The following is a 72,089-nucleotide window of genomic DNA, read 5'->3' as shown; positions in this document are numbered from 1 at the left end:
CAAAGTGATAAAGCCTAGTCAGTGTGGGAGCTGTCTCACTTCAACTATAAGGCATGCAAAGGAATGAAGCAGGGTCTTTCACTTACCATTTGAAGCAACTTACCAGAGGAAAACTCCTGGGCAAATGCCAAGGACATCAGCAGCAAGGGGAAGCCTACAGCAACAAACTTGACTATTTGGTCCAGGGGCAGTTCTAGGCGCAGTCCTTTGAGGTGGGAGCCCCTGCGGTCAGGCAGCAGGGCATCAGAGAGCATATACTCAGCGGCTGTGTGTGCGAGCGACATGATGCTGCAGAGCTTGGGGGTGCAGAGGTGGCAAGAGATGTCCTGGGGTAGTAGAGTGAGAAGATGATGGCTTTAGAAAGCAGGCTGTGAGCAGACTGTGCTTCAGCACCAGCTTCATGGATATCTATGCTAGAAACAGGCAACGATTCTCTAAATAACTGCCCAGGCCCTGAGCCAGGCACCATGGTAATTAGAGGGAGGTACAGCCTCAATGGGTCCTTGCTGGAGGAGGGTCGGACTTCATGTGTGGCTGGTGCCATGCTGTTCTCTGGTTTGTCTCCGAATAGATGTAACCTGTGGCTTTATACTGCCCTCTCATTAATAAAGTATTTTCAGCTGGGTGGTGGATAGAAAGAGGGCAGTGGAACCAGATCCCCCATATAATTGGTGTGGATTTTGGGTGGGGATTGCTTAAATGGGCTGGAGGCCCTCATTTTGTGGGTTGAGGTGGGAATGGAGCCCCCAGGACTCAGCTAGGATTGCTAACCTTGTAGAGTAGTCTTTGTTCTAGTGATGAATTTTGCTCCTGGCCCCAGCTCTTTCCCAGAAACTGCTGTGGATTTGATGTTAAATATGCTTTCCCACTCTGGTCTTCCAAAATATTTCAACCACATATTTACAATGTTTGATTCCTTTTTTAGGCCTTTCTAGCTGGGTGATGCATGGTAGTATTGAGTACAGGAAAGAGCATGACCTGTGAAAGTTGGAGGGAAAAGTTCTCCCTTGGACTGCTAGGAATGCTAATTTTTAAAAATACATCATTTGCATCATTTTTCCACATCTCAAGTGGTAGTATGAGACTGTCTTACAAAATTGTGGTAGTTGTTTATGAGTAGTGTATATGAAGGTATTAGGTAGACTGTAACATGCAGGATAGGTGCTATGGTTTGGTGGAACATTAAGAGGTGGGACCCAGTGAAAGGAAATAAGGTCACTGGAAGAATGGCCTCAAAGGGCAGATTGGGACTCTCAGCACTTCCTCTCTCTCTTTTGCCTTCTGGCTACCTCAAGTTAACCAGCTTCTTTTGCTATGCAGTTATATTCTTTTTTTTTTAATATTATTTTATTTTATTTGAGAACATACTGTACAGAGGGGCTACAATTACATGGGCAGGATAATACATACATTTCTTACCAAGCATTGCAGCCTCCTCCTTTGTTTACCCTTCACCTCCCTTCCCAGCCTCCCCCCTCCCCCCACCCAATTATACCCCCCTCCCCCCCCCCCGACATTGTAAAGCTGGTTTTGACATGACATTTTGTACTTCTCATTGTTGCAACAGGTCCACCTGAATCCTTAAACGACTTGTTTGCCCCCATCTCCTCCACATGTTATACTGACATCAAATATAGTGAAAGCGGGGGTTACACTGTGGGGGAGGGACATACAAAGCAACAAAGAAATAATCTTATAAATGCGTTAGAAACATATGCATGAAAGAAACGAAAACATTAAAATACATACTTAAGGGTTCATTTTCCTAACATCACATTATCTGACCTTTTCTGCTTGACTCATACCTATACTAGAAATTGCAAATAAGGGAAACCATGGGACCTATGCTTCTTTGGGCCTGGCTTACTTCACTTAATATAATTTTTTCCAAGCCTTTCCATTTCCTAACAAATGGGGAAATGTCATTCTTTCTGATGGAGGCATAGAATTCCATTGTGTATATATACCACATTTTCTTGATCCATTCATCTACTGAGGGGCATCTGGGTTGGTTCCATATCTTAGCTATGGTAAATAATGTATGCAGTTATATTCTTTTTTTTTTTTTTTTTTTTTTTTTTTTTTTTTTTTTTTTTTTTGGTCTGGTTGTGGGGCCTGAACTCTGGGCCTGGGCACTGTCCCTCAGCTCTTCAGCTCAAGGCTAGCGCTCTACCACTTGAGTCACAGCACCACTTCCAGCTTTCTTCTTATGTGGTGCTGAGGAATCAAACCCAGGGCCTCATGCATGCAAGGCAAGCGCTCTACCACTGAGCCACCTTCCCAGCCCCGCAGTTATATTCTAATGTATAGTGCAACCATAGGCCCAAAGGAACAGGGCTGAACGACCACAAACTCGAACCTCTGAAAGTGTGAACCAATTAAATATTACCCCTCCTTTATTTCTGTGCCAGGAAATAGAGAAGCATTATACTACTGGACTATATCCTTAGTCCAACTTCTCCTTCTTTTAAGTTGATCATCTCAGGAGTTTTTTGTGATAGAAAAGCTGGGTAACATATAAAGTGTCATCTCAGTTCAGTGTGGTGGGTTGGTTGGGAGAATAAGGCACTTTGGTCTTTAGTATTGTCCTTGTACTTGGAAATAAAGGCCCTTAACTGGCCTTCACTCTCTATGTTTTTCTCATAAGGCAAGGGATCCTTGGACCAGGAATATGCCATTCTGAGCCTATACAGAACCTATTCACTATCTCAACATTTCTTTTTAGCTCCTTGACTATAATTTCTGCCCACATTGCCTCAGCCTGTTTCTAGGACCTAAGGTATCCTTTGCTTCATGAACACCTTTCTTGTTTTTTTTTGGTCCAGTCGTGGGGTCTGAACTCTGGGCCTGGGCACTGTCCCTCAGCTCTTCAGCTCAAGGCTAGTGCTCTACCACTTGAGCCACAGTGCCACTTCTGGCTTTTTTCTTTTTTGCTTATGTGGTGCTGAGGAATCAAACCCAGGGCCTCATGCATGCAAGGCAAGTGCTCTACCACTGAGCCACCTTCCCAGCCCAAACACCTTTCAACTGAAGATTATACTGCTAGTGTATACTCCCAGGTCTAAGGAGTGGCTGTATGTGGGCATTCGGAAAGAGTTTTAGAGTAGAGGTATTCTCACAGCACTCACGCTTCTGAGGCATTTTTATTTTTCCCCTAATATAGGACTTAGCTGAATTAGGAAGAGAAGGAGATTGAGCCAGGGGCCTGGGATAGTGTGGAGATTCTACATTAGATCCAGGCATTCCTGGTCATTATGAAGGCTCTGGGTGTGTGTATGTGTATGGGTGAGAGTAGACAAGTAGAATATCCATTCAACAGTTTGTTAACTTGGTTTATTACTTCCCATTATTAAAAGATATATGTTGTAAGTTCTACTTGAACTTTCCCCCTGCACTGATATGCTTGGGCTTGCCTCTCTTCTCTTTATCCCACAAGCCAGAGACCAACTAGAGGTGTTTTATGTATGCTTAGTGGAATGATCCAGGCATGGGAACAACACAGGGACTCTTACATCCCTATTACCCTTTCTGCATCCTCATTTCTGTATCTTTAAAAAAATTTTGTTTTATTGTAAAGATGCTGTATTAGCGGGGTTTCAGTACATGAGTAAGGTAATGAGTACATTTCTTTTTTGGTTTTTTGGGTCCGGTCATGGGGCTTGAACTCAGGGCCTGGGCACTGTCCCTCAGCTCTTCAGCTCAAGGCTAGTACTCTACCACTTGAGCCACAGCGCCACTTCTGGCTTTTTTCTTTTTGCTTATGTGGGGTTGAGGAATCAAACCCACGGCCTCGAGCATGCAAGGCAAGCGCTCTACCACTGAGCCACCTTCCCAGCCCTAATGGGTACATTTCTTGTCGAACATTGTTACCCCTCCTTACCCCTCCATTGGTTTTTTCCTACTATCCCTTCCCTCCTCTATCTTACCTACTCCTCCCCACCCCCAAAGTTGTAAAGTTCATGTTCATCATAGTGTCTTAGTATCATTGTTGCAATGGATCATTGTGTGTCCTTATTTCAGCATTTTGTTATTCCCCTTCCCCTCCCCAAATTAGATAAATGTATTTGTTAGGAAATGGAAAGATTTGGAAAAAAACATATTAAAGTGAAGTAAGTCAGATCCAAAGAAATATGGGTCCCATGGTTTCCCTTATTTGCAATAATTAGTATATGTCTAGGATAATCTTATCAGATGAGCAGAAAAGCTCAAAAGCTATGTACCTATGACCATATAAGATGATGCTAAGTGAAATGAACCCCAAGATATAGACATAAGAGATTTTTCTTTGTTATTGTTGTTTTAATGTTTTATGTGTTTTTTTTGTTTATTTTGTATGTTCTTCCCCCTATGAGTCTATCCCCTATTGTCATTTCTGTTTTAATTGTGTTTTTGTCAAGTGTTTAATGTTGGTTTACTTGCATGTAGCTCCAATGAGAAATTAAGTGTGGTTAGGCCTGTGTTGATTTTAGGAAGACTCAGTGTACACTTAGATTTCTCTATTTGGAAGCCTGAAGTCTCCAGGTTTTTGGTTGAAAGCCTGTTAGGGCTTAAGCTTCAGAAAAACTGTGAGAAGTTTTCTTATCTCTTCGGAAGATATCCAGTTAGCTGCTAAGCCTCCTGCTGCAGGGAGTATCAAACTCCAGCAAGTATTTTGATGGCTTACTGAGTTTGTATCAGTGAGTTTGGTGTTAGCTCCTTCTGCAGTGTTGTTTCCTAAGCACTATAGGGAGAGTGTAGAAGATTTCACTTTATATTTCACTTTGGTTCTAGTCCACGTCTATACAACCCCAGTGGATAGAAAATGTCCTGTGGGCAAAACTGACCATATGTTTTTAGTTCCTCAAGTTTTCAACTGTTATTCTACCCTAGTGATAATCATTGAAAGCTTTAATGATTTATTTATTCTCTGGTTAACGAGATTAGAATCCCATAAATTTTCCTGCCAGGAATGACTTTGAACTATGAACCTCAGATATCAGCTTTCTAAACCAATGGGTATGACCCACTGGTGCTCAGCTCTGATGAGACTCTCTGCTTGGACCAAGGCCTATTGTGAGTTGGTGTTCAGAAATAGAAGATTCCTCTAGGGTAAAAATTATGTTGGAGGTTGTCATCTCACTTAAAATATTACTGTCTTGTCTGGTATTTCAATTCATGTAATTTTTTCCATATCTCCTAATAGCCACAAAATAAATTAGCATAGCCTTTTCTATTGTGTTGGGAGCATTTTCTTGCCACAAAATACTGCAGTTTACTCAAATCTGTGTGTTGCAGTCTTAACATTCATAGTGATTTTTTTATCTGTCATTAAAAAAATTGATCTTGACCCTCTAAAGCCAATCTATGTAGCTATGTCACAGCTAATCTCTTGTTTCTACTACTGTAATGTACGTTGTTTTATCTATTAATGAGTTTATTGATGAGCATTCATTTTACTTATACTCTTTATTACACAAATACCATTCATTTCCCTTTATAGATACAAAGAATTTAGTTGGAATGTATATATAGTACTAAAATTTCTAGGTTCCGATGGGGGTACTAGTCTAAAATAATATTTCTTTCAGGTTAACACTCTACTACCTGAGCCACGGCTCCACTTCCTGCTTTTTCTGTGATTTACTGGAGATATGAGTCTCATGGACTTTTCTGCATGGGTTCGCTTTGAACCTCGATCCTCAGATCTCAGCCTCCTGAGTAGCTATAATTATAGATGTGAGCCATCTGCACCCAGACTAAAGTAATATTTCATTATTTTAATTTTCAGGTCTTTTGAAAAATAATGAGTTTCAGTATCTCTTCACAGATGTTTTAATTACTCTTCATAACGCATTACTCTATAATGTAACAGCTTTAAACAGTAGACATTTATTGTTTCTTTTTTTTTTTTTTGAGGGGTATTTACTGTCTTCTCTTAGTTTTCTACCAGGTCATTCTATACCTTCAAAATCTTCCCCAAAATTAAGACCAAAAAAATTCAAAGTTTACTACTGGATCACTTGGCTCTTCTCTTGTCTCCTCCCAGTTCAAAATGCTTGCATCTCTTAATGGCCAGCATCCTCTTGGATCTGCAGTTAGGCTCAACACATTCAAGCCTCAGTATGATTTTCTTGGTGGTTTTAGCCTTCATATTGGCTTTGTCTGTCTACCATAGCCACTTTGCTTTTGATCATAGCACCTCTTCCCTTGGGCACACAGGGAATCTTTGCCCTTCTTGTACTGGGTCACTGTGAGGCTGATACTTGCCACACTTCTTACAGAAAGTCCTTCTGGTTTTGGGTTTGTTAACCATTTTTGCAGTAGAGCTGTTGGGAGACTTGGAGACCACAACATGTGCCTCATGCTGTAGTTTAGAGTTGTGTGGTTCAGAATTGCATACAAGGTTCCATTTAAGAGATTGTCTTTGTTGACTGAGGGCTTGGCCAAGGTTGGAATATTCATATCCCACATAGCTCACAAACATGGCTTTTGGTGCAAGGCTTCAAGGTGGGAGAGGCCTCACTTCCTTTTAAGTATCCCTTTCCATCAGACTGACTGAATGTTGTCATTACAAGGGACTTCAAATTTTCTGAACAGAACCAAAAGAATAGAAAATAATGCAGAAGCATGAATGCATCAGACCCATGGAAAAATTCCAGAGCTGCCTCTGAGGACTTGCTGTTAGTGAAACTGATGGAGAGGATGCTGGGAGATAAGGAATAGGAAATAAAGGCTGTTAGTCTACTGATTATAATGTTGAATCAACCCAAAAGAACACTGTGATATCAACAACACAATGCTAGAAATATTGGGACATCAGTATGTCTCATGCTCATTCCTGAGAGAAGAAATGCCTGATTAGAATCTCACAGCAGGACTAATTTTAATATAAGGTGTAATATCTATTGTTGAACTAATTACAGTTACTGATTGGGAGCTGTCTTGATGAAATGGGTTGGCCATGATAAATCCAAGGAGGAAGCTGAGCTGTCCTCAACACAGTTGTAGTCTTCTCAAAAACAAAGCTCAGCCTTGAGCAGGAAAAGTCTGTGGGACTCTCATCTCCTATTAACTACCAATTAATTAGCAGTGGCTCAAAGTGAGCAAACAGAACTTAGGGACAGTGCCCAGGACCTGAGTTCAAGCCCCATGATGGACAAAAACAAACAAAAAACAAAAACAAAGCTTTTTAGTATTTTAGGACTGATAATAGGACAGTTAGAGTGACATGCAAAATACCAGTTTCTGATGAAGTACAACATAAGGGTGTGAAGCTAAGAAAAGTTTCCTACTGCAGCGTTCAGACAGATCCTGAAGAGGTGCTGGACCCATCTCTAATTTGTTGCCTGAAAATGATATCCATGCCTCAAAGGGCAGTGAGTGAAGTGAATGTTAAAGCATAAAATCCCAGCTAATTGAGAAGATTGTGATTTGAGACAGGCCCATGCAAAAAAATTAGTGAGGCTCCATCTCAATCAATCAGTTGGATACGGTGGTACACACCTGCTATCCTAGCTATGCTAATAAGACACTATCAGAAAAATAAAGGGAAAGGGGCTGGCAGTGAAAAAGTGTAAGGCCTGAGTTCAAACCTCACTATACTTAAAAAGGAAACAAAGAAAAAAATCCATTTCCTGAGAGTAGTTTTCTGCTACTATTCCCTCACAGGTTGGAGACCTGTGAGAAGATCAGATGTGAATACAACTGAACTCTAGGTGAGGACCAGGGTGTGGGAGGAAGGAGGCAGGCAGCTCCTGGAGCTATGTCAGCAGAAATGGCAGAGCAGAGAACTCCACCCACAAAGCAACAAATAAACCTGTTAAAAAGTTTTGGAGCCAACTTTGTTAGGACTCTTAGTACCGATGAAAATCACGCAGCAACCAGGGAATGCATAATTAAGGATAGTAAGCTGAATCGCAGTAAGAGTTTTGTGGCATTTTATCTTCTCTTGGATGCCTTTCCTGCTTTCCTGCTTCTAGCTTGCTGGCAGCAGCCTTGAAAAAAGCAGCCCACATTCTTGGCATAAAGTTCTAGTCTGTGGAGGGAGCATAACAAACCTTTGAGAATAATCTGAAAAAAAAAAAAGAATTTGAATTGCACAAATCCTAGGTGAACATAACATGATTTTTTTTTGGCTTGGGCTTACAGCTTTATTGTGTCACGTTTATATTTCCCTCATCTAATTAACTATCACAGCAAATCACTTTTGTTCCTTTATATACTTTAATATAAAATTTTAATATTTTTCCTTGGTATAGCAATGATATACATTTATGGGGTACTGCAATAAACGTTTAAATACATGTATACAATGTATGATGATCAGATCACTTCATATCTGTCAATTCACACATAGTATCATTTCTTTGTGTTGGGAACATTCAAAAACTTTTCTGCTCACAATTTTAGAATATTCCATTAATTGTCAGCCATAGTTTTCCTATCGTGCTGTAAAACACTGGAAATTGTTTTGCTTAACTGTGACCACATACCCATTAACAATATCATTTTTTATATACCCAATTATAGTGAAATGATTTCTACAGCAAGCAATTTGACATACCTATCCTCTCACATAGTTATCTTAAAATTTTTTTTGTAGTAGGAACACCTAAACTCTTCTTTCCAGTGGCATCTCCAGTTTACAATACATTTTATTAAGCTGTAGTTGTTTTGCTGTGTAATATTTCTCTAGATCCATTTATTCTGTATCATTGCAACTTTGCACATTTGACCTACATATCCCATTACATATCCTTGTCACCTCATCCTGTTTTTTTTTTTATGATTTCAACTTTCCCTTTGACTTCACCTATAAGAGAGAGAGCATGCCTATCTTTTTCTTTCTGCATCTGGTTTATTTTCCTAAGCATAATAACCTTCAGGTTCTTGTTTTTCCATGTTGCTGGAAATGACAGAATCACTTTTTAAAATTATATTTTTCTTATCTTTAAGTAGCTGTACAAAGGGATTACCATTCAACAAATCAGTTTTTAGGGACAAGACATTTTGAACAATATCACCCCAGTCATCATTTTTCCCTATCCTTCCCAACCTAAACCCTTAACCTCAATTTTCCTATTTTCATAGGACATGCATTGAACATTATTACTGCATTCTGTCCCCCTTCCAGAATCTCCTTTTAAAAGGAAGAATTATATTCCATATATGTATTGATATATGTATGTATACAACATATAATTTATCTAGTCCTCCATCTACGATACTAAAATAATTAAGCTTGCTTTTTTACCCTATTCCAAAGAAAGCTTACAGATTTGCCTGGAATGTTCCAAGGGATGTGATGGCTTTGAGGGGGTAGTGGATGGGAGTAAGGAGATGGGACTCATTGAAAGTCAAATACATTAGCCTGAAACAAGGCATAACAACTGGGCAAACAATTGACTAACAGAAAAGTTTGGGAGTAAATCCTGGAGTGCTTTGGGAAATATGGACTTTGCAAAGCTCTTATATGATTCTGAAAGCTAGAAGATCACATGAAAGCAATGGCTGGGCACTGATCAGGAGAGAACTGAAAAGGTCCCAAGTTTTCACCTTGGTGAACCTTCAGGGAACATTATTTTTTATTTTATTTTTACTTTTATTGTTTTGGTGGTCGTGGGGCTTGAACTCTGGGCCTGGGCACTGTCCCTCAGCTCTTCAGATCAAGGCTAGCGCTCTACCACATCAGCCACAGTGCCAATTCCGGTTTTCTGGTAGTTAATTGGAGATAAGACTGGGGCTGGGAAGATAGCTCAGTGGTAGAGCGCTTGCCTTGCATGCCTGAGGCCCTGGGTTCAATTCCTCAGCACCACATAAGCAGAAAAAGCCGGAAGTGGCACTGTGGCTCACGTGGTAGAGCACTAGCCTTGAGCTGAAGATCTGAGGGACAGAGCCCAGGCCCAGAGTTCAGGCCCCACGACCGGACCCCCCCCCCCAAAAAAAAGTCTCTCTCGACTTTCCCTGCTTTGAATCTCGATCCTCAGATCTCAGCTTTCTGAGTAGCTAGGATTACAGGTGTGAGCCACCATTGCCTGGCCAGGGAACATTATTTATAATGGCCTAACAGGGAGGCAATTAAAATGACCACTAACTGATGACTGGGTAAATAAAACGAGTATACAATAGAATATTTTTCAGCCATGAAAAGGAATGAAGTACTAATACATGCTTCAACATGGATGAATCCTGAAGACATTGTGTTAAGTGAGAGAAATGGAACACAGAATGTCACACATTGTTTAAATCCATTTATTTTTCTATTGCAATTTCTCGTGTGTGTGTGTGTGTGTGTGTGTGTGTGTGTGTGTGTGTGTGTGTGTGTCCTAGGGCTTGAATTTAGGGCCTGGACACTGTCCTTGAGCTTCTTTGGTTGAAGGTTAGCACTTTTGAGCTATAGCACCACTTCTGGCTTTTTTTTTTTGTAGTTTAGTAGAGATAAGAATTTTACAGAATATCCTGCCTAAGCTGGTTTTGAACTGTGGTCCTCAGATCTCAGCCTCTTGAATAGCAAAGATGATATGGGTGAGCCACTAGCAACTGGCTTTTATTATAATTTTAAAAATTATCTTTAAGTGGTTGTACAAAGAAATTTCAGTTCAACATGAGTACAGGGCATCTTGATATCAATGTCACCTCTTCCATCACTTTAAATCTATTTAGGCGAAACATCAAGAATAGGCACATGGATAAGAGATAGACAGCAGCCTAATTGTTTCTAGAGACTGAATATGAGAGGGAACAAGAAGTGACTGTTTACTAGGTAGAGGGATTCTTTTTTCTCCTTTTTAGTAATTATAGGTATTGAACTCAAAGTGTTGAACTTGCCAGACAGGTGCTTTATCACTTTTTTCATTACGCTTGTTTTTTAGATAGGGCCTCAAGGTTTCACCTGGGCTCCTCATGAACTGGCCTCCTCCTATTTCTATCTTTCTAGTAGCTGGGATTATAAGTGTGCATCTCTATGCATAGGTTTATGGTTTCTTTGTGGGGGGATGGAACTTTCTGGAAATAAATAGGTGGATTGTTGGCAGCATTGTGAATGTGCTAGAAGCCTCTGTATGTAAACTTCAAAATGTTTAAAGTGGTGGATTTTGTTATGTGAATTTTATCTCAATCAGAATAAAAATAAGAACACAAAACAATGCTCTAATAATTTTGAAATGTCTCTGAGATGATGTCTCCATGGCAATAGTCTCTGTGGCAACAACTCAGAGGAACTTTCCCTGGTGTTACATCATCAAGGCAAGAATCCTCCAGAGTTCTTAGAGAAAAGTGAACTTCTAATGAATCTCTAAGGATTTGCTCTTGAGTGGCAAGGAAAGTTGGTCTTGTGGGGTTATTTGAAGCTTGTCATAATGAATTGTTTTTTTCTCTCTTTGTAACTTTTGTGCCATGGGATTCTGAATAGGGATTGGCATTTATTAGTGATTCTGAAGCATGTGGCAACATTTGAAGTGGAGAATCTGTAAATGAAGTATTGTTATTACCCCTGAGCCTTAGTGAAATATGGACTATAGGGAAGGACAAGCCATCACTACTAAGTCTGTCTTAGCATAATGTAACAGAAATGGCCTGTCCATTTATGAACAGTCTATCCATAACATAAATTAGCCTTGCTAGGAAGAAGATAAGCTTCAGCTTTTATGTGATGATCCAATTATTTCTCCAGCTGTTAACTCTAAAACATATATAACCTATGTGCTGAGGTTTGAATTTCTTCAAGAAAGAAATTCTTTCACTTTGACTAAGTCTGTCCTTATTAAAATGTTATTAATATAAGTCTAATATTACTTTAAATTATAAAATAAAAATAAGTGTGGAATGCAAGTGGCTGCATACTTGTTTTATTGTTGAAGGAGTAAGATTTTATCAGATTGCTTCCTGAGGCTATTACATAATGAATAGGATTGAACTCAGGGCCTTGTGCTTGCTAGGCAGGTACTCTACCACTGGAGCTATAGCTCCAGTTTTCTTGTTTATTGATTACCTGAAGTAGGGCTTTGCTGCTTTATCAAGAATGTCCTGGGTTGCAGTCATTTTACTTGTGCTTCTCTCTGTATTAGGGACTATTAGGTACATGCCATTATGCCCAACCATTGTGCTTCCCTGGTAGCTAGATAGCTAGCACATATCACTGCCAAGCCATTGACTGAGAGAAAGTCTGATAGACTCTTTAAAAAGAATTTAAAATTGTTATTATAAAGGTGATGTACAGAGGGATTATAATTACCTAAGTCAGATAAAGAGTACATTTCTTTTTGGATAATGTCACCCGTCTCTCACTCTTTCCCAGTTTTTCCCTCCTGTCCCAACCCGCCAGTTGTATAGATCATTTCCACCATAGTGTCTAGTGAGTGCCATTGCTAACATTTGTTCACCCTTTTACTTTGTCCCTCTATTTCTGTGCCCCTTACTATCCCACAGACAGACAAGTCAAAAAGAAAAAACAAAGAAAGAAAACCTCTTGTTTCCATTTCCTGGAGTTCATTTAGATAAATATTATTTATATGATCAGATGTACATAGGCATTGCGCCTTTGTGTTCCTCTCCGAAGAGTATTCTCCTTTGGTCTCACTCTGTGTAAATGCCTAATCCTGTATGATTTATCATATCTCAGTGTATTTTAGATCTAGCTTCCAAATATGAGAGAAAACATGCATCATTTGTCTTTCTTGAGTGTGACTCCCTCACTTAACATGATTTGTTCTAGGTCCATCCATTTACCTGCAAATAACATATTATTCTTTCTATTGGCTGTATAAAATTCTCCGTTGTGTATAGGTACACATTTTTTTTTTGTCGATCCTGGGGTTTGAACTCTGAGCCTGGGGGTTGTCCCTGTGCTTTTCAGCTCAAGGCAAGAGTGTTACTGCTTGAGCCACAGCGCCACTTCCTAGGTACATATTTTTTAAAATCTACTCATCTATTGTAGTGCATCTGGGTGTTTTCCATAGGTTGTCTATTGTGAATAGTGCAGCAGTGAACAAGGATGTGCAAGTGTCTTCATGGTATCCTAGTTTGTGATGTTCTGGGTAGATGCCCAGGAGTGGTATGGCTAAGTCGAAGAGAAGATCTATGTTTAGTTTTCTGAGGAACCTCCAGACTGCTGTCCAGAGGTTTGTTCTATTTTAAATTCCTACCAACAGTGGTCTCATGGACTTTAAAAAAATGTTTTGGCTGGTCTTGAACTATGACCCCCTCAATCTTATCTGTCCATGCAACTATGATTGCAAGCTTGAGCCATCATGCCCAACTTCAAATATATTAATAATTGCTATTAAAGCCTAAATTGCGAATTCCATTTTCTGTGTGGTTTCTGGGATGTTTTTGTTGAAGTATTTTTCTCCTGGTAACTGGCCATATTTTTCTACCTCTTCTATATCTAGTAATTTTCAGTCATAGACCTTATATGTTATGTTCTTGAGTGCTTGAGTACTGGATTTTGTTGTATTTCTTTAAAGTATGTGTGAGGGCTGGGAAGGTAGCTCAGCGGTAGAGTGCATGCCTTGCAAGCATGAGGCCCTGGGTTCGATTCCTCAGCACCACATAAACAGAAAAAGCCGGAAGTGGCGCTGTGGCTGCAGTGGTAGAGCGCTAGTCTTGAGCTGAAGAGCTGAGGGACAGCGCCCAGACCCAGAGTTCAGGCCCCATGACCGGCAAAAAAAAAAAAAAAAGTATGTGTGAGCTTCTTTTGAGAGCCTTTTAAGGATCTGGAGTCTTTGGAAATTTGTTTTAAGCTTTTCTAGAGTACTCCTAGAATAAGACAAGACAAAATCCCAGTACACAGTATGTACTGAGTTCCTTATTTGTATTGAATGTTTATTGGAACATCTTCATGGTGGCTTGTAGGAGCATTTTTTTTCAGTCATAATTTTATATGATTTTCTTCTTCTTTTTTTTTTGTTGGTTATGGGGCTTGAACTCAGGGCCTGGGTACTATCCTTGAGCTCTTTTGCTCAAGGCTAGCACGCTACCACTTTGAGCCTCAGCTCCACTGGCTTGTAGGAACTCGAATGATTCCAGACTTGCTTTTGCAAGTCTTTTCTTCTTTTTTATATTGTTTTTTGCAAGTAGCAACAAAAAGTGATGAAATTGTATATCAGTGTTTTTCCACATTATTTTGCTTTCTCAGAGAAATGACTGAATGTTTGTGAAGAAGTTCCATTCTCCATGAAGCTCTTTGCATAACTTCATCTTCTCCAGTTTCCCTGTCCACAAATTCAGGCTTCTTTGGTTTTCCTCAACACCAGTCTGTCTTCTCAGTTTGTTTCCCGATTCTTTCATCCCTGTTTTGAAATTGTGTCTAGGCAGAAGGTAACCTTTGCTTCTCTACTTCTTCTCTTATAATTGCAGTTCACTTCTGCCTTTTCTCAATGTCTGAAAACATTTTTGCATATAGTCTGTTTGGTTTTCTAGGGATAGATGATAGAGGGAAAATCTGAGCCCTGTTACTCCATCATGGTTAAGAGAGACTGTCTTAGTCCCTCTTCCTTTTGAAGTATCTTACTTTTTTTGGGGGGGGGTCTGGTCATGGGGTCTGAACTCTGGGCCTGGGCGCTGTCCCTCAGCTCTTCAGCTCAAGGCTAGCACTCTACCACTTGGGCCACAACACCACTTCCGGCTTTTTTTTTCTCCTTATGTGGTGGTGAAGAATCAAACCCAGGGCCTCATGCATGCAAGGCAAGCGTTCTACCACTGAGCCACCTTCCCAGCCCTTACTTGTTGTTTTAATAGGCAGGAAAGTTGGGCATTCTGTATGCTTTAGAGCCATCAACATTTCTATTTTCTCTGAAATATTCATGTTTTTTCCACCTATCTTTTACTTTGAGTTGTAGGTCTTATTATTGCACATTCTGGAAACTCCTTAAAGGATGCTTGCATCCAAGATTTCTACTAGACTTTTTCACTGTTTTTTTAAATTTATCTTTTGACTTTTCTAATGATTTTCTTCCAGGCCAAAAGTGCTTTTTAAAATATAGCCACATTTATCAATAACTTATTTATAGTTTCTAGGTGTTAAATTACCTTCTGCCAAGTATTCTGTACTTCCAAGTTATAACTTCACCTGTGTTTCATGTTTCTTTCCAGAACTTGAATCATTTTAGCTCTTGCATTTAGATGCATTTGCAATTTATACGGTATATAGTGTGAGAGTGGATTTTATGTTCAAAAAGCCTATCCAGTATACCATGCTCTCAAAAAATGATAACACTTCCATACCCTTATTGATTCAAGATGCTACCTGCAGCAATGTTGACTCCATTTGTTTTTGAGTCTCTATCCAATTTTATATTCTGTTCCAGTGATCTACCATTCTGTTCATGTGCCAACATCTTCCTTTAGTTAGAGAAGCTTTAGAGTGCCTCCATATTTGTTAGGGTTAGCTTGTAAATGTCATATCTTCTTCCTTCTCCCTAGGCTTTCCATGCTATTTAGTTCTTACTTATTATTTCCTATAAAACTTTATTATTATTATATTATTGTAAAGGTGATGCACAGAGGGGTTACAGTTACATAAATAAAGAAATGAGAACAATTCTTGTTCAACATTGTTATCCTCTTCCATATTTTCTCCTGCTCCCTTCCCACACTCCTCTCCCCCACAAGTTATAGAGTTCATTTCTAACATAGTGTCTTGTGATTATTGCTATTACATTGGTTCACCCTTTGTCTTTTGTCTCACCATTTCTGTGATTCCTTATCCCACCCCCAAATCAGATAAACTTATGTATAAGACAAAGGGATTTTCACAATAAAAAACTTATTAAAAAAAGACAAAGGGTACTGAAATAAAAAACAGTGACAACAGGAGATAAACCAAAGGAAAAGAAAGAAAAAAGAAATAGCTGCAAAACGAACTCCTATAAACTTTAAAAACAGCTTGTATCCTACAAAAATATTTAATGCTACATCTATTGAGATCATACATAATGTGATTTAGAGAATTTAGAGAGAATTGATATGTTTGTATATTGAATCATTACCATGGGAGTACATGATATGCCTTTCCATTAATTAGATCTGCTTTTGTGGCCTTTTATACTTCGAGTGGCATATGTTTTCCTCATTTCTTAGTAGGTATTTAAAAACAAATTTAATTTTCCTATTGTGACAAGATGTAATGTGACACATTACACATTTAGTGCAATGTGTTTCTATTATTATGACAAAATAAAACAATCAACTTAAAAGTCAGAAGGATTGAGTTGGCTTACAGTTTTGGAGGTGTGAGTCCACGGTTAGTTGGTCCCGTGGTCAATTGGCCCCACTGATTTGGGCCTGTGAGAAGGCAGTGCATCATGATTGAGTGCATGGCAGGGAGAAAGGGAGAAAGAAAGGGGGGTGATTTCGGGATTCTAATATAACCTTCAAGGGCATGCCCCTATGATCTCACATCCTCTCACTAGGCTCTGCCTGGAATAGTTCTACTACCTCCCAACAACATTACACACTGGGCACTAAGCCTTTATCACATACCTCCTCAGGTAATATTCAATATCAAACTGTAACAATATTCTAGCAAGTTGGTTTTGCACAGAGTATATTGATTCCGGACATTATACCTGCAATTTAACTAGTTCTTAGTATTTTTCACTGTTTTTATAAGTTCCTCATGAATATATAATAATATCATCTGTATATACGGAGAGTCTTACCTTTTCAGATTTTAAAAACTTTTCTCAGCTTGCATTTTTTTCCCTTTTTGTAATCTTAGTAGAAAATGTAGCAGTTATCTCATCTGGTTTGTCTTACTGGGAGTTCATCCAGTATCTTTACACTAAGAACATCTTCACATTTATCTGGACAAAATGTCTGTTTTAATTTTCATTAGGTATTTAAAATAATTATTGGGAATTTTGTCGGATGTAATTTGATGCGAATGTGTATTCTAGATCTCAACTCTCCCTAACCCCTTTCATTCCTTCAAATGTCCATTTTATTTTTTGCACCTTGAATCTTCTTCTATTAACTAATTTCTTTTGGTCACAAACATAATCATGCCTTTATTGCCCTAAGAACATTTCCTCTAAATCTCTTCCTTATTTTACTGTAATTTATATATACATATATTTTATATTTGTATTTTTGCTTCCTGTTTACATTCAAGAAATGGTGCTCCCTTTTTTAAAATTATCTTTAAGTAGTTTCAAAAGTGGTTTCAACTCAACAAGTTTGTTTATGAGTACATTGAATCTTGATCAATGTCACCTCTTACATTGCCCCCCCCCCATCTTTTTTCTGGCCACACTTAGCTCCTCATATTATGTGGTTCCATTTTCACATATGTTCATTTAATATAATGACTCCCCACTTCCCTTCATTCTTCCGTTCCCATATCCTCACTTTTAAGAAAGTTATATGATTTTTAGCCTCTCTTTATAGCTAGTGCCACAGCAGGACTCCCCTGTAGATTTACAGGGGAATACCTGTAAAAATCTGGCCTTTCTATGCATTTTACAATCTGCCGTTTAATTGTATGGTCTTTTCTGGGCTATAAGGAGCTGCTCAGCAAGTTCCTTGATTACTATCCTTTGATTTTAGACATGTTGCCACCAGGTGGCAGTAGCAGAAGGAGTCATTTGATCTGACAGTGAGGATGTTCAGGCCTTTGGTGGTTTTCTTCCTTTTCTTCCTCTTCTCCCTCCTCCTCTCCCTGCTGCTATTTGAAGTTGAAATATTTAAGCAACATGATAGAGTGAGAAGTTTTAGGTAATGAAGGCCTTGCTCCTTTTTTTTTGGTTTTCTTTTTAAAAAGTTTTTGTTGCAAAGGTTGGAGTTACAAAAGTCAGATAATGAGTACATTTCTTTTTGAACAGTGTCACCTCTTCCCTTGTTTTCTCCCAGTTTTTTCCTCTTCTAACCCCCTCACAACTTGTATAGTTAATTTTCAACGAAGCGTCTAGTGAGTATTACTGCTGAATTAGTTCACCCTTTGTCCCACCATTTTTGTGTTTCCCCTTCCCCTCCCAAATCAGATAAAATTACATATAAGACAAAAGGTACAGAAATAAAAAACAGTGACAAAGGGGGAAAAAAAGAAAAAAAATCACAAAAAGTAAAAGTCCTCTTTCCATTTCTTGGATTTCATTTGGATAAGCATCTATTTATATGATAATATGCACATAACTATTTTTTATTGTGAGAATACTGTACAGAGGAGTTACAATTACATGGGCAAGATAACAAATACATTTCTTATCAAGCATTGTTGCCTCCTCTTTATTTCCCCTTCCCATTCCTTCCCATACCCTCCTCTCCCGACCCTCCCCCATTCCCCACCAAAGTTGTAAAGTTCATTCGACATAACGACTTGTACATCTCATTGTTGGAAAGGGTCCACCTGTATCCCTAGTTACGCGATTTGTTTTTTCCCTTCCCCTCCACAAATTATACTAACATCAAATACAGTGAAAACATGGGTTATATCGTGGGGGAGGGACATACAAAGCAACAAAGAAATCATCTTATAAATATGTTAGAAACAATTGCATGAAAGGAAAAAAAACAAAAAAAAATTTGAATACTTATCTTGGGGTTCATTCCCCTAACATCAACTTATCTGACCTTTTCTGCTTGACTCAGACATATACATATACAGACATATGCAAATAAGGGAAACCATGGGACCTATGTTTCTTTGGGCCTGGCTTACTTCACTTAATATATTTTTTTCCAAGTCTTTCCATTTCCTAACAAATGGGGAACCAACCCAGATGCCCCTCAGTAGATGAATGGATCAAGAAAATGTGGTATATATACACAATTGAATTCTATGCCTCCATCAGAAAGAATGACATTGCACATAACTATTGAGTGTTTGTGATCCTCTCCTAAGAAGATCCTCTTTTGGTCTCACTATGAATGTTTAGAGTCATGTTTAATTTATCATGTCCAAGTGTAATTTTTATCTTTTTACTATTCATTATGTTTACTTGTAGACTTATAGGTACATTCTAATTACTACAAATGAGGAAAACCATGTAACATGTTTCTTTAGGTTTGGTTTACTTAAAGGGCTTGCTCTTAAAGGGAATCATTAGACCCTTGTTTCCTCTTCTCCCTTTGATCAAGAAATGAATGAATTTCCTCTGCCACACTCTACCGCCATGTTTCCACCTGAAAAAGTAACTGAACTGTAAGCCAAAAATAAAAATTTATATTTTCTAAATGTGATTATCTTGTATAGGAAATACTAACAAAAAGCTAATTAAACCACTCCCCCGGTCATTTGTGTTGTCTGTGCTATCTTTTGCACTACATGATTTTTAAATATCTTGAATCCTGCTATTTCTTGGACTCTTTATTTTATTTTAGTTATTTTTGAGATAGGTATCAAACTTAGGGTTTTGCATGTGTTAGGCAAACATTCTACCTCTGTGGTACATCCCTAGGCTTTTTCCTGGACTCTTGGTGAATGCATGTATTCTCTAACCTTCACTTCTAGAGCAAACCTGTTTTGTTGATATTAAGTATTCTGACAAACATTTCTCATTCATAATTGTTATGTGTAGCTCTTTCTTAAAAGCTTTCACACCTTCAATTACTGATGTGATGAGAATTATGATCTTTTTTTTTTTTTTGCCAGTCATGGGGTCTGAGCTCTGGGCCTGGGCGCTGCCCCTCAGCTCTTCAGCTCAAGGCTAGCACTTTACCATTTGAGCCACAGCGCCACTTCTGGCTTTTTCTGCTTATGTGGTGCTGAGGAATTGAACCCAGGACCTCATGCATGCAAGGCTAGCACTCTACCACTGAGCCACCTTCCCAGCCCCAAGAATTATGATCTTTTTAAGCACTGTAACCCCTTACAACTTGCTATAAACGTGTGTGTGTGTGTGTGTGTGTGTGTGTGTGTGTGTGTGTGTGTGTGTGTGTGTGTGTGTGTGTGTGTGTGTAGGATCATTGGGACAAGGTTTTTGTGTTTAGAAAGACTTTTTGGCATGGAGGTATGGCCTAGCAGTAGCGGGCCTATCTGAAAAGTGTGAGACCCTGAGTTTAAACCTTAGTACCAACAACAACAGAAAGAAAAATAAAGACTTGCCTACCTGGCTTGTCAGTAGAATAAGAAGTATATACTAATGTATAAGTCTTCTATCCATGTGGAAAGTAACTTTTCTATACTATCTGGATTACCAGCTCATTTCTTCATGATTACTATAGATTTAATCAGTGAGGATGATTTCCTTGTATTACTGACCCATCTATCGTCTGTCTGTCTGTCTATCTGTCTATCTGTCTATCTGTCTGTCTATCTATCTATCTATCTATCTATCTATCTATCTATCTATCTATCTATCTATCTATCTATCTATCTATCTATCTATGGCACTGGGGATTGAACTCAGGATATTGTGCATGCTAGGCAAGTGTGGTAACATTCAAGTTATACCCCAGCCTCTTTGTTTTTGAGACATGGCCTTGTTACCTTGTTACCTTTTCCTGCTTCCCCTCTCACATCTCTCACATAGCTAGAGTTGTAGGTGGGTACCAGTGTGTCTGGCTACTTATTTTACTTTGAGATAGTTGATGAAATCAATTGTGAAAGTCCTAACTTATATGTGAAAGTAATTACTGGCTTTTTGCTTCATGTTGGGCACTTATCTTGAGTTTCATCTCAAGATAATTTCTCACTAGAGGCAAGAGACACAGATGTGTATTTCATAGACATGATAGGATGTGAAAGCAGAAAACAATATAAAAATGCTGGCAACATTGTGGAGTATCAGTTATGACTGACTGGAAGCTGTCTCACTACCAATGTTCAGCATCATGACAGCATCTTACTACATATGACTAAACAGGGAAAAGATCAAAATTCCAGAGTCAAGAAACAGGTTCTTCTGGATGTATATTTCTTTCATACCACTGTAAAGTCAGAAAGTTGTAAGTCAAACCATTGTACATTGAAGTATATCTGCAATAAATTATTGTGTATCATAAATCCATGACACTAATCATGGTAATGATATTGAAAAATAGGACATGTCTCTGATTAAAGATTAAACATAAAACAAATAAAGGTATGGCTACTTATCTGTTATGAAAGCAAAGATAAACCATATGTTTTCAGCTATAGTAATTTGAAACAAAATTATAGAATAAATCTTGTAAAAAGAAAGTAGTACATGTATTATTTAAGGAATTTCAACAGATAAGCAATGTGTGCATGTGTCTATCCATGTGCATGTTGGTGTCACATAAAAGATTGGCCTCTGCTGCAGCAGTGATGTTCTAAAATATTAATTCAAAGCTGGGTACCAGTGACTCATGCTTGTAATCCTAGCTACTCAGGTAGCTGTGAAGTAAGGATTATGATTTAAAGCCAGCCCAGGTAGGCAAGTCAATGAGACATTTATTTGCAATTGATTACCAAAAAGCTAGAAATGGAGCTGTGGTTCAAGTGGTAGAGTGCCATCTTGAACTCAAGACCTAGTACTAACACAAAAAATATATACAAACACACACACACACACTGTACCACATGTTAAGTGGCAAAGATGTAATGATGTTGTTTATTAGACTTTGGGGATACTTTTGGGAATGTACTAAAATATTTTAAGAAGCTTTCCAGTCAATTTTGACTTCATACATGATGAATATTTATGTTGTAAGCAAAAATGTTTTCAGCTGTTTTGTTTTATTGACACTGGGATGTTAATATTTGTTTTCATCTCTTACAAAGTAACTCTTGAAAGACAAATCAACCACGCACTTCTCCATCGTCTTTCCAAGGATGTTATTCTCTGGAAGAATAATAATGTCTGAAGTCTGTTCAGTTCATACATTTATTTTTTTGGCCTCAATACAACAGCAAAAAGAGACTAAAAGCAGAGAAACAAGTATAAATACAACCAAATAAATACTGTGTGGAGTCAAGAGGGAAGGTCTGTTTTAGCTTTAACAAGAGGGTGGTGGAGGAGGTTTGTGACCAGCCATAAGAGTGAGAACGCCCTCCTTCCCACTCTGTCTCACTTTCTCAGCTCTCCATCTGGCTAGCTTCTGTTATAGTCAGTGATGGTTCTTCACTGTAAAACACAGAATCTGACTCTGGTGAACTTTGGTAGGAAAGGATTCATTGGAAAGGTAAGATGCAATTCATAGAACTCTAAGAAGCCTGGGACACCAGATTCAGAAAAGAATTAGGATCCCTGGGAAGCCAGAGGACCAGAATCACAGCTAAGGTTAAAAGTAAGGAATGTACTGGGTTAAAGATGAGCAGGCAACCGGCCATTGCCATTGGTCCCACCTGATTCTTCTATATACACTGCTCACTTTTTAAAGTTATCATGTTGGTCTTTTCAGTTACGGATTAAAAGTGATCCTTGATCTTTTTGTATGCTTGCTCAGAAGTTTTGTCCTGACTTAGAAAGCAACCTCTATCTAACTGACAGAGGTTGCTTCTGCCTTCACTACATGATACATTGACAATACAGCTTATTAGCTGTGCCAACTAGTTACCAAGTTGAAAGTTTTAAAATAAGATTCCCCAAAGGACAAATCCTCTTGACAGAGCAGCAAGTGCTAATGCTGGGAAGCCAAACCTTAACTACATCTTATCCTTGAAGTCTCTGAATTCTGCTTCCTGAGAGAGGCTCTTCCTGACACTTGTAATCTCAGTTCAGTTTGCCTCCGATGCCATTTCCATGAAGTCCTTTACTTTTCTCTGGAGCACGTGCCATACTTAAAATTCATTGTTAGAAGTAATTCTAGGACCTCTTTATAAGTGTTTGTCATGGGGTTTAAAGATATAGAGTGTAAATTTCAGGTTCATACATGTATGAGTACTTGCTTGGTTAGGTATTCTCAAGGATTTTCTTCCCCTGTCCTGCTACACTCAGAGCTTATTCTGAGACCAGCCTGTGTCTTAAGTGAGGCATTTCTTTTATTTTATTTACTCAGGTTTTACACTTTTTGTACATGAATTTACATTTTTTGTAGATGAGTGGAGAGGAGACATGGTCTCTATTCTCACCTCCATCTGCCTGTGTTCTAGGTCTCATTTCTTGCCCCTCACATGTGAAAACCCAGGTTCTAGTCCTGGAGGGCTAGCAGACCCCTCCCACCTCCCTGCAGTCAGTACTTGATTTAGTCGTCACTTACTTTCACTTACTTCACTTAAGATTTCAGCTTGCCTTTCTCCCTCCCACTCCCCATGACAATTTCCATTCCTCCCCTTTTATAAACCACATGATGCAATATTGTATCATATTGGCTTTACCTTTTTTTTGATGGTAGTGGGGTTTGAGCTTTGAGCTCAGGATATTCTAACACTTGAGCCATGTAACCAGACCTTTTTGTTTTGGTTATTTTTAGGATATAGTCTCACTTTGCCCAGGGTGGTTGGAAAACCATCCTCCTACTTATACTTCCTATGTAGCTGGGATGACAAGCACATACATGACAAGTGCCACAGCTTTTTATTGGTGGGAGCTGGCCTTGAACCATAATCTTCCCAATCACCATCTCCTGAGTAGCTAGGATTATAGGCATAAGCCACTACATCCACCTGTTTAATATTTTTAGATTTTTTTCTTTTTTTTTGTTGAGTGGATTTAAGTTTTTATTCCTTTTGGTTAAATACAAAGGAGTGAAATTGGATTGTATTATAAGACTTTAATTTTGTAAGAAATAGCTAAACTATATTACAATTATAGATTTCTATATTAATAAATCTAGACACAAAGATAAAGAGATCAATAAAGCTTAATTTATATTTACGATTTTAACTTTCAAGAATATAACCTATTATCCTTATGTGTGCTCTAGTGAGAGCTTGTTTTTCTAATCATATAGATAGAAAGGCTGTTTTACTAAATATATTTTTCTTAATATATATTTTTTATTGTAAAGATACTGTATAGAGGGGTTACAGGTACATGAGCAAGGTAATGAGTCCATTTCATATCGAGCATTGTTACACCCTCCTTTGTTTAAATATTTTTCAGTGTTGTCAGTGAATAAATAAATGCTTATCTTTAAAAATCAGAAACATTTCTTCCTTTTTTGCTCTTTATGTTCACTGTTCTATACTTGGTGAATCCTCTGTAGGAGGGAGAGGAAAAAAAGAAAAGGCCATTCTTTAAAATTCACATTTGGAAGCAAAGTTGACTATGGAAGGGAAGAAACAATTAATTGGACAAGTGACCTAGACTCCATCTTGGAGATTCCTTTTCCTTTTTTATTTTTTATTTGTCATGGGGCCTGAACTCTGGGCCTGGGCACTGTCCCTCAGTTCTTCACCTCAAGGCTAGCGCTCTACCACTTGAGCCATGGGACCTCTTCTGGCTTTTATTTTTTGCTTATGTGGTGCTGAGGAATCGAACCCAGGGTCTCATGAATGCAAGGCAAGCACTGTACCACTGAGCCACCTTCTCAGCTCCTTTTCCTTTTCTTTAAGTCTGTCTCTGTGTCATGAAGACCTCAGAGAGCTTCTGCTTTCTACTTCATTCTGGATAAATGGACATAGTCTTGCTGGCCTATAGTGAGTCTTGAGAAAAGCGTGCATCTAACCATCAAGAGAAGTGATTGTTTCCATCCTAGGTAGGTGTCCTTGCTAGTATTGCACTTAGCATTCAGAGGGCATCCTTCTGCATTTATAACCACTTAATCTTACACTAAGAAAGATTAACATTTGCATTAAAGTGAATATATAATTTGAATTGGAAGCAAGGTTAAGGTTATAGCATAGATACACCTCTACTACTACTACTACTACTGCTGCTGCTGCTGCTGCTGCTACTACTACTACTACTACTGCTACTACTATTTTTGTTGTTGGTCATGAACTCTGGGCTTGGGCACTGTCCCAGCATTCTTCAGCTCAAGGCTAGCGCTCTACCACTTGAGCCACATCACCACTTCTGGTTTTCTGGTGGTTAATTGGAGATAAAAGTTTCACAGACTTTCCTGCCTGGCCTGGCTTTGAATTGCCATCCTCAGATCTCATCCTCCTGAGTAGCTAGGATTACAGGTGTGAACCACTGATGCCTGGCTGCACCTGTATTTTTGAGTGAGAAATTAATCTCTATAACCAAGGTGAATAAATTAAGGATATTGATTGTAAGCTTGATTGTAATAATATATGGGATAAAGGTTAAACAAATCTATTTCTTGCACTCATTACCCTACTTATGTAACTTTAATCCCCCATTCATCATCTTTACAATAAATAAGTCATAAATACACAAAATCTTATTTCTAATACTAAGAATGTGAGAATGTGAGTTGTAATAAAGTGTTCCAGATATTGAAGCCGTGGTTCTCAATACTGTTCATATATTATTACCATTTGGAGCATTTGGATAGTATTGGAGGCTGGGTTCTTTCCACAGGTGTTCTGATATAAGTAATCTGTGGTTTAGTTTGGGCACTAACACATAGTCTTATCTTTAGCAAATGCCCTCTAATTTATTTTCAGATTTTAATATCAAAAGAGGTATGGTTACGGATTCCCAATGGCACATTTCAATTATAATATCTCTAGGAAACATGAATTATTATTGCAGGATACAATATCAATATTGTTTATACCACATCTTCTGTGAAATTATTTATTTCTTGGCTAAAAACATAAATCCTTATTCTTTGCTTCCTGAAATAATAGCTAACTATTGTATAATGCTCCATAGTTCAAAGACCAATGAACTTTAAGTCCTAAGGTTTTGGATATATAGTGAAAATAGATTTGCTAATTGATTTTAGTTAACATTTTCATAGAGAAAAACTGATGTCTCAGACACTAACTTGCTCAAAGACTACTAATGAATGGAGACCTGCCAGTATTCTCTCCATTTTCAGCTTCTTTCCTTATCTTCCATGTGTAAGTTTTATAAATCTGTACATCTGTAAGAAATGTGTACCTGTAACATGTTTGACACTGAATATCTTAGTATTTCTATAGCATGTAGAAAAGAAGAATTCTGTATTTTTTTTATTCTTTAGAAGGTTGAAGCTCTAAAAGTTAGTTAACTCATCCAATGTAATCTAGCTAGTTGGGAAGAGCTAGGAGTAAAATATAGAACTTCTGGTTGCTAGTTTTCTATGTCTTTGCTAAACCATACACAGTTTTTAGTAGTATCTTGTCTTTGTGTATCATTTTATTATTAGTCTTTAGTAAAATTATTTTATTAAAATTTTTTGAGATACTGTAGGGATCTTATTGCAAAGTTCAGTTGAATTTTCCTCTCATGCCATGTGCATATTAGAAGTGCGGATAAGCAAAGAAACAGAAAAACAACCAAAATATTTTTTCCTTGCTGCTTAGAGTGTAGCACTGGTGGGGCTGTCCTTCTAGGTTTTTTGGTTTTGTTTTCATAGATGTATTTATGTGTGAGCTGGGTTGTAGCTTAGTGCCAAAGCACTTGCCTAGCAAATGCAATGTTGAGTTCGATTCCCAGTATTAAAAAAAAGAAAAAAAGAGATGCATTACATGTACAAAAAGATAGATGTTTTTACAAAGTGAATTTGTAATAGTTTCATAAAATACCCTGTTTATAGAAGAGAAAGACTAGTGCGTCACCAAGCACATGAATAGGTTCTCAAACCAATTACTAAAGATAGATGTGAAAATTAAAACAGTGGTATATCTTCTTACAGCTATACCATGAGAAAAACTTTAAATCCTAGATGGTGACATGTTTCAGTTAGAAGGTGGGGATTTAGGGACTGAATGTGCACGGTGGCTGTTCTGGAAAGCAAGAAGGCATTACTTAGATGAGATTAGTCAAAGTATCCATGGGAACTCAGCAGTGCTGGTTTGAGATGTCTGTCAGTCTACCATCTTCTATCTATCCATTGTCTCCAAGGCCCATGAGAGTACATTTACAAAGATATCCATTATGTCATTATTTTTGGTGTTGGAAAAATCAGATGCAGCATAGGTGCCTCTGCTAGGAACATTTAGGAAAGGAAACAGATCAACTATGGTGAAGACTGAAGCTGTTAGGCTCAGTCATTGGCAAAGTAGCTTTAGTGATTAGCCAAGAATATAGAAATAAGATATAAAATGCAATATTATTTATGTGGATAAAAATTACATGCAATTAACTCACTCCCCCAAATTACCCTTAGACCATACTCTCCACAGAATTCACAGTAAGTGGTTTGTTATTATCTACTAGAAAATAGCATGCATGGAGATTGAGATTGGGGAGAACCAAGTTAGATCAAACTCTAGGCAATAAAATAGTACAAAACATTAAAAAATAGAAATCATTTAATAGCTACTCCCATATTACAGTTCACTGAAAATCAGTAACAGATATTTGGAAATAACATACTTAGGGATTGAACAACACATTCCTTCTAAGGAAAATATGGGTCAAAGAAAAAGAATCTTGAGAATTGTTTAAAAAGCTTAAACTAAATAAAAATTTAATAAAACTCATCAAGATTGTGGTATATATTGAAAATGGTGCCTAGAGGTAAATGTACACCATTAAATACATATGATAGAAAATAAGAAAGATCTAAAAATTATTATCCAACTTTCTAGGCTGGAAAATAAGAAATATTGAGGGGATGGTTGAGGTTGGGAGAGATGGGGAAAATTATGAAAGAGGTAACATTGATCAGTTTCTTTGTACAACTAGTTAAAGATGATAAAAACATTTAAAAGAAAAAGGAAAGAAGAATATATTAAGTTAAAACAAAGCATAAGTAAAGGAATAATACATTTACACTTATTTATGATATAAAAAAGAATCAAAGAAAGAGGTCAAATTTTTTTAGAGAAGACCACCAGTGCTGATTGAACCTTTAAAAACCAAAGATCAAAAAGAAGGTGGCAATAAAAAATCAGAGTTGGGAGAGAAGAAAGAGTACAAATTAATGAACTGCTTCAAACAAGTGTTTTAAAAGAGATTAACAGAGACTTAACCACTGAAGGTTTTCCCTGAAGCACCCACAAATAGAAAAAGGACAATGACCAGTGGAAGTGTCTGAAAAGACATGGGTAATATCCAAGAGCAGCTCTTATTAGCTGTGTGATTGCTGGCAGATTGCTGAACTGTCTCAATGTTATCATCTGAAAACCAGGGATGATGACACATAAAAAGAAGGTATTTGTGAGTAGTATAGCTTTAATCAATTTATCAAATATGTGTAGAATAAAAGAAGTTTCACAGACGTCAAAAAAGGAGAACATTGTAAATGATTCCTGAGAGGCCAGTAGGAAGAATTGAAAATGACCTTGGATTAGATCAGGTTATTAGGCAGGACAAGAGATTTTCACAGAGATTTTACCTCAGTCATTCTTATATAGCACTGTATGTACTTATCTGAAAGACTAACAAGGGTAGAGATTTCTAGTATTTCAGAATTTTACCCTAAAATAAGGTCAAAAGAGTAAGATTAGAAAAGCTACTTAAATATTCCTGTTTTGATATCTCATTGACTCACCTGCTAGTCATGGTAAAAAGCTGAAAACTGCACTTTTCCAGATTTCCTTGCAGCAAACCCAATGGCAGCAAATACATTTACACTAACCAAATAGACTTTTGTGCAGTTTAGAAGGTATTAGTGAAGAGACCCTCCCTCTTCAGTATAATCAGAGTTCTCAATGTTTGTTAAAATTGCAATAATTCTGCAATGGGGTCTGAAAATTCACATTGCTAAGGAGTTTTTAAGTGATGCTCATCTAGGCCTCTTTCATTCATTTCCTAGTCTCATGAGTAAAGGTAATATTCTTCATGGTGGCAGAGTTGACAGTGACAGCTGGAGCTTCCTGACTTCAGGTCATATCTAATGTGGAATACAACTGGGGGACATTTACCCTTCCACTACTCTTTCAAAACTGTAAGTACAAAATTTCACAAATTACATCTCTTTTTTGGCTAAAGACAACTAGCTATTTCTGCTTCCTGTATGAAACATTGACTGATGCAGTATTATACTCATTTGTTATATATATGAAAAAAGAATGTTCAAAAATCCTTCTTAGTCTAAAGCATTTCTCCTTTATATCATTATAAACAAGTAGGGAAAGAAAATATTAGATGGAGGATGCACTTATTGACTGTGCTTGGTAGGAATTTGGTGATTAGGCAGGACAAGAGATTTTGCAGCAGTGTATAATATTGGGTGTTCAATCATCCTAGTGTAATTTTCTTTTTTTTATTGTGAAAATACCACACAGAGGGGTTACAATTACATGGGCAAGGAAATGAGTACATATCTTATCAAGCATTGTAGTCTCCTCCTTTGTTTCCCCTTTCCATCCCTTCCCATCTTCCCCTACACTCCCTCCCCCCACCAAAGTTGTAAAGTTCATTTTCGACATAACGACTTGTACATCTCATTGTTGCAATGGGTCCACCTGTATCCCTATTTAAATGGTTGGTTTTTTTTCCTTCCCCTCCACAAAGCATAATTAGGGCCATCTTAACATGCTCTTCACTGGAAATGTCATCACATAGATAAGGGAGCAATATGTGAGTATTCTGAGTGTAAGCTTGAGAACTACCCACGCTGGAGTTCCATCCACCATTTAAATACCATCTGTACATCTTGAGCAAGTTACCAAGCCAACTTTCCATGTCTGTAAGGTAGGACCACAATTGTACCTATGCATCCTGACTGTAACTGAAATACAATGAAAGCACCAAGAAAAGCTCCACTGAAAGCACGGTAGGTGTTTCATGATGGTGGTGGTGGTGGTGATGATGATGATGATCATTATTATTTTACATATTTATGTTGATAATGGGGCTTGAACTCAGGGTTTGGGTGCTGTTCCTGAGCTATTCTGCTGAAGGCTAGCCCTCTACCACTTGAACCATAGCTCCACGTCTGGCTTTTTGGTGGTTAATTGGAGGTAAGAGTCTCATGCACTTTTCTGCTTGGGATGGCTTTGGTCCCAAATCCTCAGATTTCAGCCTCCTGAATAGCTAAGATTACAAGTATGAGCCAAAGCATTATTATTGTTGTTATTCAGAAAATAACATGAAAGGATAAGATGAAAATTTCCACACAAGAATGTACAGATGAGAAAGAGGAGAGGAAAGAATCTGCATGAGAAAGGCATGGTAGGATATACCCGGTAATCCTAGAATATGGAAGGTGTTGAAGAACCTCAAGTTTGAAGTCACCCTAGATTAAATAGTGAGACCTCATGGCAAAAAAATAAAAACAAAGAGACTAGGCATTACTTGTAACTTTTAAATTCCACTGTAATTGCCTTGTGCACTCCCCAAATAGTTTTTAGTGTTTACTCAAAAGTAAAAACTGAATTGCATAATATTTCCTGTACTTAAGGCAACAAGACCATGAATAACTCTCAAATTCACTGCTGACAATTTAATCTAAATTTAATATTAGAATTTTGTCAGCTTACAATTAATATAAAAAAATTAGCCATAAGGCTAAAGATACAACAAGTGATAGTGAATGAACCTTGAGAGCTTGTTTGGAAGATCTAGCAAGGTAGTGCAGCTACTCGTATATCCTTGACCAGTCCTCCTCTATCGGGATGGTCCTCCTCTTCGACCGAGCGCGCAGCTTCGGGAGGGACGCACATGGAGCGGTGAGGGAGGAAGGGGCCACCCGCCTAGCCAGCCAGATCAGCCGAATCAACCTTGGCCATCAGTGGGGTGACAGATGTCGCAGCCAGATCGCCCTCACATCCAAGTGAGAGTGAATGAAAGCAAACTTTAAGTTGGATATTCAAACAAGATGTGAAAAGAGAAGGAAAAAAGGAAGAAGAAAGAAGATGCAGCATAGATTTGGCCATTGGGAGAAGCATGTTTCCATCCTCCCCTGGGCTGACATGCAGAAGGCACTCCGGTGGGTGTTTGTGGAGGTTACAGCCGTTTGCTCTTAGACTGAGAAAGACTAACATTTGCATCAAATGAGTTTTCTCCTTAATGTTTTGTGTAGGGCAGCCTTTACCTCCTTGTTCCTCAGGCTGTAGATGAGGGGGTTGAGCATGGGGATCACGGTGGTGTAGAACACAGAGGCCACATTCTCCTGGGCCAAGGAACTGGCAGTGGAAGGCTTTAAGTACATAAATGCAGTGGATCCATAAAACAGCCCCACAGCCACAAAGTGGGAACTGCAGGTGCTGAAGGCTTTGGCTCTGCCTTCAGTGGAGCTGATGCGGAGGATGTTGGACAGGATGAAGGCATAGGAAACAAGCACCATTAGGCCAGTCATTATAATGTTGAATCCAGCTATAAAGAAGACAACAATCTCCACATCATAGGTGCTAGAACAGGAGAGCTTCATGAGAGGGAGGATGTCACAGAAGTAGTGGCTGATGAAGACCTCACAATAGTGCAGTTTTAACATGAGGCTAGTCTCTATTGTTGACCCAATGATTCCCATGGTATAGACCAGAGCCACCAGCAGGCAGCAGAGAGTATGAGACATGATGATGTTGTAGAGTAAGGGGTGGCAGATGGCCACATAGCGGTCATAGGCCATCACCATGAGCATGTAACACTCAGCAATGACAAAAACAAGGAAGAAGTAGAGCTGAGACATGCACCCCACATAGGAGATGATGTTCTTGTTGTTTACAAAGTTGACCAACATTTTAGGGGTGATGACTGAGGAGTAGAAGAGATCCACAAAGGATAAGTTGCTGAGGAAGAAGTACATTGGGGTATGAAGCTGCTGGTTGAGACCAATCAGGGTGATCATGCCCAAGTTCCCCACCATGGTGGTCACATAGATTCCAAGGAAGAGGAGGAAGAGAGGGATCTGGAACTCTGGCTGGTTAGTTAATCCTCCAAGAATGAACTCAGCCACTGTTGAGTGGTTTTCTGTAGCCATTTTCTTTGTGCAGGAAGCCTGTGGTGATGGGAGAGGAGATAACTAGTGAGAGGCTGCTCTTCCTCTGATTTCTTTGTCCTTTGTCATCTCCTGAGCCAGCCTGGCTGGCTGCAGGGGCTGGTGCATGTTTCCTCTACTCCTGTTGCTTGCTGAGAGCAGGACCAGTGATGAGTGTTGTAAAGATTCTAAAGGTGAGAGGAAAGAAGGAAAACCTTGGATCTCTTAGTTGTTTTCCAATGTCTTAGATAACTGGTTCTCAATGTATCTTCTGTGGTTCAGCAGCATCACCTTCATCCTGACCTTGCTGGGGATGCCAATTCTCAGGTCTCACTTCACAGGTACTGATTCAGGAACACTAGGATGGATCTAGTAACTTACTCATTTTTAAATCTAAAGTTTGTAAAGCTCTTCTTTATAGATGATAAGTAGTATATATTATATTTTGTAGTTTGGGATAGAATTTTTTCAGAAATGTAATTCCTCTCTCATCTATGTAATTCCTAATATTCAATGATATGGAACATGAATATCGAAATGAACTGTCATCATGCTATATCCAGAAGCTGTGTCGTGTGATAAGTCAATTTTTGTACCTAGAAATATCAACTCCAAGTTGGTTGTTAAAATGACATAGGACTTTGCAATCTTTATTTCAAGTTTTAGATTCACATAAAAATGTGAGTTGCCATTATGCGAATAGTATTGTTCTCGAATTCACTGGATATGTTTGTAATGTAGGTCTTTTCAATGTTAGGTTCATGTAACCACTGGAAAACTTAGAAAATATTTATGTCTAGGCTTTGTTCATAGATTTTTTTTTCGGTCTGTGATCCTGTTTGTGCACTTATACTTAGCGTCATCCTTGGTAGATGAGTGTTCCATTGATAACATGATTATTGTTATTCTCAGATTGTAATTCCAAAATATGGCATTATTTCATTGCCAATTGCAAGGAAATTATAGTAATGAACATAGGAAGCATGGAGTATTATTGGTAGATATAATACATATAGATACTTTATCTGTGGGATTTTTTGGGGTCACAGTCCTGGGGCTTGAGCTCATGGTCTGCGTACTGTCCTTGAACTTTTGACTAGCACTATACCATATGAGACACAGCTCCACTTCAAGCTTTTTTGGTGGTTAATTAGAGGTAAGAATCTTATGGACTTTCTTGACCAGCCTGATTTCAAACCCTGAGCCTCAGATCTTAGCCTCCTGTGTAGCTAGGATTGCTGGTGTGAGTCACTGGTGCCCAGCAGGTGGGATGTATTTCTCAGTAAACAAATTTCACGATGTTAATTATTCCTGATATAATTATAAGCTTTCCTGTAATGGTATGTTTTTCATGTTCTTTCAAAGTCAATCTCAGTGACTCTTGAAATACTGATCTAGAGAAAATGTCGATTTAAATCACATTTTGATTCTTATTTTACTTTGGGAAAATTGATGTGCCAGATACCAAATGACCTGCCTAAGGCCTACTACTCACAGGTGACTTGGAACCAACCTTACCTTTTCCTCTCCTGGCAATGAGCTTCTTCCCTTTCCTTCCATGTGAAGCCTTCTAAATCAGAAGATGTATCTCAACAATGCTTTGTGTTTGACATCTTAGTATGTGCATAGCATAGAAAAAAGAATACTATATGTGTTTTTTAACTACATAGTAGTCTAGGAAATTGAAATTAAAACATTTCGGGGTTATGCAATGTTTTCCAATAAGAAGAGGGAAGATCTTTTCTTACATTTTAGGAATCCTGATCACTAACCTGTTTTGGCTCTACTAAACTTTACTGTTTGTTATACACTATATTTATGGTATTACTTTATTAATATTAACTAAAATACTAATTTCAGTGTACATACAAGGATTATAGTAAATTAGAAACATAAAAATGCAGATTAACCCTTCCCCCATTTTTCTATTTGTTGTCTAACACTGATAGTGAATATCTTGGTATTTTAATCCTCTCTATGTATTAATTTATGAACACATTTTGTAATCTGATTTTTAATTCCATGTTACAAAATATTTATTTTGTAACACAATATTATAAAATAAGTTAATTCATCTGATTCTTGAAATAATAATAACTGTACTAATGATGGTGTTTTTATATAAGTGTTTTTAATATTCTGATTTGGTATATAGTATGAGTACATTAAATTAAATGAAATAAGCCTGTCACTATAATACAAAAGACAATTCTGATTTGAATAAAAGAAAATATGCATTAAATTGTATTTTATATTTGAACTTATTGGTGGAGAGATATTTAACTTTGTAATGGCTAGTATTTGAAATAAATGTGTACGCTTTATTTACTTACTTACTTAAATGATAGCTTAAATATATTGTTCGTTTTATCCAATCTCCACCCTAAAATGATAAAAAAAAATACAGAATGCACAGTGAACAACATTTTCATTGATACAAGTACTTTACAAAGAAGGTTAGGCAGCCTTATTTACCCAATGACAAACAAATGGGAATACTAATGTATAGAAGAAACTTTGATGAACTGAGTTTAATTTTTCATTTCCATAATCTTATAATAAATGAATATGGGAGGCATGAATCACATATTTCTTATGAATACAACAGCTCTTAACTCTAGAATTACCAGACTATCAGAGGTTCAGTGTTGCTTCCCAGACAACCTAGGACGCAGGGAACATAGTACTTGGTGATGAAAAGTCCACTGTGGTCATAAATTGCCTGCACTATAAAAAATTCAAAGAAGGCTTTTATTATTCATTTTTAAAGATATAATTAAATACCTGTGCTGAGAAAAAGTGAAATTCTCTTGGAAATTTTAATGAATAGCCTTACTTTCAATCATCAGTAAATTGTAGAAGCACGTGGATTTGTATCTAATGTCTGCACACTTAGGAGGAATGAGTCCCAGTGATTGAGTTGGGTTGTGTTTACATGTGTGTGCATAGACCATCTCCTGGGGTACAGTCTACTCTAGAGACTCTGATCTTTCTAAGGAACAATTAGACATCTATGAAGCATGATTTTTCTTCCAGTTATGTTGAATTTCCTCTTATTTGTAGATTAATGTGTAGTTACTTACTATGAACATTTTGATATTTAACCTAAATCATTTTATTACCATCATCACCACCATCATTACCAACATCCTTCCCCTTCCCATCTCCACAACTATTGCAGTCATTATCATCAACATACCATCAACATTACTCTATTATGGTTATTACTCATTATTCACATTAACTAACATTGGAATATTTTGAAAGCAAATGAAAAGATTTTCAAAAGCAAACTATAGTTTTAGTAAAGGGAGACAGAAGTGATAGATACATAAGTCTATCATCTAACTGCTATATCTGCAGACTGCCAGTGTGGAGTGGCATGGGAATGTGGAGTCATAGATACTCTTCATTCCTGTATGCTCATTCATTAGGGAAGTTTATTCACCAGGAAGTTTACTTCTCAACCATTTATTTAGTGCCTTATTACTAATGGATGTGTTTTGATACAGATTTTCTTTTCAGTGTGATATCATACAGTAGTTATTTATTTTTTGGATCTTTTAAAGAAAGTATTTTTATTGTAAAGGTGATAAACAGGGGGGTTACAGTTCATAAGTAAGATAATGAGTACATTTCTTTTTAAACAGTTACCCCTCCCGCATCTTCTCCTGCTTACCAGTCCCCACTCCCCTCCCCTCTAGTTATATAGTTCATTTCCAACATAGCATCATTGTTGCATTAGTTAATTCTTTGTCCTGCTGTTTCTGTGATACTTTTTCCCTTCTGCATATGGGATATACTTATGTACAAGACAAAGGGTATAGCAAACTTAAGCAGAAAAAAAAGAAAAGAAAGAACTGCATGCAGGACGTAATAAGAACTCCTTGTTTCCAATTCTTGGAGTCCATGTTGTTATGCTTCATTATATATGGCTCTATGCACTTAGCAATTGGGCTATTGAGATCCTCTTTTAAGAATATCATAGACATATTCTATTTATTACAAATGAGGGAAACCATGCAACTTACTTTTATTTGGGCCTGGCTTATACAGTAGTTATGTAAAGCAATAGATTTTACTATGCTATTTTCCTATAGGGATACAAGATACTTGTTTCATCTCTCCATTACCCACACTTGTCCTATCTTTCTCACTGTCTTCTGATTCCTTTCCTGTTTCCCAGTACTCCCTCTTACACTGTCATGGTTTTTTAAAAACATTCCACATATGAGAGAAAATATTTGCTACTTCTCTTTCTGAATCTGGCTTAGTTCACAAAAGATGACTTCCATTTCTATCTACTCTCCTGTAAATGACATGTTTTTCATCTTCTTACCCTTCTTTTTATATTGAGATTTGAACTCAAGGCTTTGTACTGATAGGCAGATGCTGTAGCACTTGGGCCATGCCCCAAATCCATTTTTCTTTCATTCTTTCTCTAGAAGTGTTTTACTTTTATGTACATGTTTAGCTTGGACAACAATCCTATTTATGCCCTCTGCATGGATAGGATAAAGGCATTTTTTTTGGTTAAATTGAGATCTTATGAATAGTTTGATCTTGAACACTGACCTTCCTGCATCCTGAGTAGCAATGGTTACAATAGTGAGCCACCATACCTGTATGAGTTTATTCTTAATGACAGAATAGTATTCCATTGTGAATATATTTGCATTTAATAAAAATCTGTTCATCTTTAATGAGTGTCTATACTTCTTGTATTACTTGGTTATTATGAATAATGCTACAGTAAATATTTTAAAATGAAACTTTACTTAGAATCATTTATAGATTCACATGTCTTTGTGATAAATAATATGTGAGATTTTATTTTTTTTAATCTGCTTTAACCTAATGGTGCCATCTTGCAAATGCAATTGTATAGTATCACATCCAGGATACTGACATTGACACACCACCTTTTTTTTTCTCAGAGCTCCTTGGTTTTACACTTGTTTATATGTGTATGTTTGTGTATTTTGTTCTATGTTGTTTTTTTAATTAAACTGGTTCATTTATCTACCACTACAGTGCAGGTAAAAATCAATCAGCTTTTTCTAATTTTTAGAATAATGATTTAGATATCTGTTATCCTCTTAAGATGACTTATCTTACTTTAGTATCATCATAAAATTTTCAATTTAACCATAATAACATAGTCAGTCCAATACAATCATTATGTTGACCCAATTTTTCCTGTCTTTTATTCCTGAAATTTTCTTCAGCTTGTCTTAGAATCTTTGTAATTCAACAATAGTAATCTCTCATGCCTTCTTTGCTGTCTGATATGACAAGGCATCCTGATTTATCTCATATTTGTTATTGGTTTCTATTAGTGGAGAAATGATATTTCAAAAATATCAGCTGTTGTACACTGTTACTGAAGGGAAACTTCCTGTCTATGGACTGATCTTTGTTTCCAGGTGGTGTTTTCAAACAGAAGTTAGAAAGTAAGACTACACAGTTCTTCAAAAATCTTGTGTTCCTCCTGTTTAAATGAAAATCTCTAGCAACTTTAGTAGGCATGTTTTATTGCTCATTTTGGGATAATTTTCTTAGGTTTCATGTTTTCTCTCCTATGAAACTGACTATGAAGATATATTTATATAAAGTTACATATATATCACTAGGAATAGTTACTTTTCCCTGAACTCTCTTGGCCTGTGTTTCTTTATTGATACTCAACACCTTGGCATTTCTTAATTTTTTAACTGTAGATCATGTTATATTAATATTCATTTATATTTTACCAATTGTCACACATTCTTTTGATTCTTAATACATATAATCTTGTATAATCTCTGGCCATATTATTCTTATTATTATATTTAAAATTTTCATTTAATGCCTTTATGATGAAGATGATGATGAAGATGAAGATGATGATGATGATGATGATGATGATGATGATGATGATGAACTCAGGGCTTGGACACCGTTCCTGAGCTTCATTTTGCTGAAGGCTAGCATACTCTTCCACTTGAGCCACAGCACCAATTCTGGCTGTTTCTTGTTATTTCAGAGTTGATATATAGAGTTGATATTCATGAATCAGGTAATGAGTAATAAGTACAATTCATTTTGAGCCATGTCTCCCCTTCCATTACTCTATCCCAGTTTTTTCCACCCATCCCCACCCACAAGATGTGCAGTTCTCTGCCATTCCCATATGTAAGATGTACAATACCACAGTTGTATTTGTTCATCCTTGTTCCAGCTTTTCTGAACCTTCCTTTACAACCCCCCCAAATACAAACTGGGAAACAAAAAACCCTGCAACAGCTGGCAACTAAAGTGTTTCTTGTTTCCTTTTCTTATAGTTCAATTCATAGAATGTGATTTTATATGATCATATACTCATAGCTATTGAGCCTTTGTCAACCACACCTGTGCATATGTATGAATGTCTCGTTTCCTATATAATTTATCATATCCTATATACAATGTATTCACACACATATATGTATATATGCAAATATACATACACACATATGTATGCATATTTGTATATATGCACATTTATACACACATATATGCAAACACACATACATATATTATAATAATTCAGTGTGTTTCTTACAAATTTATAGGCACATTCTAGTTACCATAAATGATGGAAACCATGCAGCCTATGTTTCTTTGGCTCTGACTTCCTTCGTTTAATATAAATTTTTCTTTTTCCATTTCCTTATGAATGACCAGCAATCCTTCTGAACATTTATCCAATAGACCAGAAACCAGGCCACACTAAAGCCACCAGCACAATTATGTTCATTGCAGCATTGTTTACCATAGTCAAGATATGGAATCAACCTAGATGTCCCTCAGTGGTTGAAGAAGATGTGGTACATATACACAATATAATTATACTCATCCATCAGAAAGAATGATATTGTACCATTCCTAAGGAAATGGAAATATGCCATTTAGAATATTTTTTACCAAGCTTCCATATTCATTACTTTGAATAAATTCTCTATTTCATATTTTATTTTTCCTTTTTATTCTGTTGACATTATACTTCCTTTAAAATGTTTTCTAGCTTCACTCTGGCAGAACTCCCTTTGTTACTTGTATAAAGGCTTCAAAAATATGCCTTGCCACCTGAGACCTGATGACTTTTCTTCCCTTCTCTTTTTATCTGGTCCTTTTCTTTCTTTTGTCTGTTGTTGCAATTATGTTGATTTTGGAGTTTATTCTTACCTACTTAATCTTTTTTTCATTTTTCTTTTTTTGTGTTTTTAATTGTAAGAATACTGTACAGAGGGGTTACAGTTACATGAGCAAGGCAATGAATACATTTCCTATTGAGCATTATTGCCTCCTCCTTTGTTTTTCCCCTACAATCCCTTCCTTCCCACCTCCACAACTACCCCCCTCCCCCACAGAAGTTGTAAAGTTTGTTTTCAACATAGTGTTTTGTACATCTCATTGTTACAATGGGTCAAATTGTATCCTTATTTAAGCATTTGGTTTTTCTTGCCCTTCCTGATTTAGAGAAGTTTATATACAAGATGCAAGACACCAGCATCAAATACAGTGAAAACAGGGGTTATACCTTGGGGGAGGAACAAACAAAGAAACAAAAAAAATCACATGGTACATTATAAATACTTTAGAAACAAGAGAAAGAAAAGAAAAAAAAAGATATTTGGGTCCCTATCTTGGGGTTCATTTCGCTTAACATCATCTTATATGGTCATATGTGCATAGCTTTTGACCTATTCTTCTTGTCCTACACATTACTAGTTATTGCAAATACAGGAAACCATGGGACCTATGTTTCTTTGCGCATGGCTTACTTCACTTAATATAGTTTTTTCCAAGTCTTTCCAATTCCTAACAAATAAGGTGATATCATTCTTTCTGATGGAGGCATAGAATTCCAGTGTGTGTGTGTGTGTGTGTGTGTGTGTGTGTGTGTGTGTGTGTGTGTGTGTGTGTGTGTGTGTGTGTGTGTGTGTGTGTGTGACATTTTCTTGATCCATTCATTTACTGAGGGGCATCTGGGTTGGTTCCATATCTTAGCTATGGTAAATAATGCTGCAAGCAAAAACGATCCTTAACAGAAAGAACAGTGCTGGAGGAATATCAATACCAAATTTCAAACTCTACTACAAAGCCATAGCAGTCAAAACAGCTTGGTACTGGCACAAGAACAGACCTCAGGACCAATGGAATACAATTGAAAACCCAGAAATGAACCCACAGACCTATAGCCACCTAATTTTCGATAAGGGAACTAAAAAATAGAATGGAAGAAAGACAGCCTCTTCAGTAAATGGTGTTTGCAAAACTGGTTATTCACCTGTAGAAAACTAAAGCTAGATCGTTATATATCACCCTGCACCAGAATCAACTCCAAATGGATCAAAGACCTTGATGTCAAAGCAGACACCCTGAAAATATTACAGGAAGGAACAGGAGAAACCCTCGGTCTCCTTGGCACAGGCCAAAAATTTCTTAATAGAGACCCAGAAACACAAAGAAAGGTTGGACAAATGGGATTGCATGAAGCTGCAGAGCTTCTGCATGGCAAAGGACATAGCAAGATCATACAATGGACAGAGGTCTTATATCTAAAATATATTTGGAACTCAAAAAATTAAATCCCCAACAACAAATCCTCAAAGAAATAAGTGTGCTAAAGACTTACAGAGAAACTTCTCTGAAAAGGAAAGAAGGATGGCCAATAGACACATGAAGAAATGCTCAAACCTCTCTAGCCATAAAATAAATGCAAATCAAAACAACGTTTAGATTCCACCTCGCTCCAGTTAGAATGGCTATAATCAAGAACTCTAATAACAACAGATGCTGGAGGGGATGTGGCCAGAAGGAAACCGTACTGCATTGTTGGTGGGAGTGTAAACTTGTTCAACCATGTTGGAAAGCACTATGGAGGTTCCTCAAAAGACTACACATAGAGCTCCCCTATGACCCAGCAATCCCACTTTTGGGCATTTACCCGAATGATCACATACAAGGCCATACTAAGGCTACCAGCTCAACTGTTTATCTCACCTACTTAATCTTATAGGACACTTTAGTTGACTTGAGAGTTGCATTCAATTTCACCCACTTGTAAAGAATGCAGACCCCTTGCCCTGTGAGGTACTGTTTCCAAAATGGTTTTAGTCACTTGAGCTTCTTAGATGTACCAGATGTCTGGTTACATATTTGCATGTAAAAATGCTATACTGAATTTTTTGATGTACTGGCTTTAATCCAGCTGCTTCTGTGACCAAAAGGGATAATATGGCAACTGTTTTTGTTATAGATACTATTCATGGGATTGGGCTGTGCTATTTGATTTTTATTTTTTGATGAAGTTATGGAAGAGTAGAAATTCATGAAATCATGGGCTCAAAATCTTCCAAATATCCATGTATTATTACAAAGAAGAGAAAGCAACAGCATTTATAGCTTAAGAAGATCATTTTAGGCATATATAACATAAGAAGGTCTTATCTTTTTGAGTATATCTACGAGAGCATGTTGTTTGCTTAGTTTTGAGATGTATTCAATAAAGAACATTTATCAAGAATATATTCTTTAATTTTTAAATTTTTTTCTCCAGTCTTGGGGCTTGAATTCAGGGTGTGGGTGTTGTTTCTGAGATTTTCTGTTCAAGGCTAACACTATCAATTGAGTCACAGCTCTCCTTCTTGCTTTTTGGTGGTTGGTTGAAAATAAAAGACTCATTGACTTTTCTGATTGGGCTGGCTTTGATTGGGCAAACCTTAGATTTCAGTCTTCTGAATAGCTAGGATTACAGACATGAGCCATGTGCTATTATTGTTATTCAGAAAGTGACATGAAAGTATGAGGTGAAAATTTCTAGAGAAGAATAGTAGAGGTGAGAAAGGTAGGAGAGGCAAGAGTCTACACGAGAAAGGTATGGTAGGATATGCCTGTAGTTGCAGAACATGGAAGGTGTTGAAGAATCTCAAGTTAGAAGTCAGCCTAGATTATATAGTGATACCTTCTCACAAAAAATAAAATAAAAAGAAAAGGACTGAGTAGTACTTATTTATGATTTTAAATTTCCACTATAATTGCCATGTAAATTTTTAGTTTTCACTCCAAAGTAGGCAATAAGACCATGAATGACTCCCAATCTCACTCCTGATAATTTAATACTAAATCTAATGTTAGAATTTATTTCAACTTATAATTAATATAAAAATGTTAGCCATAAGGCTAAATATACAAGAAGTAAAAGTGAACGAAAAAAAACTTTAAGTTGGATATTCAAACAAGATGTGAAAAGAGAAGGAAAAAAGGAAGAAGAAAGAAGATGCAGCATAGATTTGGCCATTGGGAGAAGCATGTTTCCATCTTCCCCTGGGCTGACATGCAGAAGGCCTCCCTGTGGGTGTTTGTGGAGGTTACAGCATTTGCTCTTAGACTGAGAAAGACTAACATTTGCATCAAATGAGTTTTCTCCTTAATGTTTTGTGTAGGGCAGCCTTTACCTCCTTGTTCCTCAGGCTGTAGATGAGGGGGTTGAGCATGGGGATCACGGTGGTGTAGAACACAGAGGCCACATTCTCCTGGGCCAAGGAACTGGCAGTGGAAGGCTTTAAGTACATGAATGCAGTGGATCCATAAAACAGCCCCACAGCCACAAAGTGGGAACTGCAGGTGCTGAAGGCTTTGGCTCTGCCTTCAGTGGAGCTGATGCGGAGGATGCTGGACAGGATGAAGGCATAGGAAACAAGAACCATTAAGCCGGTCATTATAATGTCAAATCCAGCTATAAAGAAGACAACAATCTCCACATCATAGGTGCTAGAACAGGAGAGCTTCATGAGAGGGAGGATGTCACAGAAGTAGTGGCTGATGAAGACCTCACAATAGTGCAGTTTTAACATGAGGCTAGTCTCTATTGTTGACCCAATGATTCCCATGGTATAGACCAGAGCCACCAGCAGGCAGCAGAGAGTATGAGACATGATGATGTTGTAGAGTAAGGGGTGGCAGATGGCCACATAGCGGTCATAGGCCATCACCATGAGCATGTAACACTCAGCAATGACAAAACAAGGAAGAAGTAGAGCTGAGACATGCACCCCACATAGGAGATGATGTTCTTGTTGTTTACAAAGTTGACCAACATTTTAGGGGTGATGACTGAGGAGTAGAAGAGATCCACAAAGGATAAGTTGCTGAGGAAGAAGTACATTGGGGTATGAAGCTGCTGGTTGAGACCAATCAGGGTGATCATGCCCAAGTTCCCCACCATGGTGGTCACATAGATTCCAAGGAAGAGGAGGAAGAGAGGGATCTGGAACTCTGGCTGGTTAGTTAATCCTCCAAGAATGAACTCAGCCACTGTTGAGTGGTTTTCTGTAGCCATTTTCTTTGTGCAGGAAGCCTGTGGTGATGGGAGAGGAGATAACTAGTGAGAGGCTGCTCTTCCTCTGATTTCTTTGTCCTTTGTCATCTCCTGAGCCAGCCTGGCTGGCTGCAGGGGCTGGTGCATGTTTCCTCTACTCCTGTTGCTTGCTGAGAGCAGGACCAGTGATGAGTGTTGTAAAGATTCTAAAGGTGAGAGGAAAGAAGGAAAACCTTGGATCTCTTAGTTGTTTTCCAATGTCTTAGATAACTGGTTCTCAATGTATCTTCTGTGGTTCAGCAGTATCACCTTCATCCTGACCTTGCTGGGGATGCCAATTCTCAGGTCTTACTTCACAGGTACTGATTCAGGAACACTAGGATTGATCTAGCAACTTCTTCATTTTTAAATCTAAAATTTATGAAGCTCTTCTTTATAGATGATAAGTAGTATGTTTCATATATTTAGTTGGAGATAGAAAATTCTTCACAAATTTAATTCTTCTTTCATCTATGTATTTCCTAATATTCAATGATATGGAACATGAATATTGAAATGAATTTTCAGCATGATATATCCACAGGATGTTATCACATGATAACTCAATTTTTGTACCTAGAAATATCAACTCCAAGTTGGTTGTTAAAATGACATAGGAGGGGCTGGGAAGGTGGCTCAGTGGTAGAGTGCTTTCCTGGCATACATGAGGTCCTGGGTTCGATTCCTCAGCACCACATAAACAAAAAGAAAAAAAGCTGGAAGTGGCACTGTGGCTCAAGTGGTAGGGCGCTAGCCTTGAGCTGAAGAGCTGAGGGACAGCGCCCAGGCCCAGAGTTCAGGCCCCACGACCGCCCCCCGCCAAATGACATAGGATAGTAGATTTGGTTATCTTTATTTCAAGTTCTAGATTCACATAAAAATGTGAGTGCTCATTAAGTGTATGGGATTGTCTTCAGGGATTCACTGGATATGTTCATAATGTAGATCTTTTCAATGTCAGATTTATGTTTTAATCACTTTTGAAAATTTAGAAAATATTGAAGTTTAGGTTTATTCACAAACTTTTTTGGTCTGTGGTTCAGTTTGTGCACTGGCACTTTGCATCATTCTCAGTAGATAAGCGTTCTATTGATAAGTGTTCTATTCTCAGATTGTAATTCCAAAATATGACATTATTTCATTGGTAACTGCAGAGAAATTATGGACACAAAGCATGGGGCATTATTGGTAGACATGACCCATATAGATTCTTTATCTGTTAGATGTCCCTTCCTTCCTTCCTTCCTTCCTTCCTTTCTTCCTTCCTTCCTGCCTTCCTTCCTTCCTTCCTTCCTTCCTTCCTTCCTTCCTTCCTTCCTTCCTTCCTTCCTTCCTTCATTCCTTCCTTCCTATCTTTCTTTTTTGTTTGTGCTGGTCCTGAGGCTTGAGTTCATGATCTGGTTACCATCCTTGAGCTTTAATACTAGCACTCTACCATATGAGCCACAGCTCTACTTCAAGCTTTTTTTTTTTTTGGTGGTTAATTAGAAGTAAGAATCTTATGGACTTTCCTGACCAGGCTGATTTCAAACCCTGAGCCTCAGATCTTAGCCTCCTGTGTAGCTAGGATTGCTGGTGTGAGTCACTGGTGCCCAGCAGGTGGGATGTATTTTCTCATTAGTAAACAAATTTCACTAGGTTAATTATTCCTCATACAAGCTTTTCTGAAATGGTATATGTTTTTCATGTTCTTTCAAAGTCAATCTCAGTGACTCTTGAAATACTGATCTAGAGAAAATGTCGATTTAAATCACATTTTGATTCTTATTTTACTTTGGGAAAATTGATGTGCCAGATACCAAATGACCTGCCTAAGGCCTACTACTCACAGGTGACTTGGAACCAACCTTACCTTTTCCTCTCCTGGCAATGAGCTTCTTCCCTTTCCTTCCATGTGAAGCCTTCTAAATCAGAAGATGTATCTCAACAATGCTTTGTGTTTGACATCTTAGTATGTGCATAGCATAGAAAAAAGAATACTATATGTGTTTTTTAACTACATAGTAGTCTAGGAAATTGAAATTGAAACATTTCAGGGGTTATGCAATGTTTTCCAATCAGAAAAGGGGAAGATCTTATCCTACATTTTAGGAATCCTGATCACAACCTGTTTTAGTTCTACTAAACTTATTGTTCATTATAATCTGTGTTTATGTTATTACTTTATTAGTATTAAGTATTATTACAAATTTGAAGACCATAATAGTAATTTCAGTGCATATACAAGCATCATACAAGCAGTATAGTAAATTAGAAACAAAAACAGTAAGAGTAACCCTTCCCAAATTTTCCTGCTATTTGTTGTCTAATACTGATAGTGAACACATTTGTTGGTATTTTCATTCCTTCTAGGAATTCATTTACAACCATATTTTGTAGCCTGCTTTTTAATATCATGTTATAAAATAATTATTTTTAATGAAATATTACAAAATAAGTTCATCTGATCCCTGTAATAAATAATAATAACTGTACTAATTGGTTATCTTATATATGAATTTTAGTGTTCTGATTTGGTATATGGTCTGAGTAGATTAAATTATATAAAATAGATCAGTCACTAAAGTACAGAAGACAATTCTGATTTGAATAAAAATATGCATTAAATTGTATTTTATATCTGAACTTATTGGTAGAGAGATATTTGATTTGTAATGGCTAGCATTTGAAGTAAATTTGTAAATATTATTTACTTTATACAAATAGTTCATCTAGATGATAGCTTAAATATATTGTTCTTTTTACCCAGTCTCTACCCTCATAATGACTTAAAATATTGAAAATACACCTTGGATAACATTTTCATTAATACAAATGCTTTGTAAATCAGGGTAGACAGCATTATTTACCCAGTGAGGTACAAATGAGGATACTAATGTGTAGAAGAAACTCGCATAAACTGGGTTTAATTTTTCATTCCTAATCTTGTAATAAGTGAATATGGCAAGCATGAATCCCATATTTACTATGAATTGCTACAGTTCTTAACTCCAGAATTACCAGACTATCAGAGGCTCAAGACTGCATCTTCCTATGATGCAGGGAACATAGTACTTGGAGATGATAGTCCACATGTGGTCATAAAGCCTGCATTATAAAAAGAAGTCAAGTAAGAAAGACTTTTATTATTCAGTTTTAAGGATATGTAATGAAATACCTGTGCTGAGAAAAAATGAACTTCTTTTGGAAATTTTGATGGATAGCTTTACTTTCAATCATCAGTAAATGCTAGAAGCAGGTGGATTTGTATCTAATATCTGCACACTTAGGAGGAATGAGTCCCAGTGATTGAGTCTGGGTTGTGTTTACATGTGTGTACATAGACCATCTCCTGGGGTACATTCTACTCTAGAGACTCTGATCTTTCTAAGGAACAATTAGACATCTTCTCTGTGAATCATGATTTTGCTCCCAGGTATGTTGATTTTCCTCTTATTTATAGATTAATGTGTAGTTTCAAACATGCAATGTGAAGATTGTAATATTTAGCATAAAACACCCATCATTATCACCATCATCACCACCATCATTACTAACATCCTTCTTTCTCTTCCCCATCTCCACAACTATTGCAGTCATTATCATCAACATACCATCAACATTACTCTATTATGGTTATTACTCATTATTCACATTAACTAACATTGGAATGATTTTGAAAGCAAATGAAAAGATTTTCAAAAGCAAACTATAGTTTTAGTAAAGGGAGACAGAATGTGATAGACACATAAGTCTATCATCTAACTGCTATATCTGCAGACTGCCAGTGTGGAGTGGCATGGGAATGTGGAGTCATAGATACTCTTCATTCCTGTGTGCTCATTCATTAGGGAAGTTTATTCACCAGGAAGTTTACTTCTCAACCATTTATTTAGTGCCTTTTTACTAATGGATGTATTTTGATACAGATTTTTCTTTGCAGTGTAATATCATACAGTAGTTATTTAAAGCAATAGATTTTACTATGCTATTTTCCTATAGGGATACAAGATACTTTGTTTCATCCCTCCATTACCCACACTTGTCCTCTTTCTCACTGTCTTCTGATTCCTTTCCTGTTTCCCAGTAGTCCCTCTTACACTGTCATGGTTTTTAAAAACATTCCACATATGAGAGAAAATATTTGCTACTTCTCTTTCTGAATCTGGCTTAGTTCACAAAAGATGACTTCCATTTCTATCCACTCTCCTGTAAATGATATGTTTTTCATCTTCTTACCCTTTTTATATTGAGATTTGAACTCAAGGCTTTGTACTGATAGGCAGATGCTGTAGCAATTGGGCCATGCCCCAAATCCATTTTTCTTTCATTCTTTCTCTAGAGGTGTTTTACTTTTATGTACATGTTTAGCTTGGACAACAATCCTATTTATGCCCTCTGCATGGATAGGATGAAGATGAACCACCACACCAACATTTTTTTGGTTAAGATGAGACCTTATAATTAGTTTGGATTTGAATATTGAGTTTCCTGATTTGTGCCTTCTGAGTAGCAAAGGTTACGGTGGTTAGGCACCATACTTGTATGAGTTTGTTGTTCTTAATGACAGAACAGTATTCCATTGTGAATATATTTGCATTTAATAAAAATCTGTTCATCTTTAATGAGTGTCTAGACTTCTTGTATTACTTGGTTATTATGAAAAATGTTACAGTGAAGTTTTTTAAATGAGTCTTTATTTAGAGAATATAGATTCCTATGCTGGTGAGATAAAAATTATAGCAAGATATAATGTTTTATTTTATCTGTTTTTTAAACTAATTGGTACCATCTTGCAAAAGTGTATAGTATAGTATCACATCCAGGATACCCACATTGACACATCTTTTCTCTTAGAGTTCCTGCTTTATATAGTTCCTCAGTTCTCATTTGTTTATGTCTATATGTTGGTATATTTTGTTCTCTGCTATTTATTAATTGAACAGCTTCATATTTCCATCACTACAGTGGGGGTAAAAAAGTATCATTTTTTCTGATTTGTAAAATAATGATTTGTTTTTCTGTTATCGTCTTAAGTTTTAGGGTATTTTACTTTAGTATCATTATAAAGTTCTTAAATTAAACATAGTAATTGTAAACTCAGCAAAATTATTACATTGTTGACTCAATTTTTCTGTCTTTGATCCCTAGAATTTTGTTTAGTTTGTCTTAGAATTTGTTTTACTTAACAGTAGTAGGCCCTACTGCCTTCTTTGCTGTCTGATATGACAAGACATCGTGATTTGTCTCATTTGTTATTCATCAGACCAGGAACCAGTCTACCCAAGACACTTGGTTTCTTTTAGTGGGAAAATGATATTTCAAAAATATAAGCTCTTTCTTGTGTACTGTTACAGAGCAGAAACTCACTGTGTGTGGACTGATCTTGTTTCCAGGTGATGTTTTCAAACAGACCTTTGAAAGTAGGACTTCATAGTTTTTCAAAAATCTTGTATTCCTCCTCTTTAACTAAAAATGTCTAGAAACTTTACCAGGCATGTTTTATTGGTTTTTGGGAGAGAGTTTACTTAGGTGTCATGTTTCATTGCCTATGTAAGTTAATTTATATATATGTAATTATATACTTATATAAAGTTATATCTATATATTTATTACAAGGAATAGTTATTATTTCCTATACTCTTTAGGCCTCTGTTTCTCTACTGGGACTTAAAACTATGTCATTTTATTTTTAAAATGTAGGACATGGTTTATTAATATTCATATGTTTTTACTAATAGTCACACATTTTTTTGCCAGCCCTGGAGTTTGAACTCAGGACTTGGGCACTATCCCAGAGCTTCTTTTGCTTAAGACTAGCAATCTACCACTGGAGCCACAGAACCACGTCTGCCCTTTTCTGTTTATGTGGTACTGAGGAATAGAACCCAGGGCTTCATGAATACTAGGCAAGCACTCCACTTCTATGCCAGCCCCTCACACATTCTTTTTTTTTGTTCCAGGATCTATCTATCTTCTATCTATCTATCTATCTATCTATCTATCTATCTATCTATCTATCTATCTATCTATCTATCGATCGATCATCTATCTAATCTTATGACCACATCATTATTGTTATTACATTATTTTTTCATTTTTTCCTTTATTTATTTTGTTATTGTAGAGTTGATGGACAAAGGGGTAACAGTTACATGAATCAGGTAATGAGTACAATTTGTTTTTAACCATGTCTCCCCTTCTGTTGCTCTCTTCCAGTTTTTCCCTCTTTTCCTCACACACAAGATATCTAGGCCATTTTCTACATATTGTCTAGTGAGTATCACTGTTGTATTTGTCCATCCTTTCCTACTTTTTCTGTGTCCTCCTTTACCCTCCCTCAAAACAAACAACTAACAAACAAGACAAAATATAAAGAAAACAAAAATATAATGGCAATTAAAAATTTCTCTTGTTTCCTTTCCTTGGAGTTAATTTCATAGAATATTATTTTATATGGTCATATGTTCATACCTATTGAGCCTTTGTCATCCACTTCTATGCATAGCCTCCTTTGACCACAGTGTGTGAATGTCTAGAGTCCTATATAATTTATCATATCCCAGTATCTTTGCATATATTTCAATCATTCAGTGTGTTTCCTTATAGATTTATAGGCAGATTCTAGTTACCACAAGTGAGGGAATCCATATAGCTTATGTTTCTTTGGCTCTGACTTACATTCATTAATGTAATTTTTTCAAAGTCTTTACATTTCCTTACGAATGATCCAGCAGTCCCACAAACCAGGCAACACTAAAGACACCAGCACAACCATGTTCATTGCAGCACTGTTTAGCATAGATAAGATATGGAATCAATCTAGGTGTCCCTAAGGAGATCATTAGATCAAGGAAATGTGGTATATATACATAATGGAATTGTACTCATCCACCAAAAAGGATATTGTATCATTTGTAAGGAGATGAAAACAATATGCCATTTAGAAATTATCTTTTACCAAGTTTTTGCGTCTGTTACTTCCCATGAATTCTCTTCATTCCATCTTTTATTTTTCCTTTTTACTCTGTTCACCTTTTAAGTCTCTTAAAGTGTTTTCTAACTTCACATTTGCAGAGCTCCCTGTTATTTCAGTAAAGGATTAAAATATGCCTTGCTGCCTGAGATCTGTTGGCTTTTTTCCTTCTCAATTTATCTGGCCCTTTTCTTTCTTTTGTCTCTGTTGTTTCAGTTATGTTGATACTGGAGTTTATTATCACCAGCTGAATCTTATAGGAAGCTTTGGTTGAGAGTTTATCATGTTAGAACTGCTGTAGCCCCTTCAACTTAACCCACTGGTAAAGGATTCAAACCTCTTACCATATGTGGTACTGTTTCCAAAATGGTTTTAGTCATTTGGGCTTTTTAGTTTTAACAGATATCTGGTTTAATCTTTCTGTTTCTTCTGCCCAGCTGCCAATTCTATGCAGAAGTTTAGTATCTGATGGCTTTAATCAATCTGTTTCTGTGACTAAAGGGGATAACATGTCAACTATTTTTGTTACAGATGCTATTCATGAGATTGGGCTATTCTATTTACTTGTCTTTGTTTTTTAATGAGGGTAGCACAGAAACTCATAAAATCATCATCTTAAATCCTCCAAATATCCATATATTATTACACATAAGAAGAGAAAGCAACAATATTCACAGCTTGAGAAGGTCATTTTAGGCATATATTACATAAGAGGAATGTATGTTTTGAATATATCTAGGAGAACATATTGTTTGGATAGTTTCAAGGAACATTTATCAAGATTATATTCTTCATTTGTTTTGTTTCCTTTTGTTTTGCCTGTCCTGGGGATTGAACTAAGGGCTGGGTGATATTTCTGAGATTTTTTGTTTAAGGCTAACACTCTACCAATTGAACCACAGCTCCACTTTTTACTTTTTGGTGGCTGATTAAAGATGAATCTCATGGACTTCTCTGGTTGGACTGACCTTGATCCTCAATCCTCAGATTTCAGCATCCTGAATAACTAGAATGACAGAAATGAGCATCTGGCATGTAGGTGTTATTATTGTTGCTGTTCAGAAAGTGACATGAAAAAATGAGGAAAAACTTTATAGAGAAGGACAGTAGAGATGAAAAAGTGAGGAAAGGCAAGAATCTGCATGAGAAAGGTATAGTAGAGTACGCCTTTAGTCACAGAACATGGAAGGTATTGAAGAACCTCAAGTTTGAGGTCAGGGTAGATTATATAATGAGACCTTGTGGCAAAAAAATAAAATACAGGGCTGGGAAGGTAGCTCAGTGGTAGAGTGCTTGCCTTGCGTGCATGAGGCTCTGGGTTTGATTCCTCAGCACCACATAAGCAGAAAAAGCCAGAAGTGGCGCTGTGGCTCAAGTGGTAGAGCGCTAGCCTTGAGCTGAAGAGCTGAGGGACAGTGCCTAGGTCCAGAGTTCAGGCCCCACGGCTGGCAAAAAAAAATACAAACATAACCAAAGAAGAAGACTAAGTATTACTTATTTGTGACTTGTAAATTCCACTGTAATTGCCTTGTAAAGTTTTTAGTTTTTACTCCAAAGTAAAAAACTGAATTGTGTATTATTTCCTATAGTTAAGGCAATAAGACTATGAATGACTCCAAACACACTCCTGATAATTTAACAGTAAATCTAATGTTAGAATTTATGTCAACTTACAATTAAGCTAGAAAATGTTAGCCATAAGGCTAAATATACAAGAAATGGAACTAAATAAAAGTAAACTTTAAGTTAGATATTTAAAACAATGTGAAGAGAGAGAGAAGGAAAAGAAAGAAGATGAAGCATATTTCTGGCCATTGGGAGAAGCATATTTCCATTCACCTGGGCTGACAGATTGAGGACATCCTTGTGGGTGTTTGTGGAGGTCACAGCATTTGCTCTTAGACTGAGAAAGACTAACATTTGCATCAAATGAGTTTTCTCCTTAATGTTTTGTGTAGGGCAGCCTTTACCTCCTTGTTCCTCAGGCTGTAGATGAGGGGGTTGAGCATGGGGATCACGGTGGTGTAGAACACAGAGGCCACATTCTCCTGGGCCAAGGAACTGGCAGTGGAGGGCTTTAAGTACATGAATGCAGTGGATCCATAAAACAGCCCCACAGCCACAAAGTGGGAACTGCAGGTGCTGAAGGCTTTGGCTCTGCCTTCAGTGGAGCTGATGCGGAGGATGCTGGACAGGATGAAAGCATAGGAAACAAGAACTGTTAAGCTGGTCATTATAATGTTGAATCCAGCTAAAAAGAAGACAGCCATCTCTACATCGTAAGTGCTAGAACAGGAGAGCTTCATGAGAGGGAGGATGTCACAGAAGTAGTGGCTGATGAAGACCTCACAATAGTGCAGTTTTAACATGAGGCTAGTCTCTATTGTTGACCCAATGATTCCCATGGTATAGACCAGAGCCACCAGCAGGCAGCAGAGAGTATGAGACATGATGATGTTGTAGAGTAAGGGATGGCAGATGGCCACATAGCGGTCATAGGCCATTACTGTTAACATATAACACTCAGCAATGACAAAAACAAGGAAGAAGTAGAGCTGAGACATGCACCCCACATAGGAGATGATGTTCTTGTTGTTTACAAAGTTGATCAACATTTTAGGGGTGATGACTGAGGAGTAGCAGAGATCCACAAAGGATAAGTTGCTGAGGAAGAAGTACATTGGGGTATGAAGCTGCTGGTTGAGACCAATCAGGGTGATCATGCCCAAGTTCCCCACCATGGTGGTCACATAGATTCCAAGGAAGAGGAGGAAGAGAGGGATCTGGAACTCTGGCTGGTTAGTTAATCCTCCAAGAATGAACTCAGCCACTGTTGAGTGGTTTTCTGTAGCCATTTTCTTTGTGCAGGAAGCCTGTGGTGATGGGAGAGGAGATAACTAGTGAGAGGCTGCTCTTCCTCTGATTTCTTTGTTCTTTGTCATCTGAGCCAGCCTGGCTGGCTGCAGGGCTGGTGCATGTTTCCTCTACTCCTGTTGCTTGCTGAGAGCAGGACCAATGATGACTGTTGTAAAGATTCTAAAGGTGAGAGGAAAGAAGGAAAACCTTGGATCTCTTAGTTGTTTTCCAATGTCTTAGATAACTGGTTCTCAATGTATCTTCTGTGGTTCAGCAGTATCACCTTCATCCTGACCTTGCTGGGGATGCCAATTCTCAGGTCTCACTTCACAGGTACTGATTCAGGAACACTAGGATGGATCTAGCAACTTATTCATTTTTAAATCTAAAATTTATGAAGCTCTTCTTTATAGATGATAAGTAGTATGTTTCATATATTTAGTTGGAGATAGAAAATTCTTCACAAATTTAATTCTTCTTTCATCTATGTATTTCCTAATATTCAATGATATGGAACATGAATATTGAAATTGTCAATGTTATATATTAATAAGTTTTTTTTTTTTAATTTTAAGTTGTTTCATTTAATGTCTTTTTTTTTTGTCAGTTGTGGAGCTTGAACTCTGGGCCTGGGCACTGGCCCTGAGCTCTTAGCTCAAGGGTAGTGCTCTGCCACTTTGAGTCACAGTGCCACTTCTGATTTTCTGGTGGTTTATTGGAGATAAGAATCTTATGGACTTTCCTGCCCAAGCTGGCTTTGAACCACGATCCTCAGGTCTCAGCCTTCTGAGTAGGTAGGATTACAGGCATGAGCCACTGGCACCCATCCATTTTTTATATTTAGTTATATCAACTCCAAGTTGGTTGTTAAAATGACATAGGACCACATATTTAGCAATCTTTATTTCAAGCTCTAGATTCATCTTAAATGTAAGTTATTGTTAAGTGCCTGAGACTTTTTAAGGTATTCACTGGATGTGTTCTTCAGGTAGGTCTTTTCAATGTTAGGTTTATGTTTTAACTGCTTGTAAATTTAGAAAATATTGATGTCTAAATTTTACTCACCAACATATGATTAAATTGGTCTGTGGTTCCATTTATACTCCAGCATTTAGCCTTATCCTCAGTAGATGAATGCTCCATTGATGATTTATAATTATTATTATTCTTAGATTGCTATTAAAGCATGACATTATTTCTTTGTCAATGGCAAACAAATTTTAGACAGGAAGATAGGAAGCATGGGGCATTTTTGGTAGATATGACACATATAGGTACTTCATCTGTGGGATGTATTTCTTTTGTATTTTTTTGGGGGGTCCAGTTGTGGGGCCTGAACTCTGGGCCTGGGCACTGTCCCTCAGCTCTTCAGCTCAAGGCTAGTGCTCTACTACTTGAGCCACAGAGCCACTTCCGGCTTTTTTCTTTTTGCTTATGAGGTGCTGAGGAATCGAACCCAGGGCCTCAGGCATGCAAGGCGAGCGCACTACCACTGAGCCACCTTCCCAGCCCTTTCTTTTGTATTTTTGTGCCAGTCTTTGACCTTGACCTCAGGGCCTGGGTACTTTCCCTGAGCTTTTGTGCTAGCACTCTACTATGTGAGCCACAGCTTCACTTCCTGGTATTTGGTGGTTTATTGGAAGTAAAAATCACATGTACTTTCCTTCCAGGGCTGGATTCAAACTCTGATCCTGAGTTGTTAGGAGTTGTTAGGAGTGCTAGTGTGAGCCACCGGTGCCCAGAAAGTGGGATGTATTTCTCAAGTTAGTAAACAAATTTCAGTATATTAATTATCCCTTCCAAGGCTGGTTTCAAACCATGATTCTTAGATCTAACCTCCTGAATAGCTATTATTGCCAGTGTGAGCCATTTGGTGTGCAGCTAGTGGGATGTGTGTAGCATACAAAAAGAATACTGTATTATTATTATTTTTTTGTCAGTTGTGTGGGCTGAACTCTGGGACTGGGCACTGTCCCTATGCTCTTCAGCTCAAGGCTAGCGCCCTACCACTTGAGCCATAGCGCAGTTTCTGGCTTTTTTCTGCTTATGTGTTGCTGAGGAATCAAACACAGGGCTTCATGCATGCAAGGCAAGCATTCTACCATTGAGTCAACTTCCCAGCCCAGAATATTGTATTTTTATTTTTTTACTATACAGTGTCAACCAAATTGAAACCATAAAATTTCAGGAGGTTACCACGCTTCTTCCAATTAAAAAACGGACTACTTTTTAGGAATTTCTAGCACCAAACTCTTTTGGTTCTACTAAACTTTATTTTTTGTTATGAACTATGTTTGTATTATTACTTTATTAGTATTAAGTAAAATATTACAATTTGAAGACTATATTACTAATTTCAGTGTATATGCAAGCAGCATATAAGCATTCATAGTAAATTAGAAGCATAAATGAGCAGTAAGATTAACCTTTCCCATATTTTCTACTTGTTGTCTAATACTCATCATGAACACTTTTTTGGTATTTTCATCCTCTGTAGGTATTCACATACAACCATATTCTGTATCCTGCTTTTTAAGGCCATGTTATGAAATAACTATTTGTAATAAAATATTACAAAATAAGTTAAACTAATCTGATGCCTGCAATAATAATAAATGTACTAATTGTATTTTTTTAGACATGAACTCTTAATATTTCTGATGTGGTATGAAATGCAAGGACATTAAATCAAATCAAATAAACCAGTCACAAAAATACAAAATAGAATTCTAATTTAACATGCATTAAATTGTACTTTATATTTGAATTTATTGGTGCTGAGGTATTTAGCTTTGTAATAGCTAGCATTCAAAGTACACATGTAAATATTATTTACATTCAAAAATACTTGTCCAGATAATAGCTTAAATATATTATTCTTTTACCCAATCTCTATCCTAAAAATATAGAAAATACACCTCAAATAACATTTTCATTGACACACATGCTTTACAAAGCAGAGTAGATAGCATTATTCACCCAGTGAGGTAAAATGAAATGCCTTGGATAGAATGAGTTTAATTGTACATTCCTATAATCTTTTAATAAGTAAATATTGCAAGAATGAATCCCATATTTACTATGAATACTATGGCTCTTAACTGTTGCATTTTTCTAGCCCATCAGAAGCTTGGGTTGCTTCGCAGAGAACATAGGACCCAGAGACCTTAACACTTGGAGATGAATATCCATATGTGGTCATAAATCACCTGCACTATAAACAAGAATACAAGGAAGAAAGACTTATTATTCATTTTAAAGATATATAATACCTGTGGCCAAGGAAAATAAACTTCTCTTGGAAATTATAATGGATACCTTTGCCTTCAATGATCAGCAAATGCTAGAAGCATGTAGACTTATATCTACTGCCAGCACAGTTAGGAGGAATGAGTCCCAGTGATTGAGATTCTGGGTTGTGTTTACATGTGTGCATAGAACATCTCTTGGGGTATAATCTACTCTAGAGACTCTGGTCCTCTCTACAGGAACAATTAGACACCTGCTCTATGAATCATGGTTTTTCTCCCAGTTGTGTTTATTTTCCTCTTATTTGTAAAATCCATTTGTAGTTACAAACACTGAGAATTTAATATGAACATTAGGCATCTAATTAAGCATCTAATATGAACATTGCACCTCATAGGCAATAACCCCATCCTTATCACTATCATCACCACCATCATTATCAACATCATCCTCTTTCCCATCTCCACAACTATTGCAGTCATTATCATCAACATACCATCAACATTACTCTATTATGGTTCTTACTCATTATTTCACATTAACTAACATTGGAATGATTTTGAAAGCAAATGAAAAGATTTTCAAAAGCACACTGTATAGTTTTAGTAAAGGAAGACAATATGATAGACATATGAGTCTATCATCTATATACATGTAGACTGACAGTGTGGAGTGGCATGGGAATGGGGACTCATAGATACTCTTCATTCCTGTGTGCTCATTCATTAGGGAAGTTTATTCACCAGGAAGTTTACTTCTCAACCATTTATTTAGTGCCTTATTATTAATGGATGTATTTTTGATAAAGATTTTTCTTTTCTGTATATTACACTTATTCAAAGCAATAGATTTTACTTTGTTTATCCCCTATACACTTGTTCTATCTTTCTTACTGTCCTCTGATTTCTGTTCTCCCAGTACTCTCTCTTATTCTTTCATGGTTTTCAGAAACATTCCACACATGAGAGAAAATATTTGCTACTTCTCTTTCTGAATCTAGCCTAGCTCAAATAAGATAACCTCCATTTCCATCTACTCTCCTGTAAATGACACAATTTTCATCTTTTATCATTTTATATTAGGATTTGAACTAAGATTGCACCTGTTCTAGCACTTGGGCCATGCCCCAAGCCTATTTTGTTTTCATTCTTTCTCTAGTGGTGTCTTGCTTTTATGCACATGTCTAGCTTGGACAACAATCATCCTGTTTATGCTTTCTGCATGGATAAGATGATGGTCAACCACTACCAGAATCTTTACTGGTAAAGATGAGATCTTGTGAATTTTTGTCCACGTTGGACTTGAACATTGACCTTCCTGATCTCTGCCTTTTATGGAGCTATGGTTACAATGGTGAGCCACTACATTTGGCTGATTTTGTTCTTAATGGCAGAATAATGTTCCACTGTGTTTATAGCTGCAGGGTTTTTGTTTTTCGTTTTTTGGGTTTTTTTTGGTTGGTCATGGAGCTTATACTCTGGGCCTGGGCACTGTCTCTGAGCTCTTCAGCTCAAGGCAAGTGCTCTACCAATTAAGCCGCAGCACCACTTCCCATTTTCTGGTGGTTAATTGGAGATAAAAGTCTCATGGACTTTCTTGTCCGGACTGGCTTTAAACCGCCATCCTCAGATCTCAGCCTCCTGAGTAGCTTCGATTACAGGAGTGAGCCACTGGAGCCCAGCTTTATAGCTGCATTTAAAAAAAATCTACCTTCCATGAGAATTTAGGCTGCTTCCATGACTTATTATGAAAAATGCTACAGTAAAGATTTAAAAATGAGTCTTTATTTAGAGACAATTATAGATTCATATGCTTTTGTGATAAATAATATAGTGAGATCTTATGTTTTATTTTATATACTGTTTAACTAAACATTTAACCATCTTGCAAAAGCAATTGTATAGTATCACATCCAGGATACTGACATTGACACACCCACTTTTTTCTCAGTTTAATTTTAGCTGTTTCTCATTTTACATTTGTTCAGGTGTGTATGATTGTGTATTTTCTTTTTTTTTTAATTGTATTTTATTTTATTTGAGAACATACTGTACAGAGGGGCTACAATTACATGGGCAGGATAATGCATACATTTCTTACCAAGCATTGCAGCCTCCTCCTTTGTTTACCCTTCACTTCCCTTCCCCGCCTCCCCCCTCCCCCCACCCAATTTTACCCCCCTCCCCCCACCCAATTATACCCCCCCCCCCACACCGACATTGTAAAGCTGGTTTTGACATGACATTTTGTACTTCTCATTGTTGCAACAGGTCCACCTGAATCCTTAAATGACTTGTTTGTCCCCATCTCCTCCACATGTTATACTGACATCAAATATAGTGAAAGCGGGGGTTACACTGTGGGGGAGGGACATACAAGGCAACAAAGAAATAATCTTATAAATGCATTAGAAACACATGCATGAAAGAAACGAAAACATTAAAATACATATTTAAGGGTTCATTTTCCTAATATCACCTTATCTGACCTTTTCTGCTTGACTCATACCTATACTAGATATTGCAAATAAGGGAAACCATGGGACCTATGCTTCTTTGGGCCTGGCTTACTTCACTTAATATAATTTTTTCCAAACCTTTCCATTTCCTAACAAATGGGGAAATGTCATTCTTTCTGATGGAGGCATAGAATTCCATTGTGTATATATACCACATTTTCTTGATCCATTCATCTACTGAGGGGCATCTGGGTTGGTTCCATATCTTAGCTATGGTAAATAATGCTGCAATAAACATAGTTGTGCTGGTAGCTTTAGTGTGGTCTTGTTTGTAAACATTTGGGTAAATGCCCAAAAGTGGGATTGCTGGATCATAGGGGAGATCTATGTGAAGTCTTTTGAGGAACCTCCATACTGCTTTCCAAAGTGGTTGAACAAGTTTACATTCCCACCAACAATGAAGTAAGGTTCCTTTCTGTCCACATCCCCTCCAGCATCTGTTGTTGTTAGAGTTCTTGATTTTTGCTGTTCTAACTGGAGTGAGGTGATATCTCAATGTTGTTTTGATTTGCATTTCTTTTATGGCTAGGGATGTTGAACATTTCTTCATGTGTCTATTGGCCATCCTTCTTTCTTCTTCAGAGAAGCTTCTCTTTAAGTCTTTCGCCCACTTATTTATTGGGCAGTTGTTTCTTTGAGGATTTGTTGTTGGGTGGTTTAATTTTTTGAGTTCCAAGTATATTTTAGATATGAGACTCTTGTCCGTTGTATGGCTAGTAAAGATCTTCTCCCAATCGGTGGGCTTTCTATTGATCTTGCCAGCTATGTCATTTGCCCTGCAGAAGCTCTGCAATCTTATGCAATCCCATTTGTCCAACCTTTCTTTGATTTGTTGTGCTTCCGGGTCTCTATTCAGAAAATTTCGGCCTGAGCCAAGGAGACCTAGGGTTTCTCCTATTCCATCCTGTAATGTTTTCAGAGTGTCTGCTTTGAGTTCAAGGTCTTTGATCCATTTGGAGTTGATTCTGGTGCAGGGTGATATATAAGGATCTAGCTTTAGTTTTCTACATGTAGTTAACCAATTTTGCCAGCACCATTTACTGAAGAGGCTGTCTTTCTTCCATTCTATTGTTTTAGCTTCCTTATCGAAGATTAGATGACTATAGGTCTGTAGGTTCATTTCTGGGTTTTCAATTCTATTCCATTGGTCCTGAGGTCTGTTCTTATGCCAATACCAAGCTGTTTTGATTACTATGGCTTTATAGTAGAGTTTGAAATTTGGTATTGATATTCCTCCAGCAGTGTTCTTTCCGTTGAGGAGCGTTTTTGTTATTCGGGGTCTTTTATTGTTCCATATGAATTTTTGGATTGCCTCTTCTATTTCCTTGAAGAATGAGGGTAGAATTTTGATAGGTATGGCGTTGAATTTGTAGATAGCCTTGGGAAGTATTGCCATTTTCACGATGTTAATCTTGCCAATCCAGGAGCATGGGATGTTTTGCCATTTTTTAAGTTCTGTGTTGATTTCCTTTTTCAAGATTTTAAAGTTTTCATCATAGAGGTCCTTCACTTCTTTGGTTAAGTTAATTCCTAGGTATTTTATTTTTTGTGGGGCTATTACAAATGGAGTTGCTTTTCTAATTTCAGCCACACTTTTCTCATTGTTGGCATACAGAAAAGCCATTGATTTTGGGGGGTTAATTTTATACCCTGCTACTTTGCCAAAGTTTTGAATCAGCTTGAGTAATTTGGGAGTGGAGTCTATGGGATTCTTTAAATATAAGATCATGTCATCTGCAAAGAGGGAGAGTTTTATTTCTTCTTTCCCTATTTGGATCCCCTTTATGTCTGCATCTTGTCTTATTGCTGTAGCTAGGCATTCTAATACTAGATTGAAGAGAAGTGGAGAGAGTGGGCATCCTTGTCTTGTTCCTGAGTTAAGAGGAAATGGCTTTAGTTTTTCACCATTGAGTATAATGCTGGCTGTAGGTTTGTCATATACAGTCTTTATTGTATTGAGGAATGTTCCATGGATTCCTAATTTTTCCAGAACCTTCATCATAAAGGGGTGTTGGATCTTGTCAAATGCTTTTTCTGCATCTATTGAGATAACCATGTGGTTCTTATTCTTGCTCCTGTTGATGTGATGAATAATATTAATTGATTTGCGTATATTGAACCAGCTTTGCATCCCTGAAATGAATCCTGTTTGATCATGGTGTATGATTTTTTGGATGAATTGTTGAAGTCGATTGGCCAAAATTTTGTTGAGAAGTTTTGCATCAATGTTCATCAAAGAAATGGGTCTATAGTTCTCTTTCTTTGATGAGTCCCTGCCTGGTTTTGGGATGAGGGTTATGATGGCTTCATAGAATGTGTTCGGTAGTGAGCTTTCTCTTTCAATTTCATTGAAGAGTTGGAGGAGTATTGGTGTGAGCTCTGCTTTGAAGGCCTTGTAAAATTCCGCTGTAAAACCATCTGGTCCTGGACTTTTCTTAGCTGGGAGGTCTCTTATTGCTGTTTCTATTTCGATGCTTGATATGGGCCTGTTAAGCTGGTTTAACTCATCTTGGTTTAGTTTTGGCATGTCAATATTTGCTAGGAAAAGGTCCATTTCTGTCAAGTTCTCAAACTTATTAGCATAAAGTTTTGAGAAGTATTCCCTTATAATGTTCTGAATCTTGGTTGTTTCCGTGGTGATGTTTCCATTCTCATCTCTGAGTTTATTAATTTGGGTGTGTTCTCTCCTTTTTCTGATAAGGTTTGCTAAGGGTCTGTCAATTTTGTTAAGTTTTTCGAAGAACCAACTCTTTGTTTTGTTGATTCTTTCTATAGTTTTTTTGGATTCTAATTCATTTAATTCTGATTTAATTTTGATTATTTCTTTCCATCTACTGGATTGGGGTTTATCTTGCTGCTCTTTTTCAAGGAGGTTTAGATGTGTCATTAAATTGTTAGTTTCCGATCTCTCTAATTTGTTGATGTAGGAGCTCAGAGCTATAAACTTGCCTCTGAGTACTGCCTTTGCTGTGTCCCAGAGGAGCTGGTAATTTGTGTGTTCATTTTTGTTGAATAGCATGAACATTTGAATTTCCTTTCTAATCTCTTCCATGACCCACTCATGATTGAGCAGTGTGTTGTTCAGCCTCCATGTGATACCGGACTTTCTTTGGTGGCTTTTGGTGTTGAGTTCTAATTTTATTCCCTTGTGGTCAGAGAGAATGCAAGGTATAACTTCAATGTTTCTGAATTTAGACAAGTTTGCTTTGTGGCCTAAAATGTGATCTATTTTAGAAAACGTTCCATGTGCTGCTGAGAAGAACGTGTATTCTGATGCTGCTGGGTGAAATGTTCGGTAAATGTCTGTTAAGTCTAGTTGATCTATGCAGCTGTTTAGATCTGCGGTTTCTCTGTTGAGTTTTTGCCGAGTTGATCTATCTAGTGGGGAGAGTGGTGTGTTAAAATCCCCAACAATTAGTGTCTTTGGATCTATATGGGATTTGAGGGAAAGTAGTGTTTCTTTGATAAATTTGGGTGCTCCATTGTTTGGCGAATAGATATTTAGAATTGTAATATCCTCCTGAAGGAGAGATCCTTTAATTAGTATGTAGCGACCTTCTTTATCTCTTCTCACGAATTTTAATTTGAAGTCTATTTTATCTGATATTAGGATTGCAACTCCCGCCTGTTTATGAGGCCGTTTGCTTGGTAGATTTTGTTCCAGCCTTTAACCTTGAAAATATGTTTGTTTTTACGGGCAAGATGTGACTCCTGCAGGCAGCAGATAGAAGGGTCTTGTTTTTTAATCCAACTAGACAGTCTATGTCGCTTAATTGGAGAGTTCAGTCCGTTAACGTTAAGAGATAGGACTGAGAGGTATTTGGGAGTTCCTGCCATGTTATCCACCTTCTTGGGGGCTGTGAAAACTGGGTTCTTCCTAAGGTTCTTGGATTCTCAGCTTGGGTGCAGTTTCTTGGCCTTTGTTGCGTTCTTGTTGGTTTTCTATGTGTAGGACATCTTTAAGAATCTTTTGCAGGGCTGGTTTGGTGGAGATGTATTGTTTCAATTTTTCTTTGCTATGGAAGGTTTTTATTTGGCCTTCAGTTATGAAGGAGAGTTTAGCTGGGTACAGTATTCTTGGTTGATAGTTGTTTGTTTTTAGGGCATGGCATACGTCATTCCAGGCTCTTCTTGCTTTGATTGTCTCTGCTGAGAAATCTGAGGTAATTCTAATTGGTTTCCCTTTATAGGTGATTAACCTTTTCTCCTTGACAGCTTTAAGGATCTTTTCCTTGGTCTGGGTTGATCCTGTGTGGATTATAATGTGACGGTGGGATGTCCTATTCTGGTCTGGTCTATTTGGGGTTCTAAAAGCTTCTTGTATCTGAATAGGCCTATCTTTTTGTATGTTTGGGAAGTTCTCTGCTAGGATCCTGTTAAACAAATTTCCTAGACCATTAACTTCTGTTTCTAGGTGCTCCTCTACACCCATTATCCTTAGATTGGGCCTTCTGATGGTGTCTTCCAGGTGTTGGATAGACCTATCATATTTCTTGGACTTGTCTTGGATGGTTGTATGTTCTTTCTCTATAATATCTAGGCTGTCTTCAATCCCTGAGATTCGATCTTCTGCATGGTCTAACCTGCTGTCAAGACTCTCTACTTTGTTTTTTATCTCTTTTCCTTCTAATTGGTCAGCTTTGATGGCTTCAAGTTCTTTGTTGAAGCTCTGTTTTAGGTCTTGTATGAATTTCTTTACTTCCTTAATTTGGTGTTCAGTGTTTGTTCTCAAATCACTTAGTTGATTGGTTATGGTTTCTTTGGACTCCCATTCCTTCTGTTGGGTTCCATTCAGCATTCCCTTTGTGGTCTCCCTGACTTCCTTCAGCTCTTTGTTAATGGATTCCATGAATGCCTTTAGTGATCTTTGTGTATTCTCTACCTGGTCTCTTAATTCGTGAATTACTCTTTGATTAGTTTCCTCCCTTCTGTGGGATTCCTGCAGTTCTCTTTGAGTGTTCTCTGCCTGCTCACGCCATTCCTCCCTTTCTCTTTGAGTATTCTCAAGTTGTTCACGCAAATCCTGTATCAGTTTTTGAGAAGCTTCCTCACTCTTATGATATTCCTGTATAAACTTCTGGGATGCCTCCTCTCTCTCCCTATCACGCTCATACAGAGTCCTTTGTACATTGTCAAACTTCTCATTTATCATGTTTGCTATTAGTGTTTGTAGAGCTATTTGGGAACTCTCCTCTGGATTATTCTTTATCTGTTCTAATCCCTGATTATCAAGGTTGGGAATTGAGATACCCGAATTTGCCATTTTTCTTGTGTTTTTCCGGCTTACTCGGCCCATTTGAGATAAAGATTGCACCAGTTTTGTGCTAGAACACTATCTTAAGGCAACCATCAACCAAAGTTTGCATTTGTACAGTCAATAGTCTACAGATACAATCTAGTTCAAGAGATACATCTATTCAACATCAAACGACTATATGTTAAAGGACTTCGAACCGCAGAAAAGAATTTGGAAAACCAGAAATTATTAGGATTAGGGAGAGATGTGGGTAAAAAATAGGAATAGATTGGTGTGGGGAGGCACAGGGAGAGTTAACTATGTCCTAATCACAGTGCAGGAAATGGGTTGGGTAGGATGCAAGTAGAGAGAGAGAAAAAAAGAAGAGACGGAAAGGGGAATAAAGAGAGACCAGAAAAAGAATAGAAACGTAAAAATTAATGTTATTATAGAGGTTAAAAGACTGTCTATTTAGAAAGGAATGTGAATATGTTCAGAGAAGGGGAGGGACATAGAGGAGATGTGAAAAGCTTTAAGGATGGGAAAGGGAGAAGAAAAGATCAGAAGTTCAGTAGAGCTAGATAAAAAACAAAAAGATAATTAAGAAAGAAAGAAAAAGAGAAAGAAGACAAGAAAAGAAAGGAAAACTCTCATTCACGTATTCCTAAAATAAAAATTATAAGATGAGAAAAAAAAAAGTTACTGGAAAACAATTATTTTTTCAGAAGAGGCAAAAATTAAAGATTAATAAAAGTTTTAGAAGGGAAAAAAATTTATATATATATATATATATATATATATGGTAACAAAAAACAAAAAACAAGCAAAAAAAAAGAAAAGAAGAAGAAGAAGAAAAAAGAAAAAAAAAAGAAAAAAAGTCTTTTGATTTTTTTTTGGGGGGGGGAGGAGTGGGAAGAATCCTGTATCTCCCTTTTGTCTGCAACCAGTCTCTTGTTGGAGTCTCTGGTCAGCTTGAGGTCCTGTGGCTTGATTGGTTTCTTAAGTATGTTGGTTGGAAGAGGCAGAAAAATGCTCTGCTTTACCCAAGATTTTGAGATCCCCCTCCCAGGTTAGTTTTCTGGGAGGGTGGTCTGCTTTGAGAGTCACAAAAGAGGGGGATGTGGTGATGAGGCTAGGTTCTGGGTAGAGTTGAGGCCTTTCAACAAACAGTAGCTTTTCCCTGGGGCTATTTTGTGATAAAGCTCACAGCACCCAGCCTGGAGCCATTCTCAGGGTTTCTGTTTTTCAATTGATTGTGGTGGCTGCTAGAGGGAGGGGCAGCCTCTGGCTCTGGTTACCCAGTGAGGCAAGGCACTCCGATGGCTGGCGCCTGAGCTGGGTGACTTTTCCCTGGATGGAGCTGAGTCTGGCAGGTCACTTCGCCGTTAAGTTCTTGTGACCTGCTAAATGACTCATTTTATTCCAAGGCCTGAGCTGGAGCTAGCAGCTCCTCCGAGCTTTGTCGGTATCCAAGATGGAGATCACCGGTGCTGGGGGGGGAGGGGTGGCCTTCCCTCCTCTGCTCCCTGAGGAGTGAGGACGTCGGGCTTGTACTCACGCCGAGTCTTGGATCCTGGGTCGTCTCTGGTCTGCAAACAGCAGGATGAAGATGTTTGCTCCTTATCGGTTCTTGGTGTTGAGTAGAATCCGCTCGTCCGCTGCATCTGGCTCCTTCGTCCCCGACTCTCTGTGTCTCAGGTATGACTCCGCGGCAGTGGTCGCCGCCGCGACCCCGCCGCCGGAGCCGCCGCTGATGCGTTTCCTTGGCTTCCCCTCTCTTGTCTAACTCTCTGTCCTGTGATGGCACACTTGGTGTGATTCTCTGGCTTAGGACTGTTCACTGGAACTCTAAAACTACTTTCTATGCGAGAGCTTGTTCAGATTCCAGCTTCTCCTCCGCCATCTTCCTGGAACTCCCTGTATTTTCTTTTGTGCTATTTTTTTGTTGGTGTTGGGGTTTGAACTCTGGGCCTGAGAGCTGTCCCTCAGCTCTTTACCCCAAGGCTAGCAGTCTACCACTTGAGCCCCAGTGCCGCTTCCAGTTTTCTGGTGGTTTATTGCAGATGAGAGTCTAATGGTCTTTGCTGCCTGGCCTGGCTTTGAACCATGATTCTCAGATCTCAGCGTCCTGAGTAGCTAGGATTACAGGTGTGAGCCGCTGGCACCCAGCTCTTTCATGCTATTTTATTAATTAAACAGGTTCATGTTTCCACCACTACAGTGAAGGTAAAATGTGTCATCTTTTTCTTATTTTTGGAATATTGATTTGGTTTTCTGTTATCCTCTGAAGGTGACTTATTTTTCTGTAGTATCATTATAAACCTGTCTGTCTGTCTGTCTGTCCGTCCGTCCGTCCATCCATCCGTCCGTCTGTCCGTCCATCCGTCCGTCTGTCTGTCTGTCTGTCTGTCTGTCTGTCTGTCTGTCTGTCTGTCTGTCTGTCTCACTTTTGGCTGGTTGTGTGGTTTGAACTCTGGGCCTGGGTGCTGTCTCTCAGCTCTTCAGCTCAAGTTGAGTGCTCTACCACTTAAGCCACAGCTCCACTTCTGGTTTTCTGGATGTTCCTGCCTTAGCTGGCTTTGAAGTAAGATCCTCAGATCTCAGTTTCCTGAGTAGCTATTATTACAGGTCTGAGCCACCAGTTCCTTGCTAAACTTCTCAATTTAAACATATGAATATAGCCAATCCAGCACAATGATGGTGTTTTTTTTTAATCCTGTTTTTCTGTCTTTGATCCCTAGAATTTTCTTCAGTTTGTCTTAGAATCTTTTTCACTCAATAGTAGTAGTCCCTCCTGATTTGTCTCATATTTGATATTCTTCAGACCAGCAACAGTCCTTTCTCCAAGATATTTGGTTTCTTTTAGCGGAGAAATGATACTTCAAACATATAACATTTTTGTTGTACACTGAACAGCAGAGAGTGTATGGTATGATGTTTGTTTCCTTGTGCTGTTTTCAAGAACTCAGAAAGTAGGACTGCATGGTTCTTCGAAGACCTCATGTTCCTCCTTAAAAAAATTTTTTTTTTATTGTGAAAATACTGTACAGAGGGGTTACAATTACTTGGGCAAGATAATGAGTACATTTCTTATCAAGCATTGTAGCCTCCTCCTTTGTTTCCCCTTCCCATCCCTTCCCATCCTCCCCCCTGCCTCCCCACCCAATCCTCCCCCTTCACCAAAGTTGTAAAGTTCATGTTCCTCCTTTTTAAAATAAGAAAAGTCTACTAACTTTTAGACATGTTTTATTGCTCTCTCTCTGATAATTTTCTTAGGTGCCTTGTTTCCTTTCCTAAGTAACTTAGTATAAGAATATGTATATAGTTATATATATTATATCATATGATACATAATGTTATATATTATATATGTTTATATATTATTTTTATGTACTTATATAAAGACATATATATATATATATATACATATCAAAAGGAATAATTACTGTCCCCTGTACTCTCTTGGCCTGGGTTTCTCTATTGGGACTCAACATGATGCATTTAGAAATTTATTTATTCATTTATTTTACCAAGTTTCTGCATTTGTTACTTCTCATAAATTGTTTATTTTATCTTTTATATTTCCTTTTTACTCTGTTCACCTTTTACATCTCCTAAAGTGTTTTCTAATTTCTCATTTGCAGAGCTCCCTCTGTTGTTTCTGTGAAGCGTTCAAAAATATGCCTTGCTATCTGAGATCTGCTATCTTTTCTTCCCTTCTCTTTTTATCTGGTACTTTCCTTTCTTTTGTATCTGTTATTGCAGTTATGTTGAGTTTGGAGTTTATTCTCACCAGCTGAGTCTTATAGGAAGCTTTGGTTGACTTGAGAATTTATTGTGCTAGAACTGCGGTAGCCCCTTCAATCTAAGTATGATCTTATTCAACTTTACTCACTGGTAAAGGATTCAGACTCCTTGTTGTCTGAGGTACTGTTTCCAAAATGATTTTAGTCATTTGGACTTGTTAGTTTTAACAGATGTCTGGTTGCATCTTTCTGTTTTTTTCCTGCCCAGCAGCTGCCAATGCTCTGCAGAATTTTAGGATTTGATGGCTTTAATCCATCTGTGACTAAAGGAGATATCAACTATTTTTGTTAGAGATGCTATTCATGATGTTGAGCTGTTGTATTTATTTGTCTTTGTTTTTGTAATGTGGATATCTATATATATATAATGTGGATATCTATCTATCCATCTATCTATCTATGTATCTATGTATCTATGTATCTATCTATGTATCTATGTATCTATGTATCTATGTATCTATGTATGTATGTATGTATGTATGTATGTATGTATCTATCTATCTATCTATCTATCTATAATCTCCTTGGGTTCCATCACCAGCACCATGAGTTAGAAAAAGCTTGAAGTTTGTCAGACAGCACGTTAAATCTTGTAAATCTCCCATGTTTTTGAGGCTTAGTTTTGAACTTTGTTAGAAAATGTATACCTTTATTCAAGAACTTGGTCAGCCTTGACACTAAGCCATGAATCTTCTATGCTCTCTAGTTAATTACACAAGTATTCAAGGAGATCTTCCCACTGGCTGTGGGTAACACAAGCACCTCATAGCCTGTGTATAATAATAGTGATAATTAATCATATACCTTCAAAGTTCCAGGCATTTGTTCTTTTCCCAGGTATACCCAGCTTAGTACTCAAAGACCCATACAGTCTTCTACACTGATATTTTTTGAGTATCTCTAAGGGAGCGTAGTCTTTGGATAGTCTGAAGATGTATTCAATAAAAATATTCATAAAACATATATTCTTTAGTATTTTTATTTTTGATATTTACTTGTTCTGGGGCTTGAACTCAGATCCTGGGCCCTGTCCTTGAGCTTTTTTTCTCTTCCCTTTTCTCTTGTTACTAGTGCTCTACCACTTGAGCCATAGCTCTACTGCAAGCTTTTTGGTGGTTCATTGGAGATAATAGTCTCATGAACTTTCCTGCTTGAGCTGGCTTTGAACCATGATCCTCAAATTTCAGCCTCCTGAGTAGCTAGGATTACAAGTGTGAGCCACCAGTGCCCAGCTTTATTTCTGTTTTTGAGATGAGGCATCACTATCCTGCCCAGGCTTGTCTGAGATCTCAGGTGATCCTTTTGCTTCAGTTTTGTAAGTAAATGCTAGAGTATACTGGAAATACTGAAATATTAAGACTACTAACAACATCTGCTTGATGACTGCTTAGTGTATTTCAGATTGATCTTCTTATGCATAGAGTATTCTGGTTCTTTACTATTTCTTCTATGTCCTGTTTTGACAAGTCACAAAGTCCAGATGAATAAAAGCAAATAGTTGTGATTTCTCTATTTTGACAATGACTGATTACCAATATTAGACTTGCTATCCAATTAAGAAGGTGTAAAAAATACGTGAAACAGACTCTTTTAGACACTAGATAACAAGTATTGTTTAATTCTAAGATAGAAGAGAAACAAATAGGCCAAGCACTGTGCTCACATTGGTTTGGGGTTTGCAGATGCTGTCTGCAGCATGGTGCAAGGAGGGGTAATGTAAATAAAGCACAGCAGTTTAATTGAGTGAAAAAGATGTTAATCATATTTTGAGGGACTAACATGCCTGGACCATTTGGGAAACTTATAGAAAACCAGAAACCTGCTGGGCACCAGTGGCTCGTGCCTGTAATCGTAGCTACTCAGGAGGCTGAGATCTGAGGATCTGAGCCATCCCAGGCAGGAAAGTCTGTGAGACTTTTTTTTTTTTTTGCGGGGGGCGGGGGGTGGGTCCGGTCGTGGGACCTGAACTCCGGGCCTGGGCTCTGTCCCTCAGCTCTTCAGCTCAAGTCTAGCGCTCTATCTCTTGAGCCACAGCGCCACTTCCGGCTTTTTTTCTTTTTGCTTATGTGGTGCTGAGGAATTGAACCCAGGGCCTCATGCATGCAAAGCAAGTGCTCTACCACTGAGCCACCTTCCCAGCCCTGTGAGACTCTTATCTCCAATAAAGCACTAGAAAATCAGAAGTGGTGCTGTGACTGAAGTGGTAGAGTGCTCTCCTTGAGCTGAAGAGTCAGGGACAGCACCCAAGCCCAGAGTTCAAGCCCCTCGACTGACAAAAGAAAAAGAAAAAAGAAAAAAACCAGAAACCTTCTCTCATAAGATATTCCACAATTTCACAGAGCTTTCTCTCAGCAACTTGTTCTGGTAACTGATTCTTCTTGTGTGTCATAGTTTCAAATCTTAGTCAAACTTGATTTTGTGCCTTTCCCACCAATCTCTCTTGTGCCACTTGGACATGAATTCATGCCAATTATTCTGTTACAATGTATCCTATATGGTTCACCTCTTTCTGTATTTAGTACTTGTGGAAAATTTTCTAGTTGATCTTTCTGCCTGCACTTATTTCTGTTTCAGACTATTCTGACATCACTATCTATATAAAGCACCATCATTATTAAGAAAGACAATTTTGAATGTTAATATCATCTAACTTACTTCACTTTTTCCTTGTATGTGCTTTAACCAGCCAATTTATTTATTACAGCAAAACCTTGAGATATGATTATTATCTTAATTTCATGAATAGGGAATTGAAGTTCAATGAGAGAGATTACTAAGGTCACATATTTAAATAGTAAGAGGTAAAGCTAGGATTTGTCCTGAAGTTACCCTGAATCCAAATTTCATGTTCCAAATACTTTGGGAGACCATAATTTATTATTCACCAGTACAGAAAGAAGGTAGTACCAATAATTTTAGTGGAATAACTTGACTGTAATAGGAAAATTGATGGTTGTCACTTCATTGATATTGTACTGTAGTTCCTTTCCAATAATTATTTCCACCTGTATATGCAGGAGAGCTTGAAGAAGTCTGTGCTTTGCAGAATAGAACAGGCACTCAGTTTGAAGTTAGTATTCTAATTGACCAAAGATTAGCCTACTGGAAATACCTATTAAAACCGCTGCAGAAAATTTATGAGCTAAATAGAAATCTGAGAACTAAAATTGCAATCCTTTAGAACATGGACCATATATTTTACCCTAAAACTAGAATTAAAAAACAAAAATTAAAGAGTAAACATTAAATAGAATACTATCCATGCAACTTGTTTAATGAAATTGTCATGAGTGAGCTATGTCAGAAATGTAAATGGACAGGTTTGTGTCTTTTCCATGAGGTTAAAATTTATTGAATTCACAAGCTACATATTTTTTATCATTAATTTGCCAACTAGTACTATTATTGCTTAGTAGTCATGGCTATTGCCCATCACATTCTTTTTATTCCAATATTATTAATATTAATTTAGATCACACATTCACATCATATAATAATAAATAGGTTACCAAATGGCTAAAAAATGAATAAAATGGTTGTTGGTTCAAAAAGGCCTCGCTGATGGCTCAACATGATTTTGCATTTAATTCTCTCATCCACCATGAATTAATCTTATATGGTGTGAGGTTAAAGCTAGTGATAATTTTTTTGTTCTTTTCTTTCTCTCTCTCTCTCTCTTCTAAGCCCTTCAATGAATACACTATCCCCATCACTGTCACATAGCAAATCAATTGATGCTCTGAGTTGGTTGATTTCTAGATACATTACATTCATTTATTTACCTGGTCTACTTCACTACTCTTAATTTCTATACTTCTTGGGGTCACAAACCAAGTATCTATGATGTCAGTAGACAATTTCATTTAATGGGATCATCAATAAATATATAGTTCATCATTGACTGAAATGTAATGCAGTTCATGATTTTACTGTTTCACAATCCATAAATAGATCTATCCTCATATTTATGTAAAATTTCCTAATATTATTTAGAATATTTTACAGTTCATTATGGAAGTCATATACAAATTTTGTTAAATATATTCTCAGGTATTACATTTTTTGGTTAGTATAAATGATAACTTAAATTTTCTCTTATAATGAGTGTCTGCTAGCATATAGAAAAGAAAATAATTTTATATATTCTTGTATCCCATAGCTTTATTATTTTTAAATTCTTTAGTTTATTTATAGATTTACTTATATTTTCTATGTACACTTAAGTCATCTTGTGCTTGGCATTCTAGCTAAGCTTGGAGGACATATAAGCTCATGTATGTGAGTTTGGAGAGTAGATCTTTGAGCTTAGGAGAATAGTTTTACATCTTTGGAACTCCATA

General features: G+C 37.4%; 3 protein-coding genes across 3 annotated transcripts in view; 1 reads left to right on the top strand and 2 right to left on the bottom strand.

Moving 5' to 3' along the window:
• The window catches only part of LOC138838729 (pannexin-3), a 7,993-nt gene extending 7,709 nt beyond the window's left edge, over positions 1-284 (bottom strand). The window contains exon 1 of the mRNA XM_070038069.1: positions 104-284. Within this exon, the coding sequence (XP_069894170.1) occupies positions 104-284 (181 nt within the window). The remainder of the gene's footprint in view (positions 1-103) is intronic.
• Positions 285-30,819: 30,535 nt separating this feature from the next.
• LOC138838831 (uncharacterized) lies at positions 30,820-52,939 on the bottom strand. The gene is given in 4 exon segments (XM_070038205.1): positions 30,820-31,767; positions 42,228-42,793; positions 42,796-43,129; positions 52,055-52,939. Coding segments are annotated over 4 exon segments (2,733 nt in total).
• A 13,110-nt stretch (positions 52,940-66,049) lies between these two features.
• The window catches only part of LOC138838757 (olfactory receptor 8B12-like), an 8,660-nt gene continuing 2,620 nt past the window's right edge, over positions 66,050-72,089 (top strand). The window contains exon 1 of the mRNA XM_070038091.1: positions 66,050-66,068. Coding sequence (XP_069894192.1) covers positions 66,050-66,068 — 19 coding nt within the window. The remainder of the gene's footprint in view (positions 66,069-72,089) is intronic.

This window comes from Dipodomys merriami, unplaced genomic scaffold (assembly GCF_024711535.1).
Source record: "Dipodomys merriami isolate MVZ:Mamm:240054 unplaced genomic scaffold, mDipMer1.0.p SCAF_29, whole genome shotgun sequence".
Lineage (NCBI taxonomy): Eukaryota > Metazoa > Chordata > Mammalia > Rodentia > Heteromyidae > Dipodomys > Dipodomys merriami.
This window is presented reverse-complemented; position numbering and strand designations above follow the sequence as displayed.